Raw genomic sequence first — 72,089 nt, 5'->3', positions numbered from 1 at the left:
GCACTGGTGTAGAGGTGATGACCCTCCCCCTCCAACACACATAACAGGCACTTGGGAGCTGGCTGGGGAGTCGTGAGAGTGGGAAAGCTGGCCCTGCCCCTCAACAGCTGGCCCGTGCACTCAGGAGAGTGGGTCCTGTCCCTGGTCTACATAGCACAGCAGAGCTGGTCCGAGTAGGAGGGCCACAGGAGAGCCAGCCCGAAGGTGGGGTTGTGCTAGTGTGGAGATGACGCCCTTCCCATACTTCAGCCCTCACCACATCCAGCAGTTGGGAAAGCTGACCCTGGGTCATGAGAGCAGGAGGGCTGGCCCAGACCCTTGCCAGCATCAGCACTTGGGAGAGTGGGCCTTGAACCCTGACTGGGTAGCACAGTGGAGCTGGTTCTGCAGGTGTGGGTGTAGGTGAGTCACCCAGAGGACACAAGAGCAGAAGAGCTGCCTCCTGCCCATAACAGCCTTGGGCAGCCTGGCCAGAGCGGTGCTGGAGAGCTGGCCCTGGTGGTGTGGGAGGGCTGGGGTTGAGCTGCTCAGCTGCACCCATGCCCAGATCCTGGGCTTCTGAGTTGGCCAATCCCAACATCTACATCACCTGTGAATTTTGGGGGGTGTGGGGTGTGGGGGACAGGGCTGCTCCTGCTGATCCACAACTGCAAGATCTCATGTCACAAGGTAACACCAGGATAACCGGGAAGACTCCCGGTGAGGATTCAATGTTGGTGTCACAGAAGCCAGAGACCTCTAAACCAGATCACTGCAATGAGGATTCACAAGTGAAGATGTGTGGACACACTGCAGCTCCCACCATGAGGTGTTTCTATGCCTTGGTGTGTGTGTGTGTGTGTGTGTGTGTGTGTGTGTGTGTGTGTGTTTTATTTTGGGGGAATTGCAAAGGCAGAGGGCAGATATGAGGAGACAGGGAGATGAGCGAGACTCAGGTACATGATAGGAAACTCACAAAGAACCAATCAAAGGCTTTTTTAAAATAATAAAAAGTAAATGCATTTAATTGGAGAGCTTGTTTACAGTTTCGGAGAGGCCGTGGTCTTCGCGCAGTAGACTGAGCATGACAGCAGACAGGCAGGCAGGTGTGGTCCTGGACGGAGCAGAGAGTTTACATGTGCTCCACAGCTACGAGCAGAGAGAGAGAGGAACAGTGGACCTGGCCTGGCCTTTTAAAACCTCACCACCCAACCCAGTGACACAATTCCCCAACAAGGCCACACCTCCTAGTCCTTCTCAAACAATTCCACTACCAGAAATCAAGCATTCAAATGTATGGTTCAAACGCCACAGATTCCTAGCACAGTTCTTGCTTTTCTTTTTTAACACTGTTTGTTTGTTTGTTTTTGTGGGTGGCGGGTGTATGACTGAGAATACAGCCCCAGGAGCCAGTTCTCCCCTCTACCATGTAAATCCAGGCACTGGGTTACCCAGCAAGTCATCTCATCTTCTCTCTTGCCTTTCTATAAGGAAAAAAAAAAAAAAACACTGGTCTTTTTTCCCCTCTGGCTAATCCTTCTGTGGACACACACACACAGTGCAAATGGGGTGTTGCATAGAACATGCTGAGGCCAAGGGTGACAGTCTGCACTTTTATTTTCTTCCATCTGCTGAGGCAGGATCACACTACTTAGTTGCTGGTTGCCAGCGAGCTCCAAGCAGCTCATCCCCTTACTTTCCTCTGCAGAAAGGAATTTGGTTTGAACAGCCAGAAAGACACATAGAGGTCATCTCCCGGCAGGAAGCAGCACAGGCAGCTTCTTAGGTATCTGACACCCAGAGAAAAATGGTGCCCTGGCGCCCCCTGCTGGTTGAGTTCGGAATGGCTGAGAAACCGATGCGGCAGAAAATTTCAAGGTCTTGGTGCCTGACTCCTGGCTCTGCGTGCGTCCTATTCTAAGAATCAAATTCCCAGGAAGGCACTCAGGTTTTCCAAAACCATCCCAGGAAGTGGCTTCATGGTACAATTGGGTAGTCTAACATGCACAAGGACCTGGATGTAACCAAGAGCACTGCACACCTTTAAGAGGCAAGCAATCTCTGTGAATTGAAGGCCAGCAAAGGTAGGACATTCCTCTAAAGGAACATGTTTGCATACTCAAGCTTGAGGCTAGCCCTGGCTGCAGAGTAAGACCCAGTTTCAAATAAAAACAACAAAGCCCTAATTTTAAGTTTTCAGACACATCCCCACAGCTGCTTCACTAACAGCTATTTGGTGTATCAGTCACTCACTACTCTTTAAAAAAAAAAAAAAAGCCGGGCGGTGGTGGCGCATGCCTTTAATCCCAGCACTTGAGAGACAGAGGCAGGCAGGTCCCTGAGTTCCAGGCCAGCCCTGGGACTAGACAGAGAAACCCTGTCTTGAAAAAATAAACAAGCACTCAGAAGTGCTTTATTGGTGTTTCTTTGTGTCTTTATTGGTGCACAGGGCACAGCGAGCCTGTGGGGTCAGAGACAACTTTCAGGAGCCCAGTGTCTCCAGAGCAACTGCCGAAGCTGCCCGGCTCTCCAGGCTCCGTCTAGGTTAAACAGACATTTTTCCAGTGGCATTTACTTTAAGGATTTTAATCAAAGGGGTATCCGACATGAGTTCCTACCAATATCCTCAAAGCAGGAGGCTCAGAGTGTTTCCTCAACAAACTACACAGAAAACAGCATGAGGTTCAACTGTTGAAAATGCCTCCTGGAAATTAAAGAGCGTTTCAGAGGGTCTGTGACGTCACAGCTAGCACTGAGGCCCTGAATTCCTAAACAGGGAGCAGGGACCCTGTCTATGAGCAGAGCCTCATTGACCAGTACTGGCCACAGTGCAGATGTGGGACCAGGAGGGTGGCTCACAGAGCAAAGGCACCTGCCCCCAGCCAGACCACCTAAGTGAGATCTCCACCACATGCTGGGAGGAGGGCACCACCTGACTAGTTGTCCTCAGACTTCAACACAGGCTGGTGGCAAGCATGGGTGAGTACTCACGCACACAGTGAAGATTTTGAATGGTGTGGCTGTACACACCTAAAGCCCCAGCGCTCAGTAGGCTAAATCAGGGAATCTCCCCAAGTTCAGGGCCAGCCTGAACAACAAGGCAGCCGTGAGAGGCTTGACACGGAAGGCCTTCGAAGGGCAGCACAGTGAACCTGGGGGGCTTGTGTGCACTTCCGGGACACCCCGATGGCTCAAAGTGGGCACAGAGGTCCAGGGTTAAAACAGCTGCCCTTAAAGTGCATAGATTGTTTATTTTCTTGTTGTTTTATTTTGTTTTTTAAGACAGAGTTTCTCTGTGTAGCCCTGACTGTCCTGAAACTGGCTCTGTAGACCAGACTGGCCTCTAACTCAGAGATCTGCCTGCCTCTGCCTCGCTCTGAAGTGCTGAGATTAAAGGTGCATAAAGGTGTGTAAAGGTGTGTAAAGGTGTGCACTGCCACCACCTCCCAGCTACCTGGTTGGTTTTGAGACTAGGTGTCATGTAACCCATACTGGCCTCACACCTTATTTTGTTATTGCAAATGTCCTTGAACTTCTCTTCCTGTCTCTTTCTCGCTCACACGTGTGTGCAAGCACACACACACACACACACACACTCTCACACACACACTTACATCATACACACACAGACATGCATACACACACAAGCACACACACTCACTCACCCACACATACTCACATCATACACATACAGACATGCATACACACAAGCGTACATACTCACACACACACACAAACACACTCGCACACACGCTCACATCATATACACACAGACATACATACACACACAAGCACACACACTCTCACATGCACACACACACACACACACATTACAAATCTGTCCTGTTTTCTCCTGCTCTCCGAGCTTTTGATTATTCTAATTGACCAGGAGCCACCAGAGAACCTAAGATAGATAAGACATTAATTTTCTTCTTTCATACACTAACGGCTTTGAATTTAAATGCGACTGGTCTCAGCTACACCAGACCCTTGGGTAGAGATGAACTGAAGGATGCAGGCCATGGATAGAGCAGAAATGGCTGGGGAGGTGGCTCAGCCGCAGGGAACTTGTCTACCATGCACAAGATCGTGGGTTCGAGTCTCAGCACTGAAAAACAACAAGTAGAAGAAGAAGGAACATGGTTAAGCCAGGGCTGGTGCTACAAACCTGTAATCCCAGCACTGGAAAGCCTGAGGCAGGAAGATTGCCTCAAGTTAGAGGCTAGCCTGGGCTAGATAAGGTCTGCCAGAGCAGGGCTACATAGCAAGATTCAGCCTAAATAAATAAATACTACGGAAAAGACCCCTGGAATTTCTAGGCTTGGGGCTCACGAGGTTTGAAAGAGGTGGTGAGTGGGATTGGGGCATGGGGGGGTCAGTTGTCGCCCAATTGCTGAGGCACCTTCTGAGTCCTGGCCTTGGGCCACAGGCCGCTGTCACTCGGTCTTAACTGAAGCAGTGGTCATCAGAGCTCACAAACTCGCTGTGGATATCCAGACCCTCTGAGACCTTCACCAGGAGAGCCCTCAAAGCTGTTGTTGGTCTAAAGAGAGAACCACTCCCCTGCAGGGTCACCTTTGTTCCCAGGAAGTGAAGAACCAGCCTGCCTTCATTTTAGGATTAAAAGCTGTTTTCCAGTAAAGATAAACTGGGCTCATTCCTGGCTATGATTACACCTCTGTTTCTCAAGGACTGGGCTCTGCCCCACCTGTGATCTTAGCTGCAGATGGTCCTGTACAGCCTGTTCCAGGAGTGGCAGCCATGTCTTTCCTTCAAAAGATGGTTGTTATAACCATCTCGCAACCCTGCCTTTGTTTCTAAAGTTTATCTGACCACGGATAACAACCTTGCTCTGCCCGCATCTTTGTTTCAGGCGGGATTAGCATGTCATGCTCATGTTCAGGTCCTGGAAGCCCGCTTATTTCGCCCACCAAAACCCCCATTTGGAAACCCGATACCCCTGAGCTATAAAAGCCCTGTCTTCCTCTGGAACCCCACCTTAGGGGGAGGCAGCTGTGTCCCCAGATACAAAAGCTTGCTTTAATAATTTAGTCATGATTTGAGTCAGTGGTCTTTCTCCTCCCATCTTTGGGATTAACCGAAGCCTAGGTGGGCTGAGGGCACTGCACAGATCAGAAGAAAGTGAAGGGTGATGGAACCAGACCCCGCCTCAGATGGGAGTCAGCCACTAACTACAAAAAAGAGAGTGGGTTAATGAAGCCCGCAGAAAGGAACAGAGCGGTGTTTCAAAGAGGAGCAGGCATGTCTGCAGGGAACACAGGGGACACAGGCGTTCCTGCAGGGGACACAGACAATGCCTGGAGTCATTGTGTGGGGACAGCTTGACAGGAGGGAGCCTCCTTACTGCCATCTGCAAAGCTCAAGGGTACCGTTACCATCTTACTGGCTCTGTGTGGTGACTCCCATGTGATCCCAGCAGCCAGGAGGCCGAAACAGGAGGTCACAAGTCAAGGCCAGCCTAGCATATATATGGAGACCCTGTCTGAAAACAAGAAAAATCCTACGATCCCTAAATCCCCAGCACCCCACAAACCAGGAGCACATCACACACACACCCACAATCCAGCATTGTGGGGGGGGGGGGGGAAGGTCAGGGAACACACAGTAGAGTACTTGCCTAATCCTCTTGAAGCCTGGAGTTGGTAGTGCATACCGTGATACCAGCACTGAGGCATTGCGGAGGTGAAGACAGGAAGATCAGGAGTTCAAGACCATCCTCAACTACATAGCAAGTTCAAAGTCAGACTGGTCTCCACAAGAGTCTGGAGGGAAAAATGAAGCTTAAGATAAGTGTTGGAGAGATGGCTCAGCGGTTAAGAGTACTGACTGCTCTTCCAGAGGACCTGAGTTCAAATCCCAGCAACCTCATGATGGCACACAACCAACTGTAATGGGACCCAATGCCCTCTTCTGGTGTGTCTGAAGACACAGCTACAGTGTACTCACATACATAAAATACAAATAAAAATAAATCTTAAAAAAAAAAAAATCAGGAGCCCGCAAGCGTGCACAGACTCACAGGAAGAAGCCAGTCACGAGTGTCAATATTACTGAGATTACACCGAAAGGATCAAAAACAGGCACAGCAGTCTCACCTGCCCACAAAACTGTGGAGGAGAGGAAAACAGGGAGGAAAAGAGAAAAAAACCTGACCCCACAGCCATGATACCAACCTCCAAATTCAATAGACTGACATTTTAAAGATTTGAATAATAATAAAAATGTCTGTACTTGAAAAGAATATATTATCCACAGCCATCCCAAAGGCTGGCTGAGCTCTGCCCACATTCCTGCAGGAAAAAAAGCAAATGAACCAAATTCAGTCGCCAACGGGGACAGGAGAGAAAGAGATGCTAGTGCAGTGGGCTGTGGCCGCCCCTAAGGGGGCAACGTTAGCAAACCTTTCTAATAAGCCGGCAGTCCTGTAGGTGTGCTGCTGTTCCGGAGGCTGGCGGAACATTCAGTTCTCAGCACAAACGAGCCTCAGGTACAGCCCTGAGTATTCTCCAGAGTGCCCCGAATATGGGTAAGCAACTGATCCCAGAGCAGAGCAGGGCTGTGCGCACAAGTCTTGGCTTCCTTTACGTCAGGGGGACTGCTGTATGCTGCATGCCTCACAGCTGAGGCAGGAGGATTAGGTTCAAGGCCAGCCTGGACTATATAAAACCAAGTCAGAAGGAAGGAAGGAAGGAAGGAAGGAAGGAAGGAAGGAAGGAAGGAAGGAAGGAAGGAAGGAAGGAAGGAAGGAAGGAAAGGAAGAAGAAGGGAGGGAGGAGAGAGGGAAAGAGGGAGGGAAGAAAAGAGGGAGGGAGGGAAGGAAGGAGGGAAGGAGGGAGGGAAAGAAGGAAGGAAGGAAAAAGAAAAGAAAGACGTAAAGTCTAACAGAGGAAATGGTTTGATTTTAGATTTCAGTGCCCTGATTGTTAGGATTCTGTCTAAGCTCCACCCCACAATTACCTGCCAGGTATGCCCCTCCCCACAGTTACCTGGCAACAGCCGGGTAGGCCTGGTCTACTATAAAGAGAGCTGCTCAGCCCCTCCTCTCTCTTACTTCTCTTACTCCCTCTTACTTCTCTTACCTCTCTCACTCTCAGCCTCTCCCTTGCCCCTCTTGGGCTCCCCTCCCTTCCCCCTCTCTCCCCATGGTCATGGCCGGCCTCTGCTTCTCTACTGTCTCCCTCTCTCTACCTTTCTCTGCCTCCACTACCCCCTTAACTCCCATCCTCTGCTGGAATAAACTCTATTCTATACTATGCCGGTGTGTGTGTGGTCCCTCAGGGGGAAGGGATGCCTCAGAAGGATGGGCCCACTGGGTCTCCCCCTTCCCCCACACCGCCACAGAACATATTCTGAAGCCTGTTTCTCTGTTTATGATCACAACACTGATAGAGAGCACCAGAGAACTTGCTCTTTTGCTCTCGACCAGGTTGCAGAGGATCAAGAAAGAGCCAAGACGTAGCTCTCACTAGACTCAGACCCCATCCCAGATCTCCAGCCCCTCCCAAACATGGGAAGAAGAATGATCCTTAATGCATTTTGTCCCTTAGCCTGGGCGCCTCTGCTCCCTGCCCTGCTTTTCTTTTCCATAAAGTTCCTGGTCAGCATTGTTCCTCCAGACTGGACTCCTTCACATCTCATGTGGACCTTCAGGCAGACTGCTGGTTCACACAAAGAACAGAAAGAAATAAGATCCAGCCAGACCTCTTCGAGAATACCCAAAAGGATTCTAAATCAGCATTCCAGAAAGACCTACACATCCACGCTTGCAGCCACACTACCAACATGACACGGATTAGGAAAACATGGTACACATATACAAGTTTCAGGTTTGAGGTTCAAGGGAGACACTGAGGCAGACCACCTTTTTACAAGATTTACAAGAAATTAATGTCATAGCCAGGAAGAAAGCAGAAACCCAGGCCCCTGTGGCAGAGTGAGGGTCCCTTCTTACACATCTTAGACACAGAAGGACACTCTATACCGTGTGACAGATGACAGAAAGTCCACAGTCACTGCTTGCAATCAGCCTGCCATCTGATTCCCAGCTGGTGGGAGAGGGGAATTCTGCTAGCTTGAGACCTGGAAACAGAGTCAGCTGAGAATGAGGAGGGCAGGACTCTAGATAAACAAAGGAATGAGGAGCCTGTTACCATGGTGTGGCCCTGGTAACAACAGACACAACAGAAGTTCATGCATCTGTGTAGAAATAAATCAGGGCCAAAGAGATGGGTCAGAGGTTTTTGGGTTTTTTTTTTTTTTTTGAGACAGGGTTTCTCTATGTAGCCCTGGCTGTCCTGGAACTCACTCTGTAGACCAGGCTGGCCCAGAACTCAGAAATCTGCCTGCCTCTGCCTCCCAGAATGCTGGGATTACAGGCATGCGCCACCACCGCCCTGCGGGTCAGAGGTTAAGAACAGTTAAGAGTATACCCTTCCAGAGGACCTGAGTTTGATTTCCTGCACCCACATGGTAACAACTACCTGTAATTCCAGTCCCAGGAGATCTGATGCCCTCTTTGGGCCTCATGGGCACCAGTCACACACATGATAGCAGTCACACACATGATACTAGTCACACACATGACAGGCAAGCAGGCAAAACACCCATAAGCACAGAAATAAATAATTTTGGGGGAAGTGGTTTTTCAAGACAGGATTTCTCTGTGTAGCCCTAGCTGTCCTGGAACTCACTCTGTAGACCAGGCTGGCCTTGAACTCAGAAACCCACCTGCCTCTGCCTCCCAAGTGCTGGGATTAAAGGCATGTGCCACCACCACCCGGCTAAAATTTTTTAGAAGAATAAAATCACGGCATCTGTAGGAATGGATGGAATGGGAGGTCACTGTGTTAAGTGAGACAAGCCAGACAAAAATAAAATTAGGGAAAACAGACAAAAGGTGGACGGGGCGAGTGAACATGCCTTAGGCACTGGAGTTAATGGTGCCATTCACCCCATCTCAAGGAGAGAAACTGAGGCATCTGACGATCAGAACTCTCCCAATTTAGTATCTCATAACCCAATAGACTTCTCAAATCACAACATTCCTTTCGTTTTATTTTGCTCTATTTTTGAAGCAAAGTTTGAGGTAGCTCAAGATGGCCTTGAACTTCCTGAACAGCCAGGGATGGCCCTGAACTTCCGATCCTCCAGCCTCTTTCTCCCACACGCTGGGATCACAGGCACTTGCCATCGCCCCTGGCTCGATGGACCCGCAACATGCAGCCCAGGCTATGGCGTGGCTCCATGGAAGAGCAAGCACCTTGCTCATATCAGGCCTGGGTTGTTTTTTTTTTAAGATTTATTTATTTATTATATGTGAGTACACTGTAGCTGTCTTCAGACACCAGAAGAGAGCATCAGATCTCATTATGGATGGTTGTGAGCCACCATGTGGTTGCTGGGATTTGAACTCAGGACCTTTGGATGAGTAGTCAGTGCTCTTAACCACTGAGCCATCTCTCCAGACCCAAGGCCTGGGGTTCTATGCTCAGTATCACAATAGATTTAAGTTAATAAACTGCATCCTGTTTCACATCTGGAGTTAACTGTACAACAGGTGTACAGAATATAGTTTCCCTTTACTCTACAAATTAACATGTAAATTTCTGCTTTATTTTATAACAACAACAACAAAAACAACCTACTTACCACTTTTTAGAAATTCTTTAAGTGTAAAGTTAGGTTGGTGTCTCACACCTGTAATCCCAACATGTGGGAGAAAAAGCAGGAGGATGGCCCAAATCTAAGGCCAGCCTGGGCTAGGGGACAAGACCCTGTAGACCACAACTATTCTATCAATGCAGACTACTTACAAAAATTGCCTTCTTTCAAGTTATGTTCTATATCACGAAAACATTGTGGTTGTTTTTTAAACATTACAGAGAAACAGTTGCAGCCAATGCTTGGCAGCTCCCATGTGCAACCCCAGCAATGCGGAGCTAGATGCAGGAGGACGCAGTTGAGTCATCCTCAACTACATAGTGAGTCTGAAGCCAGCTCGAGCTCGTGAGGAGCCCTTCTGCCTTCTCCGTCCCTTCAGCTGCTAATCACGAACTGCACTGATTCCCTTTCTTACACCCTCAGCCCTTGTTCTTTTCCCTTTGAAATTCCTTAGTTCCAAAGTGTGACGACATCTGACAGAAACTGGGAACTCAAGATCACCACAGGATCTTAGAAAGCATCATGCTGGGGTGAACAAGACGGCTCAGCAGGGCAAGGGTGATTGCTGCCCAGCTTGACAGCCAGAGTTCAAACCCAGGCTCCACATGATAGGAGGAAACTGACTCCTGGCTGCCACAACCATGCAATTGCACTTGAATACACACTACTATCTATATCTATATCTATATCTGATATAGATAAAGATATATAACAGTCATTAATTAAATACTACAGTATCAGTAAGTATTGATAAAGGGACCACCCATAGGTTACAAAACCAAGGTAAACCGTGAGGCCTCAATACAAAAACAAAAATACAATGTTCAGCCAAGCTTCTGAAGGCAGAAAGCCGATGCGGCTGAACTGTTTTGAAAGGCTGGGCTGGGAATGTGGAACAATTGAGCTATGTGTTTGTAAACACAGCTATTTAAAAGAATTCCAATTAAAATGCCACACATATTTGGAAGGCTGTGTTTTGTCAGCTAAAATTCTGATCAGGAGAGCAGCTCAAATGACTCCATTTTACCATCAGACAATTTTGTTTCTAAAATTCTTTCAGACAGGAAAAAAAAAAAGAAGAAGAAGAAGAAGACAGTAGCAACCTCATTCTGATCATTTTTCCTCTCCCTAAGGATTCGGCTCCAGAGTTCTCATTAGGGAGGAGGGACAGCTAATATAATTAGATGTTAGAAGAGATACTAAGGAAAAGCCATTTACAGAGTGTTTCCAGTGTGCTGTTACCACACAAAGGAAGCTACTCTCGGTCTCTCTTTAACCCTCCCAAGATGCCCATGAGGCCAAGATGCCCATGAGGCAGTCGTCGGGCTTTTTTTCTTTAAGATATATTTATTTAATGTATGAGCGCTCTATCTGCATGTACACATGCATGCCAGAAGAGGGCATCATATCCCATTACAGATGGCTGTGCGCCACCATGTGGTTGCTGGGAATTGAACTCAGGACCTCTGGAAGAGCAGCCAACGCTCTTAACCACTGAGCCATCTCTCCTGCTCCTGAGGTAGTGTATCTCTTAGGTTAAGTTCGACTATGTGAATGAGGTGTGATGGTGGTAGTGGTGGTGCGTGCTTAGAAAGCCAGCACTTGGGAGATGGAAGCTGGAGAGTTAGAAGTTCAAAGTCACCCTCAGCTTTAGTTCTTACCAGGGAGAAAGAGACAGAGAGAGCACAGGAGCAGTGGGGACATGGCTCTGGGGACAGAGTATTTACCAGGTTAGTATGAGGATAAGATCTTGGATCCCTAGAACTCAAGGAAACAGGAGAGACATGATGGCCCACCTATAATTCCAGCACTCAGCAGGACGCAGGGGTGTCCAGGGCTGGCTGACTAGCCGGAGCAGCCCCATTGGCAAGCAGAGGTTGTAGGGAAAGAGCCTGCCTCAACCAACAAGATGAAGAGCAACTGAGGACGACTGCTGAGGCCAACCCCAGGCCTCTCTCCACATGCACACACAAGGACCCGCCTCACCACACAGGCACACACACATCATTACAAAAGGAGCCCAAAAATACACCAGGAAAAGAAAGAAAAGAAATGGCTTGGTGAAATGGCTCAGTGGGTAAGAGCACTCACTGACTGCTCTTCTGAAGGTCCTAAGTTCAAATCCCAGCAACCAGATGGTGGCTCACAACCACCCGTAATGAGATCTGACACCCTTTTCTGGTGTGACTAAAGACAGCTACAGTGTACTTATATATAATAATGAATAAATCTTTGGGCTGTGTGAGCCAGGCAGGAGCAGAGGTTCCGAGTTCAATTTCCAGCAACCACAGGATAACTCACAACCATCTGTACAGCTACAGTGTATTCATATACATAAAATAAAATAAATAAATCTTTTTGTTGGTGGTGGTGGTTTTTTGTTTGTTTGTTTGTTTTGTTTTGTTTTTTCGAGACAGGGTTTCTCTGTGTAGCCCTGGTTGTCCTGGAACTCACTCTGTAGACCAGGCTGGCCTGGAACTCAGAAATCCCACCTGCCTCTGCCTCACAAGTGCTGGGATTACAGGCGTGCACCACCACGCCCGGCATAAATAAATCTTGAAAAAAAAAGAAGAAGGAGGAAGAGGAGGAGGAGGAGGAGGAGGAGGAGGAGGAGGAGAAGAAGAAGAAGAAGAAGAGGAGGAGGAGGAGGAGGAGGAGGAGGAGGAGGAGGAGGAGGAGGGGGGGGGGAAGGGAGGAAGGAAGGAAGGAGGGAGGGAGGGAGGGAGGGAGGGAAAGAAGGAAGGAAACATTGTGACCTTGCTTTACACACTGTGCATCTGTAGGTTGTGTTATAAGCCTCTGCACTGCTCAGAGACAAAGAAAGCATCCCAAAACATCACATTCAGAATTTTACTCTTAGACTTCAGAATCTGCTACTTTTCTCAAGTTGAAACAATTAAATTCTTCCCATCCCTGTGACAAGAAACAGTCCGCAGAGTAACTGAAAGGTGCCTCCCCACCCCCACCACGTGCCCCCTGTATCTCTTGGGGAGTGAGGTGGAGCAGCTCAGCTCACCTTCAGAGGATGTGTTGAGTCTCCATCCCTCAGGGGCTCAGCATGGCCATGGCCGTAGCACTGCTGCCCTCTGCAGACACCCCAAGTCCAGACACAGGAGCCCAGAGGTAACTGGGGCAGCTCAGCAAAAAGTACCTACCGTTCCAGAGGCCAGTGAGCGAGCGTGGGGCATCTTTAAACGTCATCCAAAGAGAAGATGTAGGTTAACATCCTATGAGATCAGTCTTCCGTCTCATCTCCAGCTGGCAGGTGACAGGGGCAGAAAGGAGAGACAAGGGCAAGCACTGTAGAGCGCTGTCCTACCTCTGCGGTTAAGAGTCAGCCACACTGCTGAACCTACCCTCCTGACCTCTGTGTTGCTTCCATTGTCGTCCAGGGAGAGTCTTCCCTCTTTCTGTGGGTGTTCGGGCTCAGGCATTTCAGCGAAGCCTGAGTCTAGTTGCTTCCGGCTGGTATCGTCTTTGTACTCCCCGGGGTCATCTGGGCTGGGAGGGATTAACTCAGAACAACCTTGCAATGGGCAGAGTATGCTCACTAAGCTGTTGATAGCGTGTGTGCAGATCCCTTTTCGTAATATGGAATACAAGAGTGTCTCTATAATAGAGACTATGAAAGTGCCCCTATCACAACCACAGCCATATCTGCACCAGGCCCTGAGGATAAATCTCTCATCCACACTCTGTCCAGCATACAAGGGTAAGAGTGCATCAGGAGGATGGAGGAGGACAGGAGGCAAATGAGGCAAATGAACATCGTCCTGGTCCTAGAGATCAGAGAAGCATTCAGGCTTGCAGGCTACCTGCTCTGAATGCGCTTAAGTACTGTCTCCCACAGTCCCCTACCCGGCAGACCCCAGCATCCCCTGTATTCGCCAGTACTAACCAGTTCCTCTCCTGCAGAGTACTGTGTGGGGTATGGAGGATGGAAGAAGAAAAAAGAGAGGATGGTCCCCGCCACCCCCTCCAAAAAGGGAACGGGCAAAAAACATAAATGTCCGGGAATGAACGGAATCACGAGCTTGAACATGAGGACAAAGATGTGGGACCTGAATGCGCATGCGGGAGCAAGGAGGCCGGCCCACAGAAGGGAAGAAAGAAGTGGAAACTGAATACACATGTGGGAGCAACCTGGTGGGACCACAAATGGAAGGAAGACACAGACTGCGCATGGGCAGGCAGGGTAAAGGGCCAGGGGAACCCCCAGCCAGACTGAGGCAATACCTGGTGCCAAGGCACTACCATAAAAAATCTAAAATGAAAGAGTGAAGTGGATGCACGGCTGTGCCTTAAGGTGACTGCTGTACTAATGTACTGTGGGGGTGTCGCACTCAAAGTCTGCTCGTATTTGTTACACTTTATTGTGATAAGACACCTGACAAGACAATGCAAGGAAGGGAGGGGAGAGAGGGCTTATTTCGGCCCACAGTTTGAGTCATCATAGAGGGGAAGTCACAGCAGCAGGAGGGGCGCGCGGCTGATCACATCGGGTCGCAGTTAGGAAGCAGAGAGCTACTGCTGGGGCTCAGCACACTTTCCCCTTTTTATTTGATCTTGGACTCGAACTGATGGAATGGCACCACTCACTTTTAGGGTGGTTCTTCCCATCTCAATTAACCTAATCTAAATAATTCCTCACATGCATCCCCGGAAATCTGCTTATATGGCGATTCTGAAACCCATCAAATGGACATCAAAGTGATGTTAGCTTAGGATAGTCTAAGTTAACCCTAGATTTGATTTAAGTATCTTTGCTCACTATTTTTTTAGGCAGTCTCAAGGAACCCAGGCTAGCCTCAAATTCCATACATACCCAAGGATTGCCTGGAATTCCTGATCTTCCTGCCTCCAGTTCTCAAGAGCTAAGAGACTCCAGACTTCTTTTCAGTTCCATGTCGGCTGTACCCCCTCCAGACCCAGGCCCCCTACAAGAGTTGTTCCACCAGCTGTCTGCCTTCACTAACCCATAAACTCTACAGGGGTTATAGCCACACCCTGTCCCCTCAGTCCTGTATTCATTGTATCCCTGGGCATAGAGTGTAGACCATAATAGGAGGTCAATTAACACTTGACTCTGAACCTGGAATTAACTCCATTCTCTGAACCTGGAATTCTTCTGAGTGCAGACCTACCTCAGTAGATACACAGTGAGCCAGAAAGACTCAAGTTAGCTCCTGAGGTATCTGCATGATTCCGAGGAAGCTCGTGTCACGTGGTTTCTTGGATTCCCAGGGGGCCTAAGCCGCTGCCCTCGCCGCCCCCACCACCAGATAGTGTTGTCTCACTGGCCTAGAGCTGTGATTAACAAAATTTGGGTGCCTCAGAACTCATACAGGAAGTATACTACCACCAGAAAGTTCTGCTTAGGGGCTTGAGGATAGCCCCAGGGGTTCTTTAAAAGAATCTCCCACTTTCAGTTGCTTCAAAGAACCATGGGTTGTGAAACACTGTTCTCCAAGGCTTCCTTGGTCCCCTAAAATCTTCATGAACATTGTACTACAAAAGGTCTTTCTAGTGCTGACTTATTCAGAGGCTTCTAGGAAACAAGTAACCCTCCAAGAGGTCGTGCCTGTAATACTGGGATCCCCTGCGGCTGGAGCCCAGTGATCCCATGAGGTTCAAGGATCGGATGCTCTGTGGGCCAGTGGCCTCTAGATGGCAGTGCCCAGCCAGGAACAGAAACAATCCGCTAAACAGGGAACCCAGCAAAGGGGGGTCGAGGACAAAAGGGCCGCCAGAACCTGGGTTCAGAGACCCAAAGGCACTATCAGGGAACCAGCCAGCACCCACTGATGAGCCCCGTTAAGCAAAGGAGAGGATTGGAATTATCAATAAGATACTACGGAGCATTTATTGAAACCCTGCAGAAAGCCCGCACTGTTAAGTTCTTATCCTACTTGAAACACTTCCACGCCTCGTGGGATGTTCTTCCATAGCATAAATGGACTGATGTGTTTAATCAGACCTTTGTTGAAAGCGTTTGGGCTCTTTCTTTCCATTTCTACACCGAGTGATACCACCGCACAAGGACCAGCTTCAATTGTTATTTCTTTGGAATGTAGGGGCAGAAATTAGATGACAGGATCAAAGGCTAAGGTCCACTTGTTTTCGTTTGGGTTTGTAGAGACAGAGTGTCACTAGGGAAGCAAAGGCCTCTCCCGCACTGGCATGAACCATACCACCAAGCATTTTTGTTGGCCGGTTGGTTGAAAACAGTCCCACCGACTGGAGAGATGGGCTCATCTGTTGCTCATCGTTTAAGAGGTCTGACCACTGCCAGGTGGTGGTGGCGCACGTGTTTAATCCCAGCACTTGGAAGGCAGAGGCAGGCAGATTTCTGAGTTCGAGGCCAGCCTGGTCTACAGAGTGAGTTCCAGGACAGCCAGGGCTACACAGAGAAACTCTGTCTCGAAAAAAAACTAAATAAAACAAGAGCACTGACCGCTCTTTGGAAGGTCCCGAGTTTAAATCCCAGCAACCACATGGTGTCTCACAACCATCTCCGCAATGAGATCTGACACTCTCTCCTGATGTGTCTGAAAACAGATGCAGTGTACTTATAATAAATAAATCTTTATTTTAAAAAAAAGTCTCATGATGTAGGAAGCTCGTCTGGCCTCAAATTCACAGCAACTTTCCCACCCCTCTTTTCCAAGGGCTCTGCTTTTAAATTTCTAGTTACCAACAAGATAGAGCAGAAACAGAAGTTGTCTGCTTGTATTTCTATCTAGTTCCTTTTTTTTTTTTTTTTTTTTTTTTTTTTTGGTTTTGAGACAGGGTTTCTCTGTGTTTCTCTGTGAAAAGATACTTATAGACATCTTTATCATTTTATTTTAGTTTGGACAAGGCCTCATGGAGTCCACTAACCTCAAATTCACTGCTGTGCCCACTAACCTTGAACGCTGCTCCTTCCTGGGTGGGGATTTCATGTATTTGACACTGACAGGTTCTATGCAATGTTGCATACATACTGCTACCAACTGAGCCATCCCCAACCCCATGAGTACTATTATGAGTCCTGAAGTAGTTACATTCATGTAAGCCTGAGTATAACTAAAATAGAAACCATAATTACAGACAAGGAAGCTGAGGCAGGAAGTTAACCAGGTTTGTTCAAGGTCACACAACTCATTAAATGTTGGAGTCAGGATTCAAATCCTGCAGTTTATCTCCAGAGACTGAATCTCACCATTGAGTCATACACGTTTCATACTCCTCATCTACAGAATGTTGTTTGGTATTCTACATGAGAAGTTTTTATCTTTATGTGTAGGACTGTGCCCATACAGGAGGAAGGGGTGGGAGGTTGGAGGTCAGAGAGCAGCTCTGAGGTCAGCCCTCACCTTCTAACTTGTTTGAAATAGGGACTTTGTTTTCCTGTTGCATATGTCCAGGCTGCTCAAGCTTCCAGGTTCTCTCGGCATTGATGTGGAAACTTCTAGCTCTTTGGAAAGTTATGTCAAATGATGTTTTGCTGGGACATCCTGCTAAAGCAGACACAGGTGAAAGGATGTTGTGATATAGCAACACATGAAAGGACCTATGATGAGGGAGTATAAGCACGACCCCTCAGACTGTGGGAAGCAAGCTCAGGCTTTCCCTTGGTTTGCTCCACCTCACTATTCTTCGATAATGACACGCAAGCATTGGCCCACCTCACATAGTGCTGTTGAGCTTCACTAGTGGTAACCCAGCCATTGAGGGAAGCTCATCCAAGAACTGCTCATGAAGTTCCCATGGTAGCTTGTCACTTCTGGGACCTCACTTGCGGCCAATTGACGAGCATGGTGGCTTCTTCAAGATCGAACTACAGCTGCGGGTTAGTGCCTGGTGTCTACTTGCTGAAAGGACTGGACTGTAGTTGCTGGGTCTTGCCTGGTATCGACCTGCCTAGAGGGCTGGTCTGCAGCTGCTGAGTCATATTTGATGTTTACTTATGGAACTGAACTGTTGCCAAAGAAGACTGAACTCCAAAGAACTATTGCTGAACAAGTCCACTTCCCCCATATCCTAATAACTTTAATTCTTCCACTGCTTCTGCTGGGTGGTGGGCTAGAGGAAAGGTTGAACTCTTACTAAAAGTAGGTAGCAAAAAATGCATGCCTACACTGTAGTCCTCCTATAGCGGTTTGAATGAGAATGTCTGACTTTGTTTTTTATTGCAATGAAGAGACTGGCTTACAGTTCAGAGGTTTAGTCCATTATCATCATGATGGGAAGCATGGCAGTGTGCAGACAGATGACATGGTGCTGGAGGAGCCTAGAGTTCTACATTTTGATTCCCCAAGCAGCAGCAGAAACTTGTGCCATAGATTGAACATGAGACCTACAGGCCTACCCCCACAGTGTCACACTTCCTCCAACAAAGCCACTCAGTCCAGCAAAGCCACACCTACTCCAACAAGGCCACATCTCCTAAGAGTGCCACTCCCAGTGGGCCTGTGGAGACCAATTACAGTCAAACGACAGTAGCCCCCATGGGTACGTTCATGTGTTTGAACGCTTGGTTCCCACTCAGTGGAACTGTTTTGGAAGGTTTAGAAAGTGTAGCCTTACTGCAGGAAGTGCGTCACTGAGGTGTGACTTTGAGATTTCAAAAGCACATACAAAGCACCTAACAGGCCCAGAGTGTGCCTATGTCTCTCTCCCCAGCCTCCCCTACTTCTCCTTCCATACACCCATCCCTTCCTGTCCCCCTTCTGCCTGTCTGCCAGCAGATCAGGATTGTAGCACTCATCCCCATGCTACCTGCCACCATTCTTCCTGACATGATCATAGACTCTGAAAGTGTAAGCAATATACCCCAATTAAATGCTTTATTTTATGTCTCCTTGGTCATGGTGTATCCTCACAGCAAAAGAATGGTAACTAAGACACCTCCCTTTTTCCCTGTAGAAACACAAGGATCTGCACATGTCCCTGGGGTCTAGGGATTTGAAATCAAGTTCTGGCATCTGCCTAGCAACAGTTTATCCACTACACACACACACACACACACACACACACACACACACACACACACACACACACACACACGTTTAATTCAGAAAGTCAATTCCTACCATCTGCTTTGAGCATTCACTTAAGAGTGCATGACAGGGGCTAGAGAGATGGCTCAGTGGTCAAGAGCACTGACTGCTCTTCCAGAGGTTCAGAGTTCAATTCACAGCAACCACATGGTGGTTGGGATATAATTGGGATCTGATGCTGTCTTCTGGTGTGTCTGAAGATATCGACAGTGTACTCATATACATGAAACAAATAAATAAATCTTAAAAACATGACACTCAATATCAAGGATTCAAATAAACCCAAATGTTACTCTCCTATGGGATCTCAAGCTCAGAAGAAGCACAAAAAGGGTCCAAGTTTGAGAAGCATGTCACTCACCTTTGTGACCTAAGTGCCCATTCTTGCCCCCAGGGCTACCAAATGGTACATGTGTTCAAAGCACCCAGGAGGGTTTGGTAACATTTATCAGGATGATGTGACAAGTAGGACCCCCCCCCCCCATTTACCTCAGGGATGCTGACCTCTGTTCCTGTAGGACTGGCCTGCTTGTTTATTTCAGCCCCACTCTCTAGAACCTATAGAAGCAGGTTCCATGAGTTTATTGCCTCTGGTCAGTGGTTAACAGGTTTGTAACCACAGCTGGAACCTCTGGAAGGACTTTGGATAGAGCCTTGGCAAATGGGCAAATGGCCCAAGGGCACCACCACATCCCTCATCTAGGAATGAATGAGAAGTTAGAAGACCGAAGCAGGACTTGAACCTAAGATAATAGCACACTGGCTCCTGAGTGAACCACCAGTTCAAGTCCAGGATGAGAAGGAAGGGGAGTGGACTAAAAACCTATCAGCTTCCTGGAGGTTCTGGCACCAAGCCACTCTTCAGGTTTCCCAAGCCAAAAAGGGCCCAAAACAGAACCTCTCCGTGGAGTTTGTTGGGTCACGGTACTCTGACCACATGGGCATGGAATGGAGGCGCATACCAGCAGTCTCAGCCCAGCCTGACCTCAGTGTAGGAGGCTCAAAATGCCAAGTGTGTGTACACATGCATGCAGGTGTGCTTCGGTCTGCTCAAACCGCAGAGGCAGCTACAGGGCAAATCACATGACTGTCCTTAAAGAGGAGCCCACTTTGAAACCATTACCCTTAAGGAGTCACCATTGGTACCACTTACCTGCTCACACAACACATATCCACCCCCTTGGCTTAGTACTTACTATCCTTCAGACGACATGGGCTTCAGGCCAGAGAGCTGTGACCCAGTTTGAGACAAAATACAAGGCCGAGGTGAGACTAGTGCTGATCCTGTGGATGAGCCTGCAGAATCCCTTGGGTGCTGGAAGCTGGAGGACATGTGTAGTTTCAGAGAACCAAGTCTTAGTAAGGGAACAGGAAGCACCAGGACCTTGTGTTTTGGCTAAGGGCCCACTGGATTCAAACCATGCCTTGCTCCAGACTTCATTATCTCTGAGACAGCGTGTCTGGAGGGCATATTGCTTTAAGGCCCTGGGGGGCGGGGCCATACTGTTTCCCTAGAAGCAGCTCAGAAATGTTTTTGCCTTGGCAAGCTTCCATCCAAACAGGAAGTGAGTCACTGAAGAATGTAGGCTCCTGGCAATATTGGTATTCAGGCTGACCTTGGATGCCCCCCCCCACCCCCCCCCACCCCCCCCACCCCCCCACCCCCCCCCCCCCCCCCCCCGTCAAAAATTGAACTTTTGTGGAGGCCTGGCACCATGGTAAAAAACAGTCCAGAATTTGTTTGCCTTCCCGGGTGATATGTAGCTTCCAGAAGGTCTTGGAATCATCCAGGTACACCACACCCAAGCTTTACAGGGTCATGTAAATGTTTGCATTCAGGCCCTGGGCACTTACAGGTGAGGCACTGGCACACCCCACACACCTAATTTTGTGTTTCCTAATTTGAACCAAACAAGCTAAACTTCCACAAGTACTTTCTCTATAGACCAGAAATTGGATAGACCCTGGCTCTGATGATTCAGCCATTCCTTAACCCTTCAGTGCCTCACTGTTCTCATCAGTAACCTAAGAAGGATACTACACGAGACAAAGCCAACCAGGTTTATGCAGACATATTAGAACAGTAAACCAGTAAGTCACAAAACACAATGTAAAAGTCAGGAATTAGTTGCACTAGAATATGCAACTGGAGTAAGGGAAGGCCTCAAGTGTCTCAGAAAGACATCTTCATTAGCCCAGTGATAGCTCCAGCCCTGTTTCTTCCATGCCTCAGAAGGGCCAGCTGGATTCCAGGACAGTGGAGGGCACTAGAAATAATCTTCATTAAAGAGCCTCTCCTTTCAGATACAGGTCCCCTCAGTGCCCCATGCAAGCATGTTAACCAAGTACCCAGAGATGTGGGTTTCCCTAGCTTTCCAAAGGTGCTAGAAACCCAATACAAGGTAGAAGCTTCAGGAATAGGTTTAAAAAGATATAAGGGCTTTAGATGCAGCAGGTACTAGCTAGCACTTTACCAAAGGTAGAGGCAATGCTGGGAACACAGGCAACCTGTTCACAGTGATAGTCCCATCACACTTCCCAGACACCTATAAACAAGCCAGACTTCCCATCTGGGGACATGGTCCACCTTAACTCTCTTGGAGAAATGTGCCAGGGTCATCTTGAAGGATCCACAAGGACCCTCTGATGCTATCAGGCATGTAGCACTATCTGCATCGTCCTTTACAATGAAGGGAAAACCTGAAGTGTGGTACTTTTGGCTACTGCTTTCAAGAACAGGTGTTTGTGAATGACTTTTAAGGGTAGGGCATCCAGCCCATAACAGGATTCCAGGAGTGATGAGTTGTTAACTGCTCCTGTATCAGGATACAGAGTTAGTTTACTGCAATGGCTGGTGCAGTTTAGAAGCAAGTCTTCTCTGCTGGATCCATCAGTCTTGACCTTAGTCCAGTTTCCCTTACGGCCGCTGTGGCTTCAGGAACACCTGCACTAGATGAGCTGCTTAGCAGGAACTCGCCTGTACATACACATCCCCAAGGGCAGGGTTATTTAAAAAACTAAGACACATAGCAGGACTCAAAACTTCCTTTTATTTAATTCATCTTTACGCTGAGAAAAGCAGGGGCGCGATGCTCAGTGGAGCACACCCAGAGAGCCCGAGCTGTGCAGACCTGGAACCCTTGGCCCAGGCTGTCTGGATTTAACTCTCCTTCCCAAGTCTCCATCTGCCAGGAATATTCCACCTTAACACTCTGGAGTGACCTGCAGCTTGCCTGTGGTTAGGGCAGAGCAGCCTGAAGGACGGACTGCAGGGGCAAGATGGGAGACCTAGGCCCGAGGGCAGCGGATTCTTGCTCAAAGTCTAGGACTTAAAGCCAAAGGCTTCAGTGGAGGCATCAGGGAGAGCAATCCTGTTCTGCCCCAAACCATTGGTCTCTCTATGCTTGCAATCAATCCCAGGCAGTGCGTCCAGGAATCTGTTTTTCTGTTTTAAACCACAAGGAGACACAGCACCCCAGGTCACATCAGGTGAGTCGACTCACCACAGCCTCTGATAGTCAGTGCCAACGTCCTCCTGCCCAGCCCAGTGATTAATCCTGCCCCAGAGGAATGCATGATCACACTGGCTTCCTCACAGCCTGGGGCCTGAGGAGCCTAGTACTAATGGTCACTTACATGAACAACCTGGCAAGGGGCCAACCCAACATTCCTTCTGCAGAAATATCACAGCTCCTGAGTGGTGGTTCTCTACTCACAGAGTTTTAAGTATCTTTAAGAAAAAAAAAGAGTGCCTAGTTTTTCTGGGGAACAGCTTGAGAAAGACTGCTTCTAATACACAAATTGAAACCATGAGAAGAGGTTTTTAGAGTTGGAGGCTGGAAACTGGAACACAATCCAAGAGACCAAGGAAACTATGAAGAAGGGGATGCCCACACCAGATGGTGTCCAAGTGTCTATCGATATCTTACCATATAACAGGAGCCAGGAAGGGTTAAAGGGTAAGTAACTGGGGAGAAACCGGATTTTCATCCACACCCCAACAAACCCAATCCATGCTTCTAACCACGTGTGTTCTGTAGTTCTTAGCAATCTAAAGGCCCAAGAAGAAAAACAGATTTTGTGAAAACTTTGGGTTTTGTTTTGAAACAGGGTTTCTCTGTGTAGCCCTGGCTGTCTTTGAACTCGCTCTGTAGACCATGCTGGTCTCAAACTCAGAGATCCACCTGCCTCTGCCTCCTGAGTGCTGGGATTAAGGCATGTGCCACCATCATCTGGCTTTCTAAAACCACATTTCAATCTATTCAATCTATTTACTCATCCAGGAACACCTACACCCACACCCACCCTGGGTATTGCTGGGTGTTACTAATCCAGGGCCCAGGTTCTCATAATGAGGGTGATGGTGCTATGGCATCATATAGCATGTTCAATAAGTACCTCAAGCACTGCGCACAAGCTGCTGCCCACTACTTCACAAAGAGCAAGCAGATCCCATCATAAAGCCCTGACCTTGTTACAGCAAGCATGCCTGCCAAAGAGTTCCCACAAAAACTTCGTATGCCTTAACTATTCTAGACAGAAGCTCCCTTTTCCAGATAAAGCCACCTAAGCCAAAAGTTCTAAATGTGTGAGAAGGAGCTCCTTTGTTTCCGGAACACCCTTTAACTAAGCAGGTGAACATTTAATCTTAAACAGGATTCCCGTGACTTAATTCCAAGCAGTTATCAATTCTGAAGATTCCCATACTCTGTAAAAAATAAAATAAAATAAAATAAAAACTCAGGAGGTGAAGCCAAGAAGACTAGGACTTCAAGGTCATCCACAGCTACAAGATGAGTTTGAGGCCAACCTGGGCTACATGAGACCCTGTCTCAAAACAAAAAAACAAACAAACAAAAAAAAATCCAAATAATCTACTACAAATATATCACCAATAAATACCTCTATGTGGATAGTATTCATTCATATTCAGAACTTACAGCACTTTACTAACACTGACTAGGCTGCCCAGATCTCTAGTGGGTATTTCAAAACCCTGATACCTTACACCTTTGGTCACATGTTTAGCCCTCCCATTCTCTCTGAACTTTATGTGATGTAAATTAATGGGACATGATGACCAAAACAAAACTACAAACAAGCCCCTGTTGTCTTTTTGGCATTTTCAACGATTTATTTGTATTATGGTTTAAGGTGTATGTCATTACTTCAATGAGGTAAACTACATTGATGATATTCTAGTTTTGCTGTATAAGATATTAAATATTTTAATAAAGTTCTTGAGCCTCTCAGCTATGTTCAGGACACTGCAGTGGAGAACTTAGCCTGGCCTACTCTTGTCAGGCTAATGACAGAACTAGGGAGCCAACACTGTGTTAAGAATCAGACTCTGGCTCATGACAAAGATTCTGTTCTCCCATACTCAAGTGCTTAGCTTCTAGAGCAGCCCACTCTGTTCTTGATTGGCTGAAAAGGCCAAGTATGCAGCCTGCCAGTAAACCACAGCACTCAGGCAACTAAAACAGGAGGATCAAATGCTAGAAGTCAGCATGAGCTACACAAAAACCTGTCCAAAAAAATAAAAACAAAAAACAAAGTCAGTGTCTAATAATACACTAGTATGTGGTCTTCTTTGATGTTCTGCATCTTAACTAAGGAAAACTTCCAAAAGATTCTGAACTTCATCAGACTAACTCATGCTAAGATTAGAAACACCTCACTTTGTACTGAAGGGTCTCAGTTATTCTGCTCTGGTAGAACCAGGAAGGAGACAGGAGAGGTAGGGAAGTGCTAATGAGTTGAGGAGGTGCTGCATATTGAATGCAATGGAAAAAAGTAACCAGTGCTAAAGTTTTTAAAAAGTTTAATGGAGCCAATAATTCGGCATATAAATCGTGTTCTGGCAGACATTAGACCTGCTTTCTCTTACCAAAGAAAATGGCACGTTTTATCAAAATTTGACAACTGAGAGTAAAGGGCACTGAGATTCAGCTTCAGAGCACCAACTTAAACCAAACAACCGAGAACGCCATTATCCAACTCGGACAGAGGAAACAGAACAAGGCAGGAAGGGAGATGAAACGTGTTCCTCAGTCTCAAGTCCCTCAGGAATGGGAATTCTGGCTTCTTGTCAGCAGCCAGACCCCACCGTCAAACCCCAATTCCAGCATCTATATTCACAACCACAGAAAAGCAAAATTGAACTCCACGTCTTGGTATATCCCAAGGGAAGCCTGAAGTACTTGTGATGCACACAGGCTTGTCCATTTAAGGTAAAATGACAGATTGCTATAATTCTTCCTGCTTTTTGAACAAAATAAAGCTCCACTTTTGCAAAAACTGAGAAATACCTTACTTTCATTCCTAGTTTGAATATGGATTTCACTGTTTTAAATAAGGGCTATATCTATAATGAATACAGAACTTCAATTCACACAATATTTCTAACATTCCATTCACATCCCACTCAGTCAGTAATGGTTAACTTAGTAAGGTTTCTTCACAGAAAGGTATTATTAATGGCTGACAAAATTGCAAACTTTTAACAAAGTGCTGTAATTACCAGAAAAACCCTTACACTGATTTGCAATGGTTATTAAAGATAAAAATAGAAGAAACTGAAACTGGACTACAAGTTTGCAAGGAAACATTTTTCACTGTCCTACTTGATATATAATATAATAGGATAGAATGAATTACAGTACCTGGCAGGCTGACATCAGTCTTCTAAAAAAGACTATCATTCAGTTCAAGGTAGTAAAAATGCAGATGAAACATGCTCTAAAATGTTGTAGCTACAAGAGGTCTTATGTTTACCCAAAGAGGACTCTGAGAGCTTTTATTTGGGTCTACCTAACATCTAGAAAACCTCCATGCGATCTCATCGTTTCCAGAATGAAATTCCAAACTGCATTTCTGAGAGAAATGGAGGGACAGGAAAAGTTGGGTTTTGCTATTTAAGTTACTTTCACATTAGTAGCAGATAAAACATATTTATCATCTTCCACCTACTATGACAACTACACAGTAGGGCATCCATAAAAATTCCAAAAAAAAAAAAAAGAAAGAAAATACTAAAGAATAAATATCTACTCCCACCATCCATTTCCTCCCACTACTACCAAACCAAAAAGGAAGCCCACTCTCAAAGATCATGACCTGTTTTTCAGGTCGCTTTGAATGCAGTCTGTGTTTAACTATAAGTACCCGGCATAGGAAGTAGTACGTGTCTTAAAACTGAGTTGAAGCCTACAGGGTTATGCTGGGGACAGTTTAATATTGCTATTTTCAGAGCACTAACACACACAGTGAATCAGATAAGAGTTCTGTGTATTGATTCAGTACTTGCATGACCACCATAGCACCTCTTTACATCTCACAATCACCAGAGTTACAACTGTTTTGAAAACTGAAAACTGGGAATAATCTTATAATCAGAAATTGCACACTATCACTATGGAAACTAGGTGTGTGGTTCAGTGTGGCTGCAAAAATGGAAGCCTGAAGATCTGGCTTGCAAGCCAGGTCAAGATTTTAGACAACTGTAGGAACCTGGCAATACTGTTTAAGTAAAAATACTCAATACAGCAGGAAATGGACCAAAAAATAAAAATAAGAAAGCATTCTATAACCAAATAAACATCTGATATTTCCTTTCCCTTTGAGAATAAATACAGTTAAGGTCACTTTTCGCCTTGGAACGGATATATGTTTGCCTATGATGATCTTGCTAATGACTACAATAGTTCATGTCCTCTGCTAGGATTATAGTTTGAGAAAGCCATAGTTACAGGAGGCATCTACTGTAAATACCTAGAACTTCCTTTTATGGCAACCACTAGAGAATTCACTTTTCTTAAACAGTGAACAAGGGAAGATGGCCTCATGTTTCCTTTGCAATAATAGTATATGTTGAGGATCTGAGTGGCTTTCAAGCAGCATGGTGGGTGTGAAAATGTCTGCAGTTTAGAGCATTCTGTTGCGTTTATGGGTTGGTGAGTCTGTAATGACATCGCCACACTGGGCTGAGGTACGCTTTCTAGTTCCACCATTGTCCAAGTGGAGTGCCATTTCTTCTGTTATGAAAGTGTTCAAATCGACATCATGGAGTCCATTTCTCCTTCGACTAGCATTCGGTCCACTGCTTACATGTGTAGGAGAGCCTGGGGTACTCGAACGCACGCTTATACTAGCCATTGCACCACTAAGACCTAGGAAGAAGAAAAGAGGTTTTAGAGTTGCTCCATTATTTGACCCTTTTGAAAGCAACCCACTCTACTTTCCATGGTGCCAGTGTCCAAAGGGTGCCTGCCGGTTTTCTTTGTAAAGGGTCAGCTTTCTTTCTTTCGAGATTTCTCTGTATAACCCTGGCTGTCCTAGAATTCACTCTGTAGACCAGGCTGGCCTCAAACTAAGAAATTCACCTGCCTCTGCCTCCCAAGTGCTGGGATTAAAGGCGTGAACTACTACTGTACAGTCTTTAAAGACTAACTATATGGCTTTGACCTACACTTTATTGACAATATGACCATTACTCATAAAAATGGCAACTAGTGATTATGGAAGCAATGTACTATGAACACTATGATTCTCCCATTTTTCCATTAGTCAAGGGCTATATACAATTTACAGACCAGGACAGGAGGTGCTTGCTTGAAGCAGGACATTTTGTCTGATCCACTGTCACCATTCTTACAATCTCCGATGAGTGTCTGTGTGTGATGATGTGGGGAAAGCAAAAAAGGATTTCTAGGTCTGAGTAGGCTTTGTTCAACAACCCCTTTAGATAAGCTGACTGCATAATGTATCATCCCAAGCACTCCATTATTGATCCTGAAAAAAATCACTGTTAAAAATTATACTGGACCATTGGTGGAGCCCTGAGTATAGGGGCTCTATCACCATCTGAGGTCTGAACTGTATCTGGCAGACACCCTTAAGATAGAGCTAGCACAAGAAACTAAGTCAAGACCATTACCAGTCCTTCAAAGAAAGAGCAAAGGAGGGTAGATAAAGAATCCTGCTTCACGTCCCAGCACGGATTGCTGAGCCCCCATTGCTTACAGCAGCAGCAGTTAAGGAATGACATCATCAGTCCACCGTGAATGTTCAAGATAAGCTTATAAAAGGCATGTGCCTAGTCAGGGCACAGAAGCTGCAACATTAGAGTTAACTACTAGCATGGTCAATGCCACCTCCCACCTCATAAATTTTTACCTCAGATTTTGCCACTGCCTGACTAAAGAGAATAATATCGATACTTCCAAGAGTAATTCCACCTAATCTTTTAAAGCAAAGTTCCGTTGCATCTGGTAGTGCCAAACTCCTTTTCATTTTTAACTCAAAAAAAAAAAAGGCTTGAATATTAAGCAGAAAGAAAAACTCTGCACCTACCAAATCCCAAAGCTGTTCTTACTGTACAAACATTTCCTCGGGACAATCTCCATCCCCAGCCACTTCCTCCTCTCTTTTCAGCAGTCAGAACCAGGCTCCCTCACTGTTCTACCCCCATTAAAATGCACCTTTTTTTAAGGATGGTGATCTGGGGAAAGTAAAAGTGTTTCTCTTTACCTCTCTGCCTTTCAAAGGCCTGCACCTGTCTGTTCTTGGTAGGGGATGGCACGGGCACCAGTGCTGGTTTGCTTCCAGGATCAAGCATTGCTAGTCCTCAAAGTAATCCTATAATATACAGCTCTGTGACTGCATTCTGCAAGCCAGGACTACAAGCATTAAGCACCCTACCCAAGGTCATCAGGTACTAAGCAATAGCTGAGTTTCAAGCACAGGAAGGCAAGATAAACAATTACACTGCCTTCTCTTAGGAGGCTGAAACAGGAAAATTGCCCCCCCCCCCACACACACACACACCTTTTTTTAAGTAATTTTAAGGTTCAGGGACAACTTACCCCTTAGGCCTCATCTTAACAGCTGCTCACTCTGCCCTCTATATCCTTAACGCATTCACTATTTTATCACCAATATCAATGATCAGTGGTACAAAATCATGACTGTTCTTTTTCCAGACTTTTCTCAGCCACAACCTGTAAGGGTCACAACTCTGAGGTTATGACCTCGTGAGAGTGCTTCCCTTCCACATAAAACTTTCCAGTCCTGTTCCTGAAGATATGGCTCAGTAGTTAAGAGCACTGACTGCTCTTCCAGAGGTCCTGAGTTCAAATCCCAGCAACCACATGGGTGGCTCACAACCATCCGTAATGAGATCTGAAGTTAACTGAATAAACCGGGCTGCTTTTATAATTCAGGATCCCTTTAGCAAATAAAACTACAAGATTTCACTGAACCCTACGTCCTTCATGAATGTTCATGGTGGTAATGACGGTAATGACAAGAACCAAAGTACTCCATGAGGTAGGAGACTAGACACTGCCATTGAATGTTTATTAATTCAACTAACTACTTTATGAAAAACAAAATTCATTATGCTAGAACTTGGCCAATTGAAAATCCCCATAACACCAGAATACTGAGTTTTAACTGTATGGTACAGGTCACCTGGTCTCAGCTATGAGAATCTTTTCAAAGTTGGATTCACTAATTTTCCCAGAAGAATTTTCACGTGTCAAAAACAAAAATTAAGATAAACACAAAAAATAAAATTAAAAAAAAAACTTTGAACAGCCCAAATTTTATTTTGAAAACTCAGTGCCAGCTTCTGCAGCTGCTTTTAGAAAACCTTCTAAGCCACATGAACACAATCAGCCTATACAAGTACAGAAAATCTACACAGGCTTCACAGCTAAAAACCTAAGTGTATGACCGTCCTTAACCAAAGACATGTTTTCAAAGAGAGTGGTAGAAATATCATGACAAAAACTGTAGCATTAGACAGAAAAAATTGTTTAACATAAAATAAACTCACATTTTAATGTCTGAATCCATTTGAAATAGTGGGATTTTTTTGTTTTTGTTTTTAAGCTCAGGATGACTTAATCATTCATTAAAACTCCCAGGAATAAAAACAAGTTTCCAATTCAGGTTATAGGAATCCATGTTACATAGAAATCATTAAAAAGAGCACATCACTATTGTCAAAACTATGCTCATCATTTCATACTTATTGTATGAAAATGCTATTTGCATAATCAATTACATAAAATTCCAGTTTCCCATCATTAAGTCACACAGAGAGAGCAGACAAATCCCCACCCAGGAAACCTCACAGCCAGAGAGACCTGAGGTCTTCTGGCTTTCAGCACCTCAGGTCCCTCTGAAGAAAGACAGCCCTAGATTATCTTGGGGAGGAGGGTAGGGGTGTCTTAAATTCCTCGGACTTAAAAAAAAAAATTGTATCAACCTGTCTGGGAGCCCTGAGAAGTTGGTATTGTTCTTTCCTGGAAATGAACTGTGCAAGTGTGAGTGTTCTCTGAGCAGTGTGCTTAGTGACCTGCAAACTCTTGGAGTGTCAATATCATGTGTTTTAGAGTTTAATCATAAAAAAATTCCACCAGGAAGGTTCTGGCCTTTTAAAGTAGATACCACTCCCCACCCCAATCTGTAAATTATAATGCTGAATTTTTATTGAAGTAAAGCACACTAAATCGCGCCAATTACAAAGGTACATGTGTCACACCAAGAAAACATTTTCAGTTGTACTAACAGCCCCAAATGCTTTCCATTTATCAAAGACATCCATTTTTCAAAGACAGTTTTTAATGCCACAGGAAAGAAAGGTTCATGATGTTAAGTGAGAAAAGCAAGATACAGTATCATATATGCAATATGATCTCAACTGTGAAATATTTATACATGGGAAAAAAAGACTAAAGAAAATGCATCATTTGGCTGCATAGAAACCTATAGACTGAAACCACAAGATACTGAACCTTTTTGCTTTTAGCAAATTCTCCAGAATTAAACTCAGATAATTCAACTGTTTTAAGAGCTACCAACAAATTACTGAATAAGTACTAGGGTAAGTCACCTAGCTTTGAGACTTAAATAGTCTTTTAATTTTTCCAGTACAATAGCCAACAAAATATTACAAGTTCAAGAAAATTCTGTGTTACTAATACTGAAGGTTAATCTATCTCCAATATCTTCAGTTATTTAATCTAACATCTATCCTTAATGTACAGAAATTAGAAACTTTTCATCCCAAAAAAAAAAAAAAAACAATGCTATTTTAAGTGCCCCGTTGTAATTTTGTTGGTCTCAAGAGAGGGTCTGAAGGAAAGCTAATGATGTAAAAGTTCCTTCAGACAGAATCTAAAGGCATGACATGCTATAATCACTTAGGCGGTGAAATCTCTTATACCAAGTTCCAAGTATGTTTTTAGACTACTGAATAGCTAGCAACAGTTCGAGTACTTTAAGAAGATGCACCTGGCTGCAATATTAAACAAGTATTACAATATTCCACATACCAGGAGAATGTTTCTTCAGGAGAGAGAAAAAAAAGGGGGAGGTGTTCCTGTGAAAGATGAACAGACATCAACAAACTCTCAAAAATGGGTTCTAACCAGTCCTCTGCCATTAAAAAAAAAAAAATTGCAAAAAGTATTTTTTTGTATACTATCTCATCACTCCATGAACTTGTATGAACCTGTGTTAGCTCTCAAGCTACAGTTCTCATGTTTTTGCTAAATCATCAAAGGGATCACAGAATGAGACCAAGAAAGGAGGAGAACCAAGGCACTAGCAAGTGTGTAATTTATCACAGTTCCCCTCCATTCCGCCACATGTAAGCCAAAGAATCTTTCTTTTCTTTCTTTTTCTTTTTTCTTTCTTTCTTTTTTGTTTGTTTGTTTGTTTGTTTGTTAAGGTAGAACAGGTTAGTAAGTGATAAAGTAGATCTTTCTGGCTCTAAAAATTTGTCCTGCTCACTGTATCTTAGGGTGCCTATTTCTTTGTTTTTTTTGTTTTGTTTTGTTTTTGTTTCTTTGAGACAGGGTTTTTCTGTGTAGCCCTGGCTGTCCTGGAACTCACTCTGTAGACTAGGCTGGCCTAGAACTCAGAAATCCTCCTGCCTCTGCCTCCCAAGTGCTGGGATTAAAGGTGTGAGCCACCACCGCCAGGCATAGAATGTTTCAATAGAATCACTGTGAAATCTCTGGTTTACACTGCCCCCAAGTCACACCTTTCCTTCTGGGGTAAAGAAGGTAGCTGTTTAATGCTTTGTGTATGATGAATTAGGAATTCTAGTGAGAATTCTTACAAAACTTTATACTTCTACATCCAAATTCCAATGACTCCATTTTATTTATTTAATTACTTTTATGGGCCCCACGCTCAGATTCTCTAGACCCAAGGAACTCACAAGGAACTTTAACTAACTTATGCTAAGAATGTGCTTGAATCGCAGCTCAGTGCTAAAGTGCTTGCGGAGCATAAACAAGGCCCAGAATTCAATGGCAAGGAAATAAATAAATATCACAAGGCTCAAACTTACTCTCTACCAAACAAATGAACACACATCCACAAAAAAAACTGTCTCAGACTGATTCCTTACACTTACATGCTTCAAGATGGTTTGCTAATTTTACCAGGCCAGGCCAGACCAGGCCAGCAGCATGCCTTTAATCCCAGCACTTAAGAGGCAGAGGCAGAGGCAGGCGGATTTCTGAGTTCAGCCAGCCTGGTCTACAGAGTGAGTTCCAGACAGCCAGGGCTACACAGAGAAAATTTTTACCAGGCCAGACATTCTTTGAGATGTCTCATCTTTAGTCACATGTCTTAGCGTCTGCAAAATAGCACCTGGTATTTACTGTGAGTAAATATTATCTATAGAAAGTGCTAAGCTACAGAAAGGCAAGTATGTCTTAAGCAGAAATCAAAACCCATAACAAATCCACAAAGAAAAAAGGTTTTCAAACAAAACGGGCTTCAATCTTCAACACTAAGGAACCTTGTCCTAACTTACCAGGTAATCTTTTTTACGGCACCTTTCCAAAGACTGAGGTATCACTCAAGAATAACATTCAAAGCTCCCAGGTTTGATCTTCAGCATGCAAGCAAATTAAAGAGACAGACAGACACACAGACACACACCTATAGTCCCAGCGACTGGGAAGGTTAAGGCAGGAGATTCTCTGAAGTCCAGAAATTAAAGACCCACATAACAAAGGCTCTACACAACAAATTCCAGGCCAGGCAAGTATGTACAGTAAGACTGTCTCCAGAAAATAAAGAAGACAGTAATAATTACAAAAGCTATTTTTGTTTGTTCCTCTCTTTTAATTTTCAGTGTAACAAAAAGCCTCCACTGAGCTTGCCCAAATCTTTCTCCCAAAGCTGACTTTTAACACAAAAAACTAAGACTGAAACACAGTATCTTAAATTAAAATGCTAAAAAGCAATAATTCTCATCAGTGGCAATGTTCCACTATAGCAAACAGTTTTAAAACAAGCCCAATGGGTTTAAGTCTAGCATAAAGTCAAGAATGTCATCCAAATAATTTTTGGAACAAAAGTATCTTTAAGTTTTAGGAGTCAGTGTGGACCAGAGTTAGCAACTGATAAAGAACACCTGTTTTGGGAGAGTAAAGTCTTAACATTCTCAGATGAGTAAGGTTTTCGTAACAAACCTACCCTCTGGAATGCGCATGCCTTCCTACTGTGTACCGTGCACCTTCTCTATAAGGAAGACCCTGAAGGACAGACTTCAGAGTAAAGCTTTCCAAATAGCACTAGCTTCAACAGGGCAGCTCAGAACCACAAATCAAAAAGGCACACAGATTACTCTCTCTCACTTTCCAAAGGTTTTCAGTCCCCATGGTGCTGTCTATACACCCACACCTCTCAGACCCCTGTATTCACCCCTATGGTAAATTCAGAAACACAATTACACCATATTCTTTGTTAGATCCTATGAAAGCCAAAAGGAATGGCACAATACAACCTCAATCATCAGGTAAGTGCAATATGCAAACATGGTGAAACCCTGGTTCAAGAAAAACTGTTAATTGTAGGAAGCCAGGTATAATGGCACACACTTTAAATCCCAGTACTGAAGAGGAAGGAAGATCACACAAGAGCTGAGGGCAACCTTTCCACATAACTATATCCTGAGTTATAGGCCAACCAAGAGTATATTACTACAATAACTACATTTAAAAACAAAAACAAAACAAAAAGATACTCGCCTGTGATCTTAGAATTTGAGAGGTGAAGGCATAAAGATGGAGTTGAAAGTTATCAGAGTTCTAGGTCAGTCTAGACAATAAGACCCACACTGTCTTATAATTAAAAAAAGAAAAGAAAACGGAAAGAAAGGAAGTGAGACAACAGGCCAGATGTGTACATCTGTAATCCCAGCACTCAGTAGAATGAGTCAGGAGATCGTAAATTCATATGCAGCCTGTGTTTAAAATGATGATGAAGAGGAGGAAGAAAACAGGAAAGAAGCTGTTACAAATTACATGATCAGTCTTACAATACAAACATGTGAATGAGGAGATTTGTGAATAGAACAAGAGTTACAAGACATTACCAACAAGGCTGAGACATTGATCCCTGATCAACACCAGACTACAATGGATTTCTACTTGCCCCTGCAGGACCACAGAAAATCTTAGACAGGGCAATGACAAGGTCAGGGAAGTAGGGAGGGAAAGAGAAAAGATCATTCCAATAGTTTTATAAAAGCAGCCCCTGGTACCTAAATCACACCATACATAACAAGGGCAGATTACCCTAATATCAAGCATACCTCCTCAACGACCCTTTCCCAAACCCAAACTAAACTGTGAGAGATACCCCTTTCTGTTTCCCAGAAAATCTCTACATCCAAGACATTAAAAATAAGTCATCCAAGCTGGGCGTGGTGGCACATGCCTGTAATCCCAGCACTTGGGAGGCAGAAGCAAGCGGATTTCTGAGTTCGAGGCCAGCCTGGTCTACAGAGTGAGTTCCAGGACAGCCAGGATTACACAGAGAAACCCTGTCTCAAAAAACCAAAAAAAAAAAAAAAAAAAAAAAAAAGTCATCCAGTTGTTTGTCTCAACAGAAAGTGGAAGCACTCTTTTCACCGATCTACTTCTAGAGATGACATAGACTGCTGAACAGCCACATGGAGATGGCATGATGTATTTTGCTGCATTTGGTGTGGAATATCATCTGATGCACAATTCAGTGGTTATAGCACTTGCCTAGCATGCACAAGCCCTAATACTGAGGAAGGGAAGAAAAACAGAGGAGATGTCATCTGTGGCAAATGTTCGCAGGACACCCTGAATGTGCAGAAAACAAAACAAAAGCCAAAACAAAAGAGGAAGGGTACCTAGAGAATTCTAAATGAGAGTAGAAGTCTGGAGGCTAAGAGGGCCCCAAAAGAGCCTATAGAAAGAGATACTGTAAATCTAACTCAGATTAGTCAAGGAGCCCCATCCTCAATTTTTTTCAGAGGCCTACATAAAAAAAGATGATACACCCTAGAAGAAAAAAGGGTGTTGTCAGAAAGGTAGGCAGAAAAGAAACCAAAGTACTCTGGGTATTTTTGGTCTATGTGAATTGTTGTTTATGTAAAAAGGAAAATGTGGTAGAATCTCCCAGTAGATTTTCAATGTTATTTTAACATGAAAACTAACCAAGACCACCCCCCCCCCAAAAAAAATCAGTTTGGCACAAGCCTATGTATTTCATTTTCTGTGAATATAACATCTAATAACTAAGTCTTATGGAACACAGAAAATAAGCAACATGCTACGGGAAAGTGACCAAAGGAAAAAGACACAGGTTAGTTTTACACGTCTCACAGGTTAACCACCATTACTTATAGTTTGGATCTCTGTGAATTTGAGACCACTCTATTCTACATAGTGAGTCCCAGACAGAGCAAAACAACAAAATAATCCTATAGAGCAGTGGTTCTCAACCTTCCAAATGCTGCAGCCCTTTAAAACATATTGTGACACACCTCCAACATAAAATTTTCAGTTATCTTATAACTGTAACTTTGCTACTGTTATGAATTATAATATAAACAGGGTTGTTTTCCAATGGTCTCAGGTAACCCCTGTGAAAGGGTCTTTCCGCCCCCAAAGTGGTCAAAAGCCACAGCCTGAGAATCGCTGTCCTGAGGAACCCTGCCCACCTACCTTCCTTTTCAGCCTGAGTAGCACCAATCCCTCCCCTAGCTCGGGCTCATGGTGACCATGTTCTAGCACATACATTGGAAAGGCAGTGATCAAAACCGCAGGCATGTCAGAAAAGAAGCAACAAGACTTGGAGTGTGCTACTACTCAGGCACTGGAGAAATCTAATACAGACTTTATCAAAAAGGAATTTGACAAAAAAAGTACCACTCCATGTGGTTCTGCAACATGCTCCTTGATTCCTTCCGTAGGAAACCAAACACTTCACCTACTTCTACCTAGGTCAAGTGAGCATTCTATTGTTCAAATCTTTTTTTTTTTTAAAAGAAAAAAAATACTCTGCCAAATACTCAGTGATCCGCCCATTCATTAAAAAGGATGTATCCTTAAGTTTTATAGACATCATCCTCTACAGCAGTTAGGGTTTATAAAACAATTTGTGAAATTATATTACATACTTCTGTGTAGTCCTTTTCTTAGTCCATTTCTTAAAAAAAAAAAAAAAAAAAAAAACATGTTGGAAATGTTGAAATAGAATCTACTTTTACTCAAAACTTTACCTAAATCTCACAGTTCCCAGCTGATGAGGTTACCTCTCAGAGGGGTCTTCTTGACATTCCCTGTCTACATGTCTGCAATCAAATGTCCCTACTATTTTTCTCCCAATATCTTTTTGGTGGAGGGGTTCCAGGAACTAATGAACACACTTTGAGGGACGTAGTCCCTTTCATAAAAGATGAACATGTTTGCTTCCACTGCAACTGCAAATCTGCCTAAACCTACTCTTTCCTTGTCTCCTTGTTCTAAAATTTCATTTATTTAGACTCAACCATCAATGCATTTCTCTGAAAACTGAAATTTGACTTTGTATTTCAAAAATGATTATGCAAATAATACACACACGAACACAACTCTGGTATAGTATCTCTACCCTAATCTTTCCAAATATATACTTCAATTACTTTCATTACAGATCAGATAAGGATATCATAGTCATTCCTCTACCTTACCATTTAATTAACAATGCCCTGTTACTAATCCAGTTATCCTCATTTAAATCCTCAAAACCAGATTCTCCACAGTATACAGAAAGCTATAAGAACACAATAAATTATAATTGCTTCTAAAAATTTTTTTGAATAGGCCCTAAAACTTTAGTCCAACACTATTTAACTACATGACTTTAGAGGTATGAACCTGTCAAAGTATAGGCCACTCAAAATGTATTGAATTAGTGCTTTACTCTAAGTTCACCATAGGCAAAACTCATTTTTACTGGTTTTATATTTATGCTTATTAATACCAGCCTAATTTAAGCATAAGTAAGTGCTTTCTATAATGATATCTTACAAAACTCTCAAAATTCAAAGAATAAAAATCAATAAAAAGTTGAAAAACTTTGACCTGAGAAAATGTTAGTTAAGAGCAGAACAGTTTGTTTCCTGATAAAATCTGGGTTACTCTTTTACTATATGTACCCTGGCATGGTTATCTAGCAAGCATAGCTCTTCTTTTGTAAAACTGTCTTTATAGGATACTAGTATCCAGGAAAAATATTTTAAGTATAATTTCAATCATAAACCACACTTGAAGAAAATGACAATATTTAAGGGAGGGAACTACATCACCTGTTGCCACTCACTAAATTAGTTTGACACATTATACATAGGCCTCTTGTAATAGTTTTTCCAAATTTAAGGGGAAATATATGACACACTAATCTACCTCATTTTTCAAAAGTTCTGATAATATGAATATTAGAAAAAGTATGTACTCCTAAGAATGCATTCCTATAAACTTCTTGAAGTACGTTGTTTTTAAACTTCTTGAAGTAACTTACAAGTAAATCTGAAGCGGGGTGGAGGTCGGTGACACTCTTCTAGCTCCCATCTTTTCATTAGGGACACAAAAAATAAAATAAGATTGGCGGCCAAGGGAGTATGGTCTCTGGAGACATCAAAATTTCTATGACATGGAAGCCATTTTACATATCCCACTGTTTATTAGCTTTATTTTAAATGACCTATGACCATTTCTCTGGCCTAAAAATATTAGCTGTTAATCAGATGCATGACCTAACCTGCTCACTCCTCCCTGGTTAGTCACCTGGTTTGATCATGTGTCCATCTTGGTTTCAACCAAGTCTTACTTGGTTGCTGTTGTTTATTCATAGTCATACCCGCCTACCATGTCATGCAGTAAGTCAGTCTCAGTCTCTCTCTCTCTCTCTCTCTCTCTCTCTCTCTCTCTCTCTCATATATATAACAAGTCAGTAGTAGATAGCAACACCAGACTTATCACTGAGGACATTTGTCTGCTCAAGAATACTAGATCCTCTGAGCCAAGAACACATTTGTACAACAGATCCAACCTGGGGAATAGTGATGACTTGGCCATTGGCTACACCTCTCACATCCTGTCGACCTAAACAATAAGGGTCTGAGGGACAGCAAGCAGAGAGGGACTGTGACTTCTCCAAATTCCGTCCCCTGGGTTATCAACTCTCAGTCTCTATACTAGATAAAGGTGCTAAGTAAGGCAGTCCCTGGTTCCCAGGAGAACCAACTCAACAATCACCTGCCTTACTTGACTATCATGTATGAAGCACTCCAAGCAACTGTAAATAAAATTCATAAGATGCATGGACTCAAAGATGCCCTTCGACTCAAGACTAAAAAAAACATGTATGATATGTGAGTGAAAACAATGAACTCGGTGATATAGAAATAATTACTGTAATACTAATAACCACAAAGTAACCTTTCAACAGCGCTGCCAATGTATGTTCTTAGCTTGCATTCTATTTCAACACTTCTAGAACAAGAATTACTGTATAGACAAAAACTGACTACGTGTCTGGACCTAACCCTGACCATGAAAATGGGTCCACAGGCACACTCTTAACCATTTTCCAAAGAAGTATGTTAAACGGCTTTACCATGCAGAGCTATGGCTTCCCGGAAGGGTTGCAAATCAGTCTCTACAGATGAGCTAGTTTCCGTTGAAGTAGCTCGGTTAGGGGACACTACAGTCAGTCTTGGGGGAGCTCTAGAGTTTCGTGGTGGAGGAACCTTTCCACACAGGAAGCTGATCAAATCTTCTCTACGAATAGTTCTTCTGCGCTTTTTTACCCAGGCCAGCACATCCTTATTGCGTCGCTGGTAGCCAATCTGAATTCCAATATCAAAACTTCGCTGATGGGTATCCACACTTTCTATTAGAAAAAAAAAGAAAAGGAAAACATACAGTGATCATTACAGCAATGCTATATTTGCTCCTAAAGAAAACCATTTTAGCCAGGCAGTGGTGGCGCACACCTTTAATCCCAGCACTTGGGAGGCAGAGGCAGACGGATTTCTGAGTTTGAGGCCAGACTGGTCTACAGAGTGAGTTCCAGGACAGCCAGAGCTAAACAGAGAGAAACCCTGTCTCAAAAAACACTTAACAAACAAAAAAACATTTTATATGTTAACCAAAATGAACTATAAACTATGAACATTCTAAACCCACAAATTAATCTAAAATTTACCTTAGTCATATTTAACATGTAAAACAGAGGGCTAGAAAGTTGGCTATGTATCTATGTTACATATAATAAATAAAAATCTTTAAAAAAAGAATTAGGGCTTGAACTCTAAATTTAGACTTTGAAGATGAAATGTTTTACATTTTAATTGTCAGTCTTTTTTTTTTTAAGAGAAAAAACTGCTCCTAATTGATTTTATTTATATGAATACACTGTAGCTGTCTTTAGACACACCAGAAGAGGGCATCATATCCCATTAAAGATGGTTATGAGCCACCATGTGGTTGCAGGGATTTGAACTCATAACCTTCAGAAGAGGAGTCAGTGCTCTTAACAGCTGAGCCATCTCTCCAGCCCCTCAAGCCCTAATTCTAAAACTGATTTTTGAACCCGTCAAAAATTGTACACACAAATAGAGAACCTACTTTTCTTTAACAAAAGTAAATTGACAAACTTTAGCCAATCTTATACTATTAGCTGTTACTTAATTGAAAAACAAAATCACATCTACTCTTGAATGGGTACTACTGTCCCCATACCCACTCTTTGTCCTCAATGTATGTGCATTTTGCTTGCATCCAGCAGTCTTCTGTAAGTTGCATCCATTCCCTACAGACCAGCCGTTAGCTCAGCACAGTGTTCCCTGCCCTTCAGTGGTTCTACTTAGTTATTGGGAGCAGTATCTTAAAGCTTAAGTCACTCCCAACTTTTTTTCAAGTTAGCTGCTGCGCTAGCAACAGACATGAAGTATCTTTTTATTTTAGGAGGCAAGGTCTCACTTTGTAGCTATGCTCGCCCCCAATTCAGAGTAGATTATAAAGGAAAAACAAGACATGCAATAAATGAAGAGGTGTGCCTCACTAAAATAAATCATCCAGCCGGGCAGTGGTGGCGCACTCCTTTAATCCCAGCACTTGGGAGGCAGAGGCAGGTGGATTTCTGAGTTCGAGGCCAGCCTGGTCTACAGAGTGAGTTCCAGGACAGCCAGGGCTATACAGAGAAACCCTGTTTCGAAACCCCCCCCCCCAAAAAAAGATAAATCATCCAGAGATTCCCAGTGAGTAAATCTGACTTTACAAAAAAAAATTAAAAAGTAGGCATAATAGTTAACTACTACACCAACTTTAACATGCACAAAGTTCTAGACTCAATGCCCAGTGCTCATTCCCAAAAGCAAGATGACCAGAGTATAAGCAGGATTCTGCAACAAGACCTTCCCCTTAGTAGTCTTTATTCTAGAGTCAAAAAGCAGATGCCTCACCTCAGAATTGTAGAGAATATCTTCTCAGTTTCCCCACACCCACATACTGGCTCACAACCCACAACCCAGCACTTGGGAGGCAGAAGCAAGAGTTCAAGGCCATCCTGGTCTACATAGCAATCTCCAGGACAGTCAGGACTACATAAAGACCCTGTTTTTAAAACCCCAAAATTCAAACTATTATAACTTTTAAAGTCTGACTTCACAGATATAAAAAAAAAAAAAGAGTAAGACTTTTTCTCCAGTATTGCTTCCAAAGTCTAAGCTGCCACATGAATCAGTATCTTTTCTTATGTCCTCAAATACATGAACTCCATCTTCAAAGAAAACTATTCATGAAGCACTTTCTGACTATTAAGGAAAGACAGGACCCGCCATCCTAGAAAGTAGATAAGCTCAGGAACCTTGAGAAGCCCTACTGAGAGTTTCAGTGACTCTCAAAGGAATCTGTAAAGGAAATCAATCAAAAGTTAACACTACAGCTTGGGAACAATCAGGTTTTTAGAAACCCACCCTACCTAAAGGAATGCTTTTCTTCCAAGATCTTCCAAGAGAGGTTTGTACTAAAGAGAATGGTGAAATTTTTGTATTTGGTAACAATACTTAAAACACATTTTTGATGAACACATCTACACCTGAAAACTCAAAACTCTGAAGTATAGGTATCCAGTTCAGACCTCAGGCTAAAAAAACAAAACAAAACAAAACAAAACAAAAAAAAAACCTAGGGCACAAAATAGTGGGTCTTCTGGCCCAAATTCTTGTCAAAAAATCAAAGTCATTATGGAAAAGGACCATAAACCTCAAGGTAAGTGAAGCTTCAAAGGTAGCAGACTGCCAAACCACTGTTTGTTTAGTACACTGTAGTTGTCTTCAGACACCAGAAGAGGGCATCAGATCTCTTTATGGATGGTTGTGAGCCACCATGTGGTTGCTGAGATTTGAACTCAGGACCTTTGGCAGTCAGTGCTCTTTAACCCCTTATCCATTTCTCCAGTCCCCAAACCACCATTTAACCACAGCATATTCATTTCCTTATTTACAACAGTCACAGTGAATGGTCCATGTTTCATCGGGTAAACATTTTCAAAAATATAAAATGAAAATGAAGAGATTTTAAAGTTTGGATTTCTCAGCACAGCAGTGGCATGCATTAGAAACATTCTGTGCAGTATCTTCATATATAATTGAGAGCCAAAATTCACCAGGTTTCTGTTTTTGGTGCCAGAGTTCAAAGCATGCACACGTGCACAGACTATATTCATATTCTGCCACTGAGCACATCCCTGTCCTTTAATGTTTTTTAATACAAAACTCTGTGAATCAGCAAGGCAGGTATCCCAACTAAAGAACAAAGACTCAACGGGGCTTTGTCCAAAACTAGGTTAAGAGGCAGAGTTCCCTCACCAAACAAACCCACCTCTTCCTGAGAGCTGGGTCCACCATGCTTAGTTTAAGCAGTGCTATATTTGATTCAGGACATGCTAGGCAAGCACTCAACCAACTGTGCTATATACACCAGATCAAAACGAATGTTATTATTAGGAACAAAAAGTTCTGAATTAAAGCCAAAATGAAACCTTTTTTCCAATTATTTTAGGGCACAACTCCCCTGTAGTCCATCCCTAAGTACTACTATAGTACCTGAAACTAAGTACTACTTTTTTTCATCTCCTATGTATTTTCCTATTTTTCACCCAGAACTAAGGATGGGAACTAGGAGAGAATAGCCTCCTAGCCTCTTGTCCTTCCTTTTTAAAAGTACTACAATTTTTTTTTGATAACTAGCCATGTGTTAAGTTCCCTCCACATTAGATACAGAAACAGAACATGTAACTTTCATGATTCCACACCTAAGCAATGGTACTAATTCTCAGTAATAAAGCCATTCAATTCTATACAAGAATTCTGTTGAAAGCTAGTGTTGGGCTCTTCTAAGTTTCAGAGCACCACTAACATAAAACCAAACTGAGCACAAATTGTAAATATGGACATTTAAGCCACACAAACATACAGCAAGGAAAGAAATGCAAAGCATGCCACCAAATCAAGTTAATCCTATGTACAAAACGCATCTTAGAAGGGAACCATTGGGTCCACACTAATAAAGCTGATTGTGTGCGCCCACATGGGTTTCATTCAGGCATATGTGAGCACATGCTATGGGAATCAAACAACCTGCAAGAGTCAGTTCTTCCCTCTTATGAATCCTATGGATCAAACTAAGGTCCTCAGACTTGGGAAGAAGGAACTTCACCAAATGGGTCATCTCACTGGCCTGAAAAAAATGCTTATATCCTATAAAATTTACCAACACTAGCCAAGTAGCAAATGCATGCAATCCTAGCACTTGGGAAGCTGAGGCAAAACTGTAGAGAAGTTCTAGGTCAGCCTGGGCTGTAGGAATTCCAAGAAAGCCTAAGATATTTATTAGATAACAAGACCCCCATCTCAAAAACAAAGATCACAAAAAAAGCTTCAAAACTTGGTTGGTGCTGTTTGAGTAAGGAATCACAAATCTTTACCACCTGTGCCAAGGCAGAACACTTTCGACTATTGTTCTAGGCACTCCCAGATTGTACCAGATTACTCATTTTGTTCACCTTAATAGGTTAAGTCCAAACAGACCACACTGGACTGAACTAACTGTTAGAAATTGGATATAAGCTGAGTAGTGATGGCATGGTGCACGGCTTTACACCGTGCGGTCCAGGACAGTCAGGACCAACCACACAGAGAAACAAAGGCAAAGAAAGAAACAGGATGTGATGATATTGTCTCCCCATCCATTCTACTTCATTTGCTTGTTAAAAAACGGAATGCATAGCTGGGCAGTGGGGGCGCACGCCTTTAAACTTGGAAGGCAGAGGCAGGCAGATTTCTGAGTTGGAGACCAGCCTGGTCTACAAAAGAAAGTTCCAGGACAGCCCAGGATATACAGAGGACCCCTTGGGGGGGGGGGGGGGCGGGGGGAGGAATATACATTGCCCAAGGCTTATTGGAATGTATACACAATTTTAAAAGTCAAGAAAATATGATTATTTCCTTTCACAGTAAGCACCTCCCACTGTGCAAAATAACTGAAGCAGTTAGAAATTGATCATCAGCATTATCAACATTTGAATACTTCCTAAATGCTGACATAAAAAAAAAAAAAAAAAAAAACACCTAAAAGCTTGTACACTATTTTTTTATTAAAGCAAATGAAGAGATCACCTGTGAAATCCATGGCTCCAATCATCTCTAGAACCATACCCCAAACAAAAAATAGATAAAACAGATCTGAGATCAACCTGGCAGAACCACTGCCAGACTCTCAAGTGTGAAGCTTACCTATTGGTCTTTAGTACTAAAATAGTAGATGGCTTGCCAAACATGATGCCCAAGGATACACAAGAACAACTCAATGTATACAGTATCAAGAGAAAACTCTCAATGTCTTACAGACTTCTAACCAACCCATGCTTCAAAGACTTTTTTTTTAAAGTAGAGGTGGGGGCTAAAATGGTATCTCAGTGTTTTAAAGCACTTGTTACTCTTACAAAGGACCCACAATTGATTTCCAGCACCCACATGGTTAACTGAAAATCATCCAGTTTCCAAAGTTCTTGATGCCCTCTTCTGACCTCCATGGGCACCAGACACACACAGGGTGCACATACAGGCAGGCGAGGCACTCATTCATGTACAATTTTTAAATCCTTTTCAAGGAAGGGGGTGGGGCTGAGACTGGGCTTCTCTTTTTAACAGTCCTAGAGCTCAGTAGATCAGAGGATGGCCTCTAACTCAGAGATCCACCTACCTGTCTCCCAAATGCTGGGATTAAAGGCATGTGCCACCACGGCCCAACTTTAAAACTTTTTTTTTCCCTAAGGACTGTTGGCACACAATACTTTTTTTGGGGGGGGAGGGAGGATTTGAGACAGGGTTTCTCTGTATAGCCCTGGCTGTCCTGGAACTCACTTTGTAGACCAGGTTGGCCTCAGAAATCCGCCTACCTCTGCCTCCCAAGTGCTGGGATTAAAAGCATGCGCCACCGCCACGGCCACGGCCACTGCCACGGCCACTGCCACCACCTCCACCCCCACCTCCACCCCCCCAACCCACACACACATACACACAATACTTATAAACCCAGCACTTGAAAAGTTGAGGCAGGACAATTGCCATAATTTTGAAGACATCCTGAGGCCAGACAGCACATAGCCAATATAACAGAAAACAGATGCCAGGCAGTGGTGGCGCACCCTTTTAATCAATCCCAATACTTGGGAGGCATAGGCAGGTGGATTTCTGAGTCCAGCCTGGTCTACAGAGTGAGTTCCAGGACAGCCAGGGCTATACAGAGAAACCCTGTTTCAAAAAAAAAAAAAGGGGCTGGAGAGATGGCTCAGCGGGTAAGAGCACCAACTGTTCTTCCAAAGGTCATGAGTTCAAATCCCAGCATCCACATGGTGGCTCACAACCATCCGTAAAGAGATCTGACACCCTATTCTGGTGTCTGAAGACAGCTACAGTGTACTTACATATAATAAATAAATAAATATTTAAAAAAAAAAAAAGGGAAGGGGAAGGAAAAACAGAATTCTAGAAGAAGAAAAAAAGCCAGATGTGGTGGCTCACACTTGCCACCATGTCTACCAATAAGTAGCATTTTCAAAGTAATCAAACTAAGAATTATTTCAGAATCCAACCATCTTTTTTGGTGTTTGATTTTTTCAAGGGAAGGGTTTCTCTGTGTAGGCCCAGCTGTCCTGGAAATCACTCTGTAGATCAAGCCTTGAACATGGAGGCCTCTGCCTACTGGGCGCTAGGATAAATGGCATACCTTACTACCACCCACCTCAACCATGTCTTTAAGGAATTAATTAGCACTAAAAGAAAACAGCTAGCTTTAGTCTCAGAGGGACCTATCCTATCAACATGCACTAATACCAAAGCCATAGGATATTCAAATCAATCCAGAAAAATGTTCAAAATTTATTTTCTTCCCTTTCAAACAAAAACTAGAGAAGCAAAAAGAATAAGCCATGGTATCAAATTAACAGATTATTAGGTATTGGCAGGTGCATGCCTTTAATGCACTCAGGAGGCAGAGAAAGAGGCAGGCAGATCTCAGAGTTCCAGGCCAGCCTGAACTAGAGAGACTCTGTCTCAAAAAAATAAGATAATAAAATAAAGCATTGAGGTATTAATACCTGTAAATATGAACTCAATGGAGCCATTTCCTAAGACTACAGCAATTGGATATGCGGTTACCAGGGACTGGAGTGGGAAGAAGTATTCTATGTTAATAGTACGTTTACCGAAGCATAACTGCACATTTTTAATTAAAAGGTTATTTTATTGTATGTAAATTACAAAGAATTTAAATTTGTTAAAATTTTAATTTAAGAATTATTATAAGAGCTGGGCGGTGGTGACACAAGCCTTTAATCCCAGCGCTTGGGAGGCAGAGACAGGCGGATTTCTGAGTTCGAGGCCAGCCTGGTCTACAGAGTGAGTTCCAGGACAGCTGTGCTTACACAGCTGGAGAGATGGCTCAGAGGTTGAGAGCAGACTGCTCTTCTAGGTCCTGAGTTCAATTCTGGGCAATCACATGGTGGCTCACAACCAGCTCTAATAGGCATCCAATGCCGTCTTCTGGTTTGTGTGAGGACAGCAACAGAATACCCACACACATGAAATAAATAAATAAATCTTTAAAAAAGTATTTCTAAATTTTATTTCTAAACAAAATGAAGAGTTATTCCAAAGAGAATGCTCAATACCCTCGAGCACTGATAGATGCAAAAATCAACTTATTCAGTAGTCAAAACTTGGGTTAGGATTGTGACTCAGCAGAGTTTTTTAAGGCCCCTGAATTCCATCCTCCAACACCCTCCCTTAAAAAAAAATCCAGCTTTCAGCCAGGTGGTAGTGGCCCACGCCTGTAATCCCAGCACTCTGGTAGGCAGAGGCAGGAAGATTTCGGAGTTCGAGGCCAGCCTGGTGTACAGAGTGAGCTCCAGGACAGCCAGGGCTATAGAGAAACACTGTCTCCAAAAAACCAAATCCAAAAAACCAAAACAAAAGTCCAGCTTTCAGATAATCAAAGCTGACCAATAATCATTTAAACTGTTTCTAGCAGAGTATGGGAGTACACACCTATAATCTAAGCACTAGGGAGACTGAGGCAAGAGAACCACAAGCTTGATGCCAGCCAATGCTGCCTCACAGAAGCAAAGAGTCAATAAGCTGTTTCTGTTTCTGGATTGAGTTTCTCATTCCCTAAATTAACATTTTCAGTTAACAGTTATCAAAATTACTGTCCCTTCAAACTACTAAGTATACCCTAAAACTCTAACAGAATGCTGACAACAAAAATCTGACACGCAAGAAGATAGTCCATAACCTTTCAACACAATTGCTATTCCCTGAACTGCACGAAATTCCATCACCATTACTGGTTTGTTTCTAACGTTTGAAAGCCTTTCACTTAGCAGCATGTATACTAACAATCAAACCCCAAATTGTTTTATCACAAGAAAAATCCCAAAACTCTATAAATGCACAAAATCCTACCTACTGTTACCAACAGTACAATGGCAAGCAAGGCCTTACTTATACCTACACACCTTCAATCATCAGATCCGAATGAACTCGGAAAAAAAAAGCACCACCAAAACAAAGCCATCCATTCAAAACTCATAACAGACACCAACAGTTTACAGTCAATTACAAATTTCAGAGTAGTTTTGAAAGGAAATATCTGATGAATTTACTAGAGACAGGCCAACATTCACGATTCCAATCTAATCAGCAAGAGTTCAAAGAACTCTAATGTTTTCACACTACCATGCTCCAAGTGGCCAGATTCAAGAATCTGTAGAGGGTGGGTAAGCCCACCTCTGTAATATAAAAAGACTTCTTCCCTTGAATTCTTTCTCAAACAAGACTCACTGCAGAGCTTCTTAATCTCAGCACTTTGCAGACTTGGTTAAACCCTTGCTAAAGGATATAAATCCTTGCTAGGGGGTATCTCCGGCACTGCAGAGTAACTGGCAGCCCCTCAAGACTGACAATCAAGTGTCCCCCAGTCATGGTCATGTCTCCGAGGAATAGGAGTGTCAAAAATCGCCTCTGGATATCTAGCTAGAACACCACAGATATTCTCAAGTTGCAAGGCATTCAAGGTTAGCAGAAGCTGAACTTGAGAGCAGAAAAACACTTCGGAACATCGGCTGTCAACCGGAACGTGGACTGCCCTTCCTCCCTTCCTCCCTTCCCCCCTACCCTGGCAATACAGCAAGGTTATCTTTACCTTTATAAAGGTTGGTGACTGCGGTGGCTGCGTTTTGGAAGGGAACCCAGAGAGAAAGTCCTGGCTGCTGACACACTCGGTCTGGAAACAAAAAGGGAGGAAAAAAAAAAAAAAAAAAAAACAATAGAAAGGGGGAAAGACACACACAAGGACATAGAGAAAGAAGAGAATGTTATTTGGGCGTCACTCCGGAACGGCCATATTAGGTTTCGCCATTTTGTTCAGGATTTGGGGATCCCAAAGGGAGCGAAGGGCCGGAGTTACAGGGTCGAGGAAGGGGAACCTGACAACAGCGCAGCCTGAGCTGCGAACACCGCCTGGCAGGCTCAGGGAGGCGCCCCTAGCAGTCTCCGCCCCGAGGCCGGCTCGGGGCACAATGGGGCCGCCCCACCGCCTCCTTCGCCATTTTGTGACAGGGACTCCTCCCCTACCCCCACGATCCGGCCGGGGACACCCGGACCGGTAGGTGGGGACCCTCGGAAGGGACTCCAAATCGGGTGTCTCCCCATCCTTCATCGTAGTTCCCCCTCCCAGGGCAGCTCCTCGGTCGGCGTCGTGCGGGTCAGATGGCAAGGGGTCCGCGGCGCGGCCGTCCCCTCCCAACCGTCCGGCTATCCCCGCGGGGTGCGGGGAGCGGCCAGGTCCGGGGAACCGAGCAGGGTACCGGGCGGAAGAGCAGCTCCGCAGGCCGGGGCGGCGCCAAGATGGCGGCGCGGCCTCACCTTTGTAGAGCTGAGCCACGGCCGTGGCCGAGTTCTGGAAGAGATGCCACAGCTTCTGCTGCTTGTGCTCGGGCTGCGCGGCGGCCGCCGCCTCCTCCTGCAGCTCGGGAGACAACTGCTCGTCCTGCTCGGCCTCGGCCAGGCACTGCCGCTCCCACTTGGAGAACCAGTGCTCGGGCCCGTGCTCCTGGATCTCCGCCTCGCCCTCCTCCTTCCGCTCCTCCATCCTCCGCGGCCTCCCGCGGCCTGGCCGCCGCCGCCGCGTCCTCCTTAAGCGGGGTCCCCGAGGGAACGTCGTCGTCGACAGGCCCAGGGACGAGGGGCCAGGCGGCCGGCCCAGGCCTCTGTGCAAGCCCGCAGAGCCCGCACCCACCCCACACAGCCCGAGGGCCTCTACCCACCGACCCCGCTCAAAGGCGCCGCACTATACCCTGGCCTCGCCCGCAACCCCTCTACCGCCCGCCCACGGCCCCGCGGCCTCGGTCCGACCGCCGCCGCTCTCCGACCGGCGTCCCCTGGCCGGCTTGCGCCGCCGAGCCTACCCCGAAGACTGAGGAACGTCGTCTACGGCGGCGGCGTCGACGCCTTTGCGGCGGCCGGGCCCCGCCCTCCCCCGCCCACATGCTGACTGGAAAGCGCCGCCCACTTGGCCAGCGGCGCCCCCCGGGAGGAGGCGGTTGGGACGCGCCCACCGTCGGCTTTCCCCATTGGCCCTCCGCAGCGGGTTCCGCGTGCTGGCCCCCGAACGCAGCGTTCTGATTGGCCTACCCGCCTGTCCAACTGATGTCATCAATGGGCGGGGATCTGGGGAAAGGAGTAAATGTCAGGGAACTTGAAGACTGTTAGAGCAGGGAGGAGTTGACAGTGTTTGCGTGCGGCCAACCAAAGCAGAAAAAGAAATATATGTACACCGGAGCCAAGGGACTGCGCTTGCGCAGTGTTCGCTTCGCTCCGGCACCCAAGTCTGAGCGTCATGTGACTCCGCCTGGTGACTGCACCCCGCGGGAGCCTTTCCGGGGCTTGCAAGTGCATGGTCACGCAGTGTTTATATGCTGACTCCTCGAGTTCCTGAGAAGTGCAGTCTACATCTATTTGCAACGCGCTTTCTATGTTTTTTTAATGCCAGAGTTCCCAACCTTAGTGGGGCAAGTAAAGCGTGTGAGTCCAAAGGAAAACTCTCCCGAGGTGTGAGCGTCCCGGGGACTCCTACCGAGGTTTCCCGGAGAAGGGGACCCGCGGAAGCTAGACACCAGGGCCGGCGCTCGGCTCTATTAGCGCCCGGCACCTGTCCTAGGCACGCTCCCGGGACACGTGCGGCCACCGCGTCCCGCCCCCGCCCCGCCCCCCATGTGCAACTGCTCGCACCCGGGCGCTTGCGCTGCTCGCTCCCAATGGTCAGTGCCAGGAAGGAGGTCTAGGAGCCTGGAGAGAAGGGGGGCGGGCAGCACGATGACAGCACCTCTCAGCCTCTGAGCTGACAGCTTATGTATGCCTTCTACACTGCATGGAAGTCCTGCAGATTCTGATCCTGCCTGCTCTGGCTTCTCCGGACTTCACCCTGACCTGTCTGGTTCCCTGAGAGCCTAATCTCTGGTCTGTCTGAAAGTTCATATTCCATTTTCCTTAGGACTGGGCTCAAAGCCAGGTGGCGCCCTTTGTTTTGTTTTGTTTTTCTTGAAACAGGAAACAGCCTTTTTTTTTTTTTTATAGTTTTAGGGCTCGCTATGTAAACCAGGATTGCCTTGAAATCATAGAGATCCTCCTGCCTCTCCCTCCTGGGCGCTGGGATTAAATGCCTTTCCCCCCACACCTTGTGAGGCGTTTTTGTTTTGTTTTATATATAATTTATTTTTACTTTTTAGTTTTATATTATGTTAGATAATATTATTAATGTTCTATTTTCTCTTTTTATAATTTATCTCTTATATAAGTCATATTTTAATATATGATTTTTTTAAAAATCTTTATTTTGTGTGCATTGGTGTTTTGCCTGCATATGTAAATGCTTATGTATATGTACACTGGTGTCAGAAGCCTTGGAACTGAAGTTATAGAGATGTGAGCTGCCACATGGGTGCTGGGAATTGAACCTGGCTCCTCTGGAAGGGAAGCAGCCTGTGCTTTATTGGGGGGGGGGGGGCGCGGTAGGGGTTGGTTTTGGTTTTTCAAGACAGGGTTTCTCTCTGTAGCCCTGTCCTGGCTGTCCTGGTATTCACTCTGTAGACCAGGGTGGCATCAAACTATAGAAATCTGCCTGCCTGGGCCTCCCAATAGCTGGGATTAAAGGCATGCGCCACCACTGCCTGGCTTTTTTTTTTTTCCCAGCCTGTGCTCTTAACCTCTGAGCCATCTCTCTAGCCCCTTTTACTTATTTCTTTAAATCTTAAGTTGTCCCCAATGATGCCTAAGCCAATTATCTATCACTAATCAACACCTAGACCCTTCAGGTGCCCAAAACCAGCTTGTAAGAAGCAATCTGTTGGGGACTGGGGGACTGACTGCTCTTCCAAAGGTCCAGAGTTCAATTCCCAGAAACCACATGGTGGCTCACAGCCATCTGTAATGGGATCCGATGCTATCTGCTGTGTTTGAAGACAGCTACAGGGTGCTTATACACATAAAATAAATAAATCTTCAAAAAAAAAAAAAGAACCTTGTCGGAAACATGATATTTGGGGGAAAAAAGCAATCTGTGTCTCAGTGAAGCATGGTGGAACCTGCAGTCAATCCCAGCACTCAGGAGAATCCTCACAAACTGATTTCAGTTCAAGGGCAGACCTAATCTCAAAAACACACAATAACAGCAGCAAAAATCCTGTGCAAAAGCCACAGGGCATAAAATCAAATATGGGAAGGAGACAAAAAGTCCCACTCTGGGATTAGAAGAAGGAGTTTCTCTGCCTTGGGGGTGAGGAATAGATAAATTCCAATGGGATAGGGCAAGATAGAATAAAAATGTAAGCCATTCTTTCCACCTATCTCGACTTTGTCCTCCCAATCCTGTTCCCAAAAAATAACATGTAACCTTTGAGAAGTGAGTCGTGTGTGTGTGTCCTAGAGGTAGATGTTCTTCTTCAAGGGGAAAAGGGGGATGGAAGGGGCCCGCCCCACACCTAGAATGCCATTGGAATGCCTGACACTTGAGGCCAACTGTGAATTTTAGGTCAGCCCTCTGCTACTGGAGCCTAGGCCAGCCCAGGAAGGGAGTCCCTGACTCAGCTGACCCTAGTAAAAGTGTTTCCATGAAAGCCTGCCGATCTGAGCTCAATCCCCTGAACCCGTATGGGGCTGGGGCGGAAGGAGAGACCAACCCCACAGCCCTGACCTCCACACACACTACGGCATGCACACATCATACACACGTGCACACAATAATTATAAATGAGATAGATTGAAAAGGGGTGGGTGCTTTGGTTTGGTTTGACTTGGGTTTTGTAAACAGGACCTCACTCCATACACCGTTTCTCTCAAGTGCTGAGATGACAGGCAGGCGCTACCATGCTTGGTGAAGTGACTATTTTATGTGTTACTATTCTTCTAACCTTTTGCTCTTTACATAATTAAATCAATCATGGGCCCAAAGGCCTCTTTAGAGCACTACAGAGTAGAACCGAGTTCCATGCCTGGCTCCACAGTACTTGGCTCTCAAGCCTTGCAAGCATACCCCTCCAAGGCCAGTTTATGTGGTGCCTGGAATAGAACCCAGGGCCTTGTGCGTGCCAGGCAAGCACTCTAGCAACTGGGATGCATCCCCAGCCCTCCCCATTTTAGTTCCATTAGTATGTACCTGTGTGCAAGTTGTATGTGTAGGCACACATGCCAGGTCACACATGTAGAAATCAGAGGCCTTTTGTCATGTCAACTTCACATGCATTCTAGAACTCAAACTTAAGTCAGCAAGCTTACACGGCAAATCCTTTTTCTCACTGAGCCAGCTCCCTAGCCTCAACCCCCTTTTGAGAAAGGGTCTTGCTATCCAGGGCTGACTTCCAACTGGAGCTCCTAATACGTGGATCTTCCCACCCCTGGTATTACAGGCATTACAATGAGCCAAGGGGAGAGAGGAGGAATGTCCAATAGTCCGGATATCAGCAAGAATGTTTTTTGGGAGTTAATTCGGTTGGGATTTGGTCTTCTGAGACAACCTCTCTGTGTCATCGGGCTGTCCTGAAATGCATAGCAAGTGTCCTACCACCATCTCCTGGGTCCTGGGGTTACAGGTATATGGTGCACACCTAGTATGCGAACATTCAGATAAGAGGGGTGCAGTCTTAGTTAGGGTTACTATTGCTATAATAAAACACCACAACTGAAAGCAACTTGGCGAGAACAGATTTATTTGGCATTGACTTCCACATCACTGTTCATCATCCAAAGTCAGGACAGGAACTCAAAGGGCAAGAACCTGGGGGCAGGATCTATTGCAGAAAACATGGAAGGTGCTTGCTTCCCGAGGCTTACTCACCTGGCTTTCTTGCAAACCCCATGTCAGCTGGCCCTGGGAAGGCTCCACCACAAAGGTCTGGGCCCTCCCCCATCCATCACTAATTAAGAAGACGCCCTCCAGGCTTGCCTACAGCCTGATCTTACAAGGCAGTTTCTCAGTCTCCCTCCTCTTAGAGGACTCTAGCTTCCATCTAGATGACACAGGAAGGGCAGGTGCTTTGTTTCCTTTACAGTGTTAGCTGCTCCAGCCCAACACGAGTGTAGCCACACAAAATTCCGAGAGTTCCACCTTAACTCCTGCTGGCGTGGGCTGGATCTCAATATTAAACTAGCTCACCTTGAACTGAGAGATCTGCCCTAACCCTGGGTTTAAAGGCATTCACCAGCACACCTAGTTCCTGTTGAGGTTTTAAGGAAAGAGACTGTATTTGTTTTCCTTGTAATACAGACTCAGTGATAAGCTTTGACCCTGATCTTTCCTTGAGAAGACTTCTGTTTTCAGCTGTAGATCCAAGAAGGAATGTGACCGTTGTGGATCTCTAATACGTGGGAAGACACCCTTCTGCTTCGTTACCGGAACTTGCAACCAGCAGGGGCAGGCCTTCTATTTTCATCTCTCAAAACTGAGGGGATTTTTTTCCCCTTCAGTAATGCACCTGACAGCCGAGCGGTAGTGGCGCCCGCCTGTATTCCCAGCACTTGGGAGGCAGAGACAGGCGGATTTCTGAGTTCGAGGCCAGCCTGGTTTAGAATGAGTTCCAGGACAGCCAGGGGTACACAGAGAAACCCTGTGTGTGGTGTGTGTGTGAGGGGGGGGGGGAGTAATGCACCCTGACAACCTAACTGTTTTGGTTTAGTTTCTTTCCTTCTTCCCCAGCTCCAACCCACCCCCAACCAAAAAAGGTTTCTCCGTGTAGCCCTGGCTGTTCTGGACCAGGCTATCTTAGAATTTAGGGATCTGTCTACCTCTGTCACCCAAGCGCTGGGATTAAAGACTTACACCACCAGGCCTAGCTCTTTCTTTTTTAAATTTGCATTTATTTGTGTTTGTGTTCATAGACTGTCAGCAAGTACCTTTACCCTCTGAAGCATATGGCTAGAGTTTCTGAAACCTGATACTGAGGTAGAGTCAAAATAATATTCTTTGTGGTTTTGCTTGTTTGAGACAGGTTTCTCTGTGCAGCCCTGGCTGTCCCAGAACTTGCTCTGTAGACCAGGCTGACCTTGAACTCAGAGCTCAGCCTGTTCTCTGCCTCCAGAGCTACAGACAGTTGTGAGTTGCGATGTGAATGCTGAGAGTGGAAGGCAGATCTGGAAGAACAGCTAGTGCTTCTAACTACCGCGCCTTCTCTCCAAGCCCCGAGTCAAGCTGATACTCTATCGCTTATTACCTTGGTCTCCACACCTGTGTTATTATCAATAATAATTGGAACAGAGGAATTTGAAAATATTTCAAGACCTTTGTGATAGGCTGAAGGGATGGCTCAGCAGTTTAGAACACTTGTTCTTGCAGAGGACCCGGGTTCAATTCCCAGCACCCACATGGCTGCTCAGAGCATTCCATAATGTCAGCTGCAGGCTATCCAAAGCCCTCTTCTGACTTTGACAGACAGCAGGAGATGTGTTTATAAAAAGATAGAGAGGGGCAGTTCTGTTCTATGGGTGTATGGTGAAGTGTGGGGGATGCAGGTGCCTCAGTGGGCCCCTGCTGAGACACCCCTTCCCCCTGAAGGACCAATCACAGGACGGTTAGTATAGAATAGAATTTATTCAGAGCATGGGGAGGGGGTTAAGAGGGCAGTAGAGGCAGACAAAGGCAAAGAGAGGAGTATAGGCCGGCCATGAGCACGTGGAGAGGAGACAAGGGAATGGAGAAGAGGGGGAAGGGGAGGGGAGGGGGGAGGAAGGGAAGAGAGGAACAAAAGTGAGAGAACAAGAGAAGAAGGAGGCTCCAGGCAATGGTGGGGCACTCCTTTAATCCCAGTCAGAGGCAGGCGGATTTCTGAGTTCGAGGCCAGCCAGGTATACAGAGTGAGTTCCAGGTCATCCAGGGCTACATAGAGACAGAGAGAGAGAGAGAGAGAGAGAGGAGGAAGAGGAGGAGGAGGGGGCAAGCAGCCCCCTTCATAGTGAGCCAGGCCTACCTGGCTGTTGCCAGGTAACTGTGGGGAGGAGCTTAGACAGAATGCTAACACCAGGCATGCATTCTGTGTGCATACATTAATGCAAACAAGACAGGCATACATATAAAAAGTGTAACAAACCTAAAAACAAATTTTAAAATACTGAAAAAAGATTTCGAGGAAATCTGAACTGTAGTGCAAGTCTGTGATCCTAGCACATGGTGTGTGTGTGTGTGTGTGTGTGTAAAACTACAAACAAATCTAGACTCAGGGATGGACTGGGTGTAATAACACATGTTAATAATCTCAGTACACAGAAGACAAAGGCAGAGAGTTGCTAGTTTGAACCATATAGAGACTAGACTAGCAAAAGCCAGATACTCAGGAATGTTAATATTTCCTACAACTGAGCTGAAATCCCAACTCTAGAAGAACCTCTGACCCATAATCTTCAAAGAATCTCAGATTATCTGTGTGTGTGTGGAGAGAGAGAGAGAGAATAGACAGACAGAGAGAGAAAGACAGAAAAACAGAGAGAGAATCTCTCTATGTAGACCTGGCTCTCCAGAGTCCTAGCTGTCCTGGAGCAGCTATGCAGAGCAGCGGAGCCTTTAATTCAGAGATTCGCCTGCCTCTTGTCTTCTGAGTGAGATTAAAGGGGTGTGTCACTACATCCCCATCCACGTACTCACCCCCCCCCCCCCCCGCCCCAGCTGAATCTCCACTCTGATCTGAGAAAAATAGAGGTCGTTCCTCAAGAACTCCTCAGACTTTGCATGTGATGTCCACTTAGCACAAATGTCCATTCCACCATGACTCTTAGATGCTAGTACCTAAGTGAGCAATGTGTTTGACTTCAAGACTGTATTTCTGGGGGCTGGAGAGACAGCTCAGTGATTAAGAGCACCAACTACTCTTCCAGAGGTCCTGAGTTCAATTCCCAGCAACCACATGGTGACTCACAACCATCTGTAATGGGATCTGATGCCCTCTTCTGGTGTGTCTGAAGACAGCAACAATGTACTCATATTAATAAAATAAATAATTCTTTAAAGGGAAAAAAAACGTATATTTCCTGCCTGGGTCAGATAAAGAGCACTTACTGCTCTTATAGAGGACCTGGATATGGTTCCTAGCACCCATACCACAGCTCACAACTACCCTTAACTCCAGTTCCAGTGGATTCAACTTCCTCTTCTAGCTTCATGAGCACCTGACCCACATGTGGTATACACACATGCGTGCAAGAAAAACACACACACACACACAAAAAATCATATTCTTAAAATACTACATTTCCCAGCCTCCCTTGCAGCTCATGGAGGATGATGAAATAATAGGAGGAAGTCCTTAGGTGGAGCTTCCAGGAAAACTATTTAAAAGGAACTTACCCTGCCCTGCTGTTTCCTCCTTACTGCTTCCTAGAACACAAACAAGATATGCTAGGTTGTAATAGCCTTCTTGGACCATGAGGTAGACCTTAGAACTGAAATGTCTATAAAAATGATGGAGCAAAGCCGGGCATGGTGGCGCACGCCTTTAATCCCAGCACTTGGGAGGCAGAGGCAGGTGGATTTCTGAGTTCGAGGCCAGCCTGATCTACAGAGTGAGTTCCAGGACAGCCAGGGCTACACAGAGAAACCCTGTCTCGGAAAAAAAAAAAAAAAAGAAAGAAAGAAAAGAAAAAGAAAAATGATGGAGCAGGAAGTCTCTGATCTACCTGGAGAGTTTAAATAGAGGAAAATAAACCTCCATGTAACACAGAAATACAAGTAATTATGGTCAGGACTTTGTATAACTAAACACAATTCATTACTCTTTCTTTTTGTCTGGGACAGAGTTTCAGTACCCCTGGGCTGACCAGAAACTTGGTATGTAAGATAGGCTGGCCTTAAACTCACAGAGATCAGCCAGCCTCACCTAGACACATTTTTAGAATGTGTCTGTGGCAAGGCAGTAGGCATGTCCTGAAGAGGTAACTGGAACCCCTGGAGCTGGAGTTCTGAGTCAGTTGTGAGTTGCAGACACTGGGAACCAAACTCCAGAGTAACAGGAATTCTTTAACTACTAAGCCATCTCTTTGTTTCTTCATAAGGTCTGAGGTTCCTTGAAAATTCTGGGTCAGGGGTTTCCTGTCTCAGTTGGGGTTGCTGCTCAGTGGTAGGGGACTTTATTAGCATGCTTGAGGCTCTGGATTTTACTAGTCTCTTAGCTATGAGTCTGAAAAAGTGCCTCTTAAGGGCAGAGATCAGCAGCCAAAACTGAATACCTCATGTTGAGGATTCGTTTGGTTTTGCTTTATGGTAAAATGCTAGGAATCACACCCAGGTCTTTGAACTCGGCAAGTGTGAGGCTCAGAGCCAGCTCCAGCTCATTCCTTCGTGCTAATAAAGCTGAGGGCTGATTTGTCAAAATCACCCTGTAAGGGCTGGAGAGATGGCTCAGCAGTTAAGAGCACCCACTGCTCTTCCAGAGGTCCTGAGTTCAAATCCCAGCAACCACATGGTGGCTCACAACCATCTGTAATGAGATCCAATCACCCCGTAGAACTCACTCTGTAGACTAGGCTGGCCTCGAACTCAGAAATCCACCTGCCTCTGCCTCCCACGTGCAGGGATTACAGGTGTGCGCTAGCACCGCCCAGCTTGTGCTGTTTCTTCACCTGGAAGGATGGAGGTACAGCTTGCTTTTGCTTTTGTTTACCCCTGGGTTCCTGTAACTTTCTCGGTATAGCGCTTTCTTCATCCTCTCTGGTCTACTTTGGTCTTGATCTGTAGCAACAAGGTGCTGCTGCTTCAAAGACACTACAATACTTCACCCCTTCTGACTGTAGAGGGCTAAATCACAAGCAATTAAATGCATTTCCTGAAAGACTGCCTGTGGTCTTCCTTCCGGACTGCCACTTTGAGAGTACCCTCCCTCTTGCATACCCTGCAGGAGTAAGAGGTATTATCTCCAATACACTTAATTGGGTGTGATGGTTTCCACCCTTAATTCTAGTAATACTTGCACTTGGAGAAGGAAGTCAGGTTAGGAGTTCAAGGTTATCCTCATATATTGGCAAATTTAGAGCTAATGCCAAATATGAAATTCTGTCTCAAAACACAAAGGAGCTGGGGAGTGAATGGGAGAGTCTGTAAAGGAACTTGTCACCAAGTCTGAGAGCTGGAGCCTGGTCCCTGGGACTCTGTGGCAGTAGAAGAAAACTGATTCCCCAAAGTTGTCCTCTGACCTCTACACTCAAAGATGTATTATTTTATGTATATTGGTGTTATGCCTACATGTATGGGTGCATACAGTGCCTGACCCCTCAGATCCCAGAAGAAAGTGTTAGAGCCACTGAAACTGGAGTCAACAATGCTTGTGAGCCACCATGTGGGTGCTGGGAACTGAATGCAGGTCCTCAGCAAGTGCAGCAAATTCTCCTAATCACTAAGCCAACTCTCCAAACCCAAAGATTATTTTTTAACATTTTTTTAAGATTTATTTATTTATTATATGTAAGTATGCTGTTGCTGTCTTTAGCACAACCACAACTACCATGTGGTTGCTGGGAATTGACTTAAGACCTCTGGAAAAACAGAGGTCTTAACCACTAAGCCAGCCCCCCAAAATTTTTTTCATGCTGACTTTTTTTTTTTTTTTTTTTTTTTGGTTTTTTGGATTTGTTTTTTCCGAGACAGGGTTTCTCTGTGTAGCCGTGGCTGTCCTGGAACTCCCTCTGTAGACCAGGCTGGCCTCGAACTCAGAAATCCGCCTGCCTCTGCCTCCCAGAGTGCTAGGATTACAGGCATGCGCCACCACCGCCCGGCTATGTTGACTTTTTAAAGGACACTTACTGTATGTATATTTGTGTGTGTGTGTGTGTGTGTGTGTGAGTGAGTTGGTATAAGGGTGGTATCCAAAGACAATCCCAGAGGTTGATCCTTGACTTGCACTTTGCTTGACTTTTTTTTTTCCTTCGAGACAGAGTTTCTCTGTGTAGCCCTGACTGTCCTGGAATTCACTCTGTAGACCACGCTGGCCTCAAACTCAGAAATCCACCTGCTCTTCCTCCCAAGTGCTGGGATTAAAGGCGTGAACCACCACCGCCCGGCTTAAGCTGTGCTTGAGATAGACTCACTTGTTCACTACTTGGTACCCCAGGCTAGCTTCTCTGCAGGCTTCTGAGAATTGTCTTCTCTCTCCTCACTGTAGAGCACTGTGATTGCAAACCTGCTACCCTATCAGGATTGCTGTGGAGGCCGGGGATCTGCACACAGGTCCTCAGGCTATGTAACCAGCACTTTACCATCTAAGCCATCTCTCCAGCACAAGATAGTAACTTCTGAAAGAGGGAAAAGTAGTATTTCTATGTTTGGGTTTTTTTGAAGCTGTGTTTCTTGCTGCCCAGGATTGTTTGGAAGCCTGCCTCTACCTCCCCAGTGCTGGGGTTATGACATATGACAACCGTGTTCTGCTATTCCACATGACTGATGACTGACTGACTGACTGTTTCGAGCAAGAGCTCCCTCTAGTCCTGACTAGCCCAGAACTCACTATGTAGACTCAGGTAAGATGCATGTGTGGCCAATATGCATCTGCCGCCCAAATACTAGGGTAGCCCACGTGCTAGCATGCCCTGCTCCCAAATGATTTGTTTTTAATGATTTATTTATTATTATATGTAAGTACACTGTAGCTGTCTTCAGACACACCAGAAGAGGATGTCAGATATCATTATGGATGGTTGTGGGTCACCATGTGGTTGCTGGGATTTGAACTCAGGACCTTTGGAAGAACAGTCAGTACTCTTAACCACTGAGCCATCTCACCAGCCCAATGATTTCTTAAATCTCTGAAACTGGCAAAGTCCTATGGCCAGAGAGGCAGTAGCCCCAACTATGGGCTCTGACGTAGGGACTGTCCTCCACCTAAAGCTGTGTCTGACTTTCCAGAGTCCCTGCATAAGGATGCCCACCCTGGAGAAGAAACCTGCTGGCTTCAGAGCTGGGGTCAGAATTCATGTTCAGAGAAACCAGGAGACCAGCAGATATCCAACTATGTGTGTGCGTGGCTGCGGGGTGTGTAAAGGGAAGAATTCCCCCATTTGCACAGAATCCTGGGGTACAAACGCTGATAACCTCCCTGGCCTCCTGCAATCTGTTCACCGAGTCTCCGATGTGGACGGCTCCATCTTGCCACAGTGCACAGGCTGCACAGCTCTCGCCCGGATGTCCATACAAGGTTTATGCTTGTCATTTCTCTTACCCCTGTTGTGACGGCATGTGATCCGACCCATCAGGAACGGGACAAATGAGTGGACACCGGAACGGGAAGATTTGGAAGATTCGTTAGGCTAGTGACCAGTTTATTCCTTTTATTTTTTCCCTTCTGTACAGTACATTTTTTGGTTATTATTTGTTTTTTCTTTTTTTTGAGGCAGGGTCTCTGTATTAATTAGGGTTTCCAGTGCTGTGAAGAGACACCATGACCAAGGCAACTTTTTTTGTTTTTTGTTTTGTTTTGTTTTGTTTTTTAAAGATATTTATTTATTTATCGATTTATTTATCATATATAAGTACACTGTAGCTGTCTTCAGACACCAGAAGAGGATGTCAGATCTCTTTACGGATGGTTGTGAGCCACCATATGGGTACTGGGATTTGAACTCATGACCTTTGGAAGAGCAGTCGGTGCTCTTACCTGCTGAGCTATTTCTCCGGCCTTTGTTTTGTTTTTTTGAGACAGGGTTTCACTGTGTAGCCCTGGCTGTCCTAGAACTCACTCTGTAGACAAGGCTGGCCTCTAACTCAGAAATCTGCCTGCCTCTGCCTCCCAAGTGCTGGGAGTATAGGCGTGCACCACCACCGCCCATCTAAAGGCAACTCTTATGAATGAAAACATTAATTGGGGCTGCTTCACAGATTCAGAGATCCAGTCCATTATCAACAAGGCAGGAAGCATAGTCGTGTGTAGGCAGACATGGTGCTGGAGGAGTGAAGTTTTATATTCTGATCTGAAGGCTGCCAGAAAAAGACTCTCTTAGGCAGGCAGCCAGGAGGAGGCTCTCTTCCACCTTAGGCGGAGCTCTAGGAGACCTCAAAGCTCACCCACACAGTGACACACAAGGCCACACCTACTCACAGTGACACACAAGGCCACACCTACCCACCTTGCTATTTGCCTTGAGATAAAAATATTCAACTGCCACGACCTCACTGCATAAGCCTGGCTAGCCTGCAGCTCACTAAGTAGACAGGCTGACTTCAAAGTCAGAGAGCAACCTATCTCTGCCCAAATGGTAACTGCACCACCATGCCCTTCTACAGTACATTTTACAAAGCATTCATCTTGGGTTAACAGCCAGGCGGTGGTGGCACATGCCAGGTGGGTGGTAATCCCAGCACTTGGGAGGCAGAGGCAGGAAGATTTCTGAATTCGAGGCCAGCCTGGTCTACAGAGTGAGTTCCAGGACAGCCAGAACTAAACAGAGAAACCCTGTCTCAGAAAAAAACAAACAAACAAAAAAAAACATCTTGGGTTGGCAAGATATCTCAGCAGGTAAAAGATCTTACAGTGAAAGACTGTGAGCCTGAGTCAGATCATGGAGCCCAAAAAGAAAGAGAACCACATACAGACAGACAGACAGACACACACACACACACACACACATACACACACACACACAGTAGTAGCATGGGTAGTCTTGAACTTACACACACATCACACAACAATTTTAAGTATTTATTTTACAAATTGTTCTGCAGTTTAAATATACAACAGAATACTTAAAACAACATTTAGAAAATAGAAGCAGTTAAAAAAAAAAAAAAAAGCTGGGCGTGGTGGCGCATGCTTTTAATCCCAGCACTTGGGAGGCAGAGGCAGGTGAATTTCTGAGTTCGAGGCCAGTCTGGTCTACAGAGTGAGTTCCAGGACAGCCAGGGCTACACAGAGAAACCCTGTCTCGAAAATAAAAAAAATAATAAAAAAAATAAAAAAAAAAAAGAGGGGCTGGAGAGACGGCTCAGCGGTTAAGAGCACCGATGGCTCTTCTGAAGGTCCTGAGTTCAAATCCCAGCCACCACATGGTGGCTTACAGCCATCCGTAATGGGATCTGATGCCCTCTTCTGAGGTGTCTGAAGACAGCTACAGTGTACTCACGTATAATAAATAAATAAATATTTATTTATTCATTTATTTATTCATTTAAAAAAAAGAGATATTCAGTGTGTGGTGGCACATTTCTTTGTGCACTTGGAATGGCAGAGGCAGGTGGACCCCTGCTCTCCATCTACAGAGTTCCAGGACAGCCTGGGCTGTTACACAGAGAAACTCTGTCTCTGAAACCTAATCAATTAATTCATTAATTAAGGTAAGAAAACTACCTAGGTTTCCCAACTCTTAGTATTAGTTACATGGTTGTTACATTGTAGATACTTTTGAAATTGTTGTGAAATAACTAACAAAGCAATTTAATAAGGAAGAGTTTGCTCTAGCTCACAGTTTGAGGTTATAGTAGGCCAAGCAGGAAAGTCACAGGCCCAGAAAGTGAGGCAGCTGGTCACATCCTGCCCACAGCAGGACAGAGGACGGAGTCTGAGCAGCAGCTTTCTCGTTTTTTACCTTCAGTGCCCCTAGCCCACAGGAGTGGCCCACAGGAGTGGCCCACGGGTATTATGATGAGTTGTTTTTTCATCTCAATTAAACCAAACTAAGCAGGGCAATGGTGGCGCACGCCTGTAATCATAGCACTTGGGAGGCAGAGGCAGGCAGATTTCTGGGTTCGAGGCCAGCCTGGTCTACAGAGTGAGTTCTAGGACAGCCAGGGCTACACAGAGAAACCCTGTCTCGAAACCCCACAGCCCCCCCAAAAACTAAACACATCTACTTTCTGGTTTTATTTTTGTTTTTTGGTTTTGGTTTGGTTTTGGTTTCTCGAGACAGCGTTTCTCTGTGTAGCCCTGGCTGTCCTAGAACTCACTCTGTAGACCAGGCTGGTCTCAAACTTAGAAATCCACCTGCCTCTGCCTCCCAAGTGCTGGGATTATAGGCGTGCGCCACCACTGCCCCGGCGGTTTTGGTTTTTCAAAACAAGGTTTCTTTGTATAGTCCTGGCTGTACTTTCTGGTTTTAAACCTAGGGTTCTATGCGACTTGTTAGATGGGTGAGGTGATCCAAACTCTGGTCTCTGCTTGTGGAACAGGCGCTCTTAACCACAGACTACTTAGTCATGTCTCCAGCCTTTCCCCTACCCCATTCCCTAATCATTTAAAAAATTAAGTTTCAGCCGGGCGGTGGTGGCACATGCCTTTAGCCCCAGCAGTTGGGAGGCAGAGGCAGGCAGGTTTCTGAGTTCGAGGCCAGCCTAGTATACAGAGTGAGTTCCAGGGCAGCCAGGGCTACACAGAGAAACCCTGTCTCGAAAAAAATAAAATATCCAAAAAAACAAAAACAAAAACAAAATTAAGTTTCATGTATCCCAAAGGATAACCTCAAGTTTCTGATCCTCCAGTCTCTGCCTCAGGAGTGCTGGCATTACAGACAAGCACCGCCACACCTGGCTTTCAGAGTGCTAGGAACCACCCCTTGGTGCTGCTGGTGCTGCGCATGCTCAATAGGCACTCTAAGGGCTGAGCCTTTTGTCTCCTTGCGGGTTTTTCTGGTGTAACTTTCCTTTTGCTCTTTTAACATTTCTTCTTCTCCTTCCTTCTTCCTTCTTCTTCTTTCCTTTCTTCTCACCTCCTCCTCCTCCTCTTCCTGGTCAGCATGTCTGTCCTGGACAGAGAGCTGGAAGAGACTGTGATTTCTCCACTCCCAGTTGCTCGCTACCCACTGGAGTCAGAGACTACAAACAGGCCGAGCAATTATCTCCTCCAAATCATTTCTCACTAAACTAGAACTCAGTGGGTTTTTTTCTTGTTCTTACTTTTGACTGTTGGACAAACTCTTAGTATTTAGCCCAGCCTGGCCTCACACTTAGCATCTCCAGCTTTAGCATCGTAACGCTAAGATGATAGGCCCGCACCCTACGCCCAGCTAAGTGGTCCGAAGACACCCACCCGTCTGAGTGGTTCCCTGCTGACAAACGCACCACCGCTGTTCCAACAGTAGCCTTTCAGCACTTCGCCTTCCAATCTTTTATGTAAACACTGCAGTAGTGCAGGAGTGTTTGAGCCTACGTAGCCCTTGAGTATCTGGTTCTTCCAAAGCCACCTACACATCTCTACCCCGCCACCCGGCCAGTGACGTCCTGAGCAACCTCAGCTGCCTGACAAATCTTTACAGCATGGACATAAACATAGATGGCCAATCCTAGTCTCAGCAGAGGGAGAATGGATGCCAGGTGTTCGAGATCCACCTGGACCACATAGCAAGCACGAGGCAAACGGGGGTGGGGGAGAGGGGAAGCAAGATTATCTCAAACTCGCCACCAGCACGAGGGAGAGGTGGCCTGAGGAGATATCAACGCCCCATCCAATTCCCCGCCAGCAACGTAATACTCCCTCTAGCATATGTTGAACACCTTCCTTGGAAATGCAGACACATTATATAAATAAATGTATAAACACAATGATTACAAGTGATAAAATATGAAGGAAATTCTATGAAACTGATGTTTTCTGGAATGTAGTTAAAAAAAGATTTATGATTTATTTGTGTGGTGTGCGCGTGTGTGCGTGTGCATGTGCGTACGCGCGTGTGTGTGCCTGTGAGTGTGCACGCGCAAATCCCTGCACATCTGTATGTCAGTGCCCTCTCAGACCAGAAGTGGATGTTAGATTTCTGGAGCTGGACTTCAGGCAGCTTCGAGTCTCCTGACTCCAGTCCTGGGAACTGAACTCTGACCCCTCCGGCAGCATCCCTCCAGCCCCTGGAACCGACTTTCTCTGCCACGCTATATCTTGAACATTTCCCAAGGGTGTTTGGTTTTTTTTTTCTTTTCTATTTTTAGTGATGATAGTTGTTTTGTGTATTGGGTGCTTGGTTGGCTTTGGAGTTTAAAGACAAAGTCTCCAGTTGGCCTTGAGTTCACTGGCTAGCTGAGATCGCCTTGAATTCCTCACCTTCTTCCTCCAGTTCTAAGTCCTGGGGCGACAGGCCTGTGGTACAGGATCTGACCATTTTGTTGCTTTGGCACAGGTTCTTACTGGACATCCTCCTGCCTCAGTCTTCCAAATACCAGGACTTTCCTGTAGATACTGTAGATGTATACCCTGTGCCTGGCTTCCCCAGGGTTTGTTTTTGTTTTTTGGTTTTTGTACTTTTTTTTTTTTTTGAGGGGGGTTTCTGTGTAGCCCTGGCTGTCCTGGAACTCACTCTGTAGACCAGGCTGCCTCTGCCTCCCAACTGCTGGGACTAAAGGCGTGCGCCACCACCGCCCGGCAGGACCAGTGCATATGCTAGGCAACTTCTCTCCTCCTGAGTAACACTTCCACCATGATATTTAGTCATTACGACATTTTCATACATGTACAGAATGTATTTCAACCATCTTGCCTACCAGTCACTTTTGGGTTTTTGAGACATGGTCTCTCCACAAAGCTGGTTGTCCTGGAACTCACTCTAGGTTACTCAGGAACTCACGCCAGACCGCCTTGAGCTTACAGAGATCCACCTGCCTCCACCTCAAGGCGCATACCATCACAACAGGCACACCAGCTAACCCCTCACTGTCTTTGGTCACCCTCCCACTTCCTTTGATCCCCACTTTCTAACTAGTGCAATGGTTCTCAGCCGATAGTCACAACCCTATTGGGGGCTGAATGAGCGTTTCTCAGGATTCACCTAAGCCCACTGGAAAACACAGATTTTATAATTTACCTTCCACAATTTACATTATGATTCAATAGTGGCAGTTATGGAGTAGCAATGAAATAATTTTATGGCTGGGGGGGGGGGGTCAGTCACCACAACATGAGGAACTACATTAAAGGGTCGCAGCATTAGGAAGGCTGAGAACCAGTGAGCTATGCTTTCTCTACATTCATGCCTTTTTAAAACTTACTGTATCAGCTGGGCGGTGGTGGCACATGCCTGTGATCCCAGCACTCTGGGATGCAGAGGCAGGCAGAATTTCTGAGTTCGAGGCCATCCTGGTCTACAGAGTGAGTTTCAAGACAGCTAGGGCTATACAGAGAAACCCTGTCTCGGAAAAAACCAAATCCAAAAAACTAAAAAACAAAACAAAAAAAAAAGGATACTCTGTAGACCAGGCTGGCCTCAAACTCAGAAATCCGCCTGCCTCTGCCTGCCTCCCAGAGTGCTGGAATTACAGGCATGCGCTATCACCGCCTGGCTACTGTATCCTTAAAAAAAAAAAAGAAAAGAAAACAACTTTTTACATTTTATTTACTGAGGAGCTGACTCATGACTCAGCAGTTAAGAGGACCTGTTGCTCTTCCGGGTGACCTGGGTTCAATTCCCAGCATGCACATGGTGGCTCACATCCATATATATATATATATATATATATATCCAACTTCATGGGATATGGCCTCTGCAGATACTAGGCAAACACAAAGATATGTACATGCAGGTAAAATGTCCATCCACATAAATATTAAAAAGAATAATAATTCTTTTTAAAATGAGTTATTATTATAAGTTTATAAGTGTGTGTGTGTGTGCGCATGCGCGTGTGTGAGATTAGGTCTGTGAGCACATCTCTCCAGGTACCCATGGAGTCCAAAAGGACCTGGAGTTAGTTGCAGGTGGCTGTGGTTTGTGGTATCTGCAAGAGCAGCCTGCCCTCTGATACACTGAGCTGTCTCACTGACCCCATGTGCATGTTTGTGCTCGGCAATTCTCTTTCCTCTGCCTCCCGGGTGCTGGGATGTTTGAGTTACAGTATTGACTGTGGCACCACCCAGTAAGACTACAATTTCCCGAGTCAGTAAAGGGTGCAGAGAAGGCCCACTCCAGAAATAGCTGCAGGAAACAGTGTCTGCTTTACTGCAGGTGGGCAGCGCCTTATACAGTGGACTGTGACTGGTTAGTGCATTACCTCAGAGCTGACAGGAGGCACTAACACCCCCGGGGTCTTAAGTGGAAGAAGCACATAAAAGAAGATGTGAGGGGGCTGGAGAGATGGCTCAGCAGTTAAGCTGACAGTCAGTTAAGAGCACCGACTGCTCTTCCGAAGGACCTGAGTTCAATCCCGGCAACCACATGGTGGCTCACAACCATTCCTAATGAGATCTGACTCCCTCTTCTGGAGTGTCTGAAGACAGCTACAGTGTACTTACATATAACAATAAATAAATCTTTTGAAAAAAAGAAGAGGAAGATGTCAAAGTGCAGTCTCATCGGCTACCTATAGTACTTCAGCCTTCAGTGTTCTGAATGCTGGGAATACCCAGGACCACGGTGCACCATGTCTAGAATTACAGTGTGGGGTAGGTTGGCCACCAGTCATGGCTGCATTTTTCCCTGCACTGGGATTGTAAGCATAAGCCACCATGCCTGGCCCTTAAAAGTCTTTAAAATGACAAATAAACCAGGTGGTGGTGGAGCACACCTTTAATCCCAGCACTTTGGAGGCAGAGGCAGGTGGATCTCTTGAGTTTGAGCCCAATCTGGTCCACAAACCTAGTTCCAGGACAGCCAAGGCTACACAGAGAAGTCCTGTTTCAAAAACCAAACCATACCAAAGAGCCATTATTAGATAAGTAAATAAAAATAAAATGATAAGCTGAGTGGTGGTAGTATATGCCTTTAATCCCACACTTCAGGAGGCAGAGGCAGATCCTAAAATAGAGTCCAGCCTGGTCTACAGAGGTAAATTCCTGAACGGACAGGACTGCACAGAGAAACTGGTCTTGCAAAAACAACAACAATAAATGACAAATAATCCACTGTTTTACCCTGTCATAGTCAACCTTAATTGGTTGCAAACTTGAAGAGCTTCTTGTGGTGACACTCACCTGTGGCCATGGGGAGACGGAGCCAATGGGATCAGAAGTTCAACGCCATTCTTGGCCAGTCTGGAAGACTCAGTGTGACCACCTCTAAATGAAGGACAGCAGGAGAGCTGGAGTTCAGTGACAGGGCACTTGCCCGCGTACCTGTGGACACACTGGCCAAACACTAGATACCTGCTTAATCCCAGGGACCCTGAGGACACAGCCTTCCAGTTTGCACCCACAGATAGCACTGGAGGCTTGAAAAGCAGACTCTAGCAATCAATCCCGCATGGGGTCAATCCTGCATGGGGCCAGGAACTCCTGGGGTGTGGGGCTGTGGCTGCTACAAAGTGAGGCTTTCCCCACGAGCTAATCTGCGGGTGGGGTGCAGGCGATTAGAGCAAATTAGCTGGGCTCAGCTTCTCTTTCTTCTTAAGTACCATCCATCTGCCCTCGGATTACCAAACACCACTTATTTTTACCCCAGAGAGAGGCTCTGGGCCAGACAGAAAGTTAAGAATAGAAAGCTAACAGGTCATCTGACTGCGGTGTAACCACCACCTTGAGGTTTGCTGCTGCGTGGAAACCCTGCTTCCTTAAATAAAAAACCAAAACAAAACAAAAAAATAAAATGTTGGTCAGAAACGGAGGCAAGAGCAGTCACTGACAGTTCAGCTTATATGCACTGAGTTCAGAATATAGACTCACGCCAGGTGTGGTGGCACATGTGTACCTTTAATCTAAGCACTTGGGTACACTTAGGGTCAATCCATTGACCTATGGCATTCCAGAGTCGACCAGGGTTACATAGTAACTTGTATGTATATTATGTGTATATTAATGTGTATGTATATATTTACATTTTTACTGCCCGAAATTTAACTTCTTGTCATTTGAGATGACAGTAGGAGCAGAGGTCAGTCTCTCTTTCTATAATGGTTTGCATAGGAAATGTGCCCCCAAGTCGTGGTCGCCCCCTGGTGGTACTTTTAAGAAGGGCACAGCTTCATCAAGCTTCATTTCTTTCTTTTTTTTTTTAAAAAAAAGGTATATTTATGTATTTTATGTATGTGAGGACACTGTAGCTGTCTTCAGACACACCAGAAGAGGGCATCAGATTCTATTACAGATGGTTGTGAGCCACCATGTGATTTCTGGGATTTGAACTCAGGACCTTTGGGAGATCGGTGTTCTTAACCGCTGAGCCATCTCTCTGGCCCCCAGTAAGTTCATTTCTGAATGGGCTATAAGGAAGTGGAGCCTGTGAAAGGAAATGGGTTATTGGGACAGGCCTTTAAAGATCCTTCCTTTTGCCAGTCAGTGGTGGCGCACACCTTTAATCCCAACACCCAGGAGGTAGAGGCAGGCGGATTTCTGAGTTCGAGGCCAGCCTGGTCTACTGAGTGAGTTCTAGGATGGTCAGGGCTATGCAGAGATCCTTCCTTTTTCTCTACATCCACCATGTAAGCCTCACCAAAATGGTTCAGCCTTGCTTGACCAATCACAGCCTGAACCCCAGAAACTAAGCCAGAATAGACCTCCCTTTTCAACACTCTCTGGTCAATATTGTGTCATGGAGTGAAAAGCTGACTAAAAGACTACTACAGCTTCCCCTGCCCTCTCCTCCAGAGCCATGATTCTCCGCCCTCCTAATGCTGGGACCCCTCAATACAGTTCCTCATATTGTAGAGACCTCTGTACTGGCTGGTTTTGTGTGTCAACTTGACACAGGCTGGAGTTATCACAGAGAAAGGAGCTTCAGTTGGGGAAGTGCCTCCGTGAGATCCAGCTGTGGGGCATTTTCTCAATTAGTGATCAAGGGGGGAGGTTCTCTTGTGGGTGGTACCACCTCTAGGTTGGTATTCTTGGGTTCTATAAGAGAGCAGGCTGAGCAAGTCAGGGGAAGCAAGCCAGTAAGAAACATCCCTCCATGGCCTCTGCATTAGCTCCTGCTTCCTGACTGCTTGAGTTCCAGTCCTGACTTCCTTTAGTGATGGACAGCAGCGTGGAAGTGTAAGCTCAATAAACCCTTTCCTCCCCAACTTGCTTCTTGGTCATGATGGTTGTGCAGGAATAGAAACCCTGACTAAGACAACCTCCAACTTAAATTCTTTTCACCATTACTTCATTTTGCTACTATTATAAACCATAATGTAAATATCTGATTTGTAGGTGGTCTTAAGTTGTGACCCACACGTTGAGAATGGCTGCTCTAGCACAGGTCATAAGCATAGAGCAGTGATCACCTATACTCAGAAGCGCATCCGTCCCTGTGCACGCACCGGCCTGGCTCACTGCCTGTCTTAGTCAGGGTTCCTATTCCTGCACAAACATCATGACCAAGAAGCAAGTTAGGGAGGAAAGGGTTTATTGAGCTTACACTTCCACGTTGCAGTTCATCACTAAAGGAAGTCAGGACTGGAACTCAAGCAGGTCAGGAAGCAGGAGCTGACCAAGAGGCCATGGAGAGATGTTTCTTACTGGCTTGCTTCCGCTGGCTTGCTCAGCCTGCTCTTATAGAACCCAAGACCACCAGCCCAAAGGTGGTACCACCCACAAGGTGCCCTCCTCCCTGATCACTAATTGAGAAAATGCCCCACAGCTGGATCTCATGGAGGCACTTCCCCAACTGAAGCTCCTTTCTCTGTGATAACTCCAGCCTGTGTCAAGTTGACCCACGAAACCAGCCAGTACACTCCCCAAGCTCACTGTCATCGGCCACATCCCTGTAGCCACCTCACGTCCTTCCACAGGCACGTCCTTTCTTCATCTATTCAATGCATACAACACACAGCTTTCTGTTTCTTTGGCTCCTCATTTTCAAAGACTACCCATGTCACAAACCTTAGACTATAGGGGCCAGCAAGATGGTGCAGCAGGTGAAGGGTTTGCAGCACAAACCTGGTATCCTGAGATCAATCCCCAGCACCCACAGAAAGGTGGAAAGAAAAACAGCTCTACAAAATTGTCCTCTGACCTCTATCTGTGCTCCATGACACACATAGGCACATGTGCACACACACATACATACACACACACACACACACATGTCCCAGGAACATAATAATAAACAACAATAAATGAAAAATAATTATTGTAGGGATAGTCCCTTTTATTTTATAGTTAGGTTTATTTATTTATTTTGTTGGATGAATGCTATGTTTAGCCTGCAGGTACATGTGTGTGCACTACATGCATCTGAGTAGGTCAGAATAGGGTGCAGATGGCCTGCAACTGGAGCTGCAGGAGGTCAGGAGCCACCATTTGGGTGCTGGGAACAGAGCCCAGATCTCCACAAGAGCAACACGTGTTCTAAGCCACTGGCCATCTCCTGGCTGTCCTGGAGCTCACTCTGTAGACCAGGCTGGCCTCGAACTCAGAAATCTGCCTGCCTCTGCCTCCCAAGTGCTGGGATTACAGGTGTGTGCCACCACTGCCCGGCTCCTTTCTTTTTTTAAAATAGATTTATTTATTTATTTTATGGATATGAGTACACTGTAGCTGCACAGATGGTTGTGAGCCACCATGTGGTTGCTGGGATTTGAACTCGGGGCCTTGGGAAGATCAGTCAGTGCTCTTAACCGCTGAGCCCATCTCCTTTAGAGCCAAGGAACTGAGTCACTAAGGCTGGCTCCAGCCTGCTCTGTGGTAAAGGATGGCCTTGAACTTCTGTCTGCCTCCATCTTCCAGGTACTGAGATTACACAGACAGCCACAGCATCTCACTAAATTGATGTTTTTTTGTTACTTATTATTTTTCTTTGTTGTTTTTGTTGGTCTTTTTCTTTTCTTTTCTTAATTATTATAGCCATGGGTGGCCTGAAAGTCAATATTGTATTCCAGGCTAGCCTGGAACTCACAAAGACCCACCTGCCCTTACCTCCCAAATGCTGGGATTTGGCCTGCTCCTCCTCATTCCTCGGATGGAGTCTTTTGAGGGAGTCTCATGTAGCTTCCCTCGGCAAGCCCACAGAGAGTGTAGTTGTACCTGTGATTTCCTTGTCTCTGCATCCCTATACTCTACATGAGACTACAGATAGGCATGTGCTCTATGCCTGGCTTGGATTCTTTTTTAAATAAGGCAGGGTCTTACCCTGTGGGTCAGGCT

General features: G+C 45.2%; 1 protein-coding gene across 1 annotated transcript; it reads right to left on the bottom strand.

Annotated features, from left to right (window-relative positions):
- Positions 1-24,508: 24,508 nt before the first annotated feature.
- Hapstr1 (HUWE1 associated protein modifying stress responses) lies at positions 24,509-48,958 on the bottom strand. Its single transcript, XM_052197833.1, has 4 exons — positions 48,526-48,958; positions 47,804-47,884; positions 38,652-38,927; positions 24,509-26,872 (listed from the first exon to the last, which is right to left on the bottom strand). Exons 1-4 carry the CDS (start codon positions 48,749-48,751, stop codon positions 26,628-26,630), a joined length of 828 nt encoding a protein of 275 aa, XP_052053793.1. The 5' UTR covers positions 48,752-48,958; the 3' UTR covers positions 24,509-26,627.
- Between the last annotated feature and the right edge of the window lie 23,131 nt (positions 48,959-72,089).

This window comes from Apodemus sylvaticus, chromosome 10, assembly GCF_947179515.1.
Source record: "Apodemus sylvaticus chromosome 10, mApoSyl1.1, whole genome shotgun sequence".
Taxonomy (NCBI): Eukaryota; Metazoa; Chordata; class Mammalia; order Rodentia; family Muridae; genus Apodemus; species Apodemus sylvaticus.
The sequence above is the reverse complement of the archived record's forward strand: the minus strand, read 5'-3'. Positions and strand labels throughout refer to the sequence as shown.

Bases quoted from the DNA above. Each gene is read 5' to 3' on its own strand.
- Hapstr1 (XM_052197833.1), bottom strand. From the start codon at position 48,751: ATGGAGGAGCGGAAGGAGGAGGGCGAGGCGGAGATCCAGGAGCACGGG. The intron at 47,885-48,525 runs GTGAGGCCGCGC...TTTTGTTTCCAG, and splicing joins CGTGGCTCAGCTCTACAAAG to ACCGAGTGTGTCAGCAGCCA. The intron at 38,928-47,803 runs GTAAAGATAACC...TTTTTCTAATAG, and splicing joins AGTCACCAACCTTTATAAAG to AAAGTGTGGATACCCATCAG.